The sequence below is a fragment of the Dipodomys merriami genome, unplaced genomic scaffold, assembly GCF_024711535.1.
Source record: "Dipodomys merriami isolate MVZ:Mamm:240054 unplaced genomic scaffold, mDipMer1.0.p SCAF_106, whole genome shotgun sequence".
NCBI lineage: Eukaryota > Metazoa > Chordata > Mammalia > Rodentia > Heteromyidae > Dipodomys > Dipodomys merriami.
The window spans coordinates 4460001-4520795 of NW_027202338.1; the positions used below are offsets into that span (position 1 = coordinate 4460001).

A 60795-nucleotide genomic window follows, 5' to 3' on the forward strand; every position below is an offset into this window, starting at 1 on the left:
GCCACTACCCTGACCCCCACCATCCTCTTATCTCCTCCAGGACCTTCTGGGCCTTATAGGTGAGGGCAATCGCACACAGTTTGTGTTTTGCACTATGGCCTTGACTCATGTGATTCAAGTGGCAAAATGTCCTGAAAATAGTAGAGCACACTTGGAGCTGAGTCTGAAGTGGTAGAGCACAATCTCTGAGCACAAGAAAGGGACAGTGCCAAGGCCTTGAGTTCAAGCTCCATGAATGGAAAAAGAAAAAAAAGTGAGGTGGTGTGGTTTCATTGTCTTGTGACCTGGCACCTGTAGCCTGACTCTGAATGCTGTATAGTGAATAAACACCTGGTGCTCATGGCCAGATCAGACCAGGAGCCTTTGTCCTGCTTCCCCAGCCCAGCCCACACCAGACATGATGCACACGCTTTCCTGGTGCAATGCTACTTAGGTTTGCTCCTGAACACCATAGAAATGGGCGCCTGTGCTGCGAAATCTCTGTTGTTGTATCATATCATCTCCCTCGTTCAAGGGTTTTTTGTTTTGTTTTTGTGTCATTCCTGGGGCTTGAACTCATGTCTGTCCCTGAGCTTTTGTACTCAAAGCTATTACTCTACCAGTTTGCGCCATAGCTCCCCTTGAGGTTTTCAGGTAGTTAATTGGAGATGGGTGTCTCATGAGCTGTTCTGCCTGGGCTAGCTTCAAACTATGATCCTCAGATCTGAGCTGCCTGGGTAGCTGTGGTTACAGGTGAGAGCCATACATGCCCAGATGTTTCAATGATGTTTACAGAACAATTCACAAGTCTACAGCCAGCAAAGGCTAACCAGCGTCTGCTGTCCTGTGCTTTGCAGATAAAGATCCTAGGTGTGTTTAGCTAATGTATTATCCCTCCATTGTTTTATTCTTGGCAAAGTGATTTGATTGTAGAAATTTTGAGAAGTAATTCACAAACTAATACCCAACCCAAAGATTGACAGATCCTTTGATGTTGGAGCACAAAATTCTACAATTTCTCTGAACACCAAAAATGCAAGAAATGATGGGAATGTTTCTTGTTTGTTAATTTTCTCCTTTCTCCCTTTAAGGTGTTCTATATCATCAGAAATCCTAAGGATGTCCTTATATCTGTTATTATTTCTGGGGTTCTACAAATCTGGCTAAGAAACCAGAGTCACTGCAACAATGCTTTGAATGGTTCTTGCAAGGACACAGTGAGTGGGTTGTGAAGGGAGCAGATAAGGATTTAAACATCTTTCAGGACCTCATGTGACCCTCCCCTCCCACCATGTTTTATCTTAAAATCTCCATCTGTGGGTCCAAAGCTTCCTCATCCTAGAACTCACATTGGCTAAAGGCAACACCAGACTTCTCCCATGATGGAAGGTCTCAAGGTGTTTTGAGCCCCTGGAGCTTCCATAGCCATGGAGGACCCGCCCCCTCCTGGGTGCTCTACTCCCAGGTGCTGACTGACAGCTTCTCACTGGCTTCCCAGACAACCCAACTCTACCTTCCCTATGTAGTACCAGGCTGCACACCTCCCCAAAGACCAGCAGGGAGCAGTTGCCAATGTAAATGCACGAGAGTCATTTATTATAGCTTGAGCCAGACTCACAAATCTTCCCTGTCACCGCAGGTCTGAATTTTGAGCCCCCACCCCTTGTCCAGCAGGGTTTTTATAGGGAACAGGAAGCACAGGGAGGGATCATGACAGCAATGGTTGTGTGGTTGGCTGGCAATTTGCAGGTGAATCCTGCACTAAATTGCTTCCTGCTAGAGTTGGGGGGAGCGGGTCAGGGCAGTCTGGCCTCTTGGACTGTGCTGATACTGTTACATTGTCTTGGAGCAGCCTCTCTTCCAGTAAACAGATGACAGATGTTTTCCTTATAGTTTCCGTACTGCCGAACTTATTTTTGGTCTCTCACCTATATATTCGTGTGATTTTAATTTTCTTTTCTGTCTGTTTCACTTGAATTTAGGATCTCTGTGTTTCTAGTCATGCAAAAGTTCTGGGTCATTCCTCATGCTTATAATTTTGTCACTTCTTCATGGTTCTGTCAGAGGTCCATGGCCTGAGCTGGGTATGAAGGGTGGGGGGCGGAACCCCACATCTGTACTCTATTTATCTTATCACTTGTTGTCCCAAGCCCTGTAGGTTTAGGTTCATAACCAGTAGAGGTGCTTGATGAACTGCTTCTCCCCTAATCTAACATGTCTTACCCTTTGGGACTATAGTCAGGGCTGGTGGCTCATGCCTGTAATGTCAGCTATTTGGGAGCTGAGAGCTGGGGGTCACAGTCAGAAGCCAACCAGGTCAGGAAAGTCCAGGAGGCTCTCATCTTCACTCAGTCATCATAATGCAGAAGGGGAGGTGTGGCTCAAGTGGTAGAGAGCCAGCCTTAAGTGGGAAAACTCAGGGATGATACCCAGGCCCTGAGTTCAAGCCTGAAAGTAGAACAAAAGAAATTTGTTTGACTATGATCTACGTAGTGTGATTCATCAAAATGAGACCCTGAATAGTATTTGAATGATATTTCATTATGTCTTACGGTGTTTTTAAGTAGAATAAAGCACATCAATGCCTCTGCAGACTGACCTGCTGGGAGCCGTGGGCAGGGATGGGAGGTGCTGTGTGTGTGTGTGTGTGTGTGTGTGTGTGTGTGTGTGTGTGTGTATGTATGTCACAGCTCAGACCTTACACTCCAACTTGTGCTACGTTGTGCAAATGATGGATTTGTCCAACTTGACATGGAAGACCCTCAGCCTGAGTTCTGTGAGCGTCCAAAGTGCTCGTTGTCCCGGTCTGAGGTGTTGCTGCTGCCTTTGGGTGACCTGCCTCAGATTGGGGAAAGGGGGAAAACATGTTCGGAAAGTCATGTCTAGCCTCCACAGTACCCTCTCTGTTTTCTTTTTTTTTTTTTTTTTTTGTCAGTCATGGGACTTGAACTCTGGGCCTGGGCTCTGTCCCTGAGCTCTTCAGCTCAAGGCGAGCTTTCTACCACTTGAACCACAGCTCCACTTCTGGTTTTCTGGTGGTTTATTGGAAATACGAGTCTTATGAACTTTTCTGCCCAGGCTGGATTTGAATGGTGATCTTCAGATCTCAGCCTCCTGATTTGCTTGGATTACAAGTGTGAGTCACCAGCGCCCGGCTACAGTACTCTCTCTTTTAGAGTACTTCACCATGTTGAAGTTGACAGGACCCAAAGCTAAGGGACCATGCTAAAGCCACAGGGAAGATGGGGATTGGTGGAGCCTCTTCATGTTCTGTGTACCCCCCGCCCCGACTCACCTGCTGTCCCCCCTGCAGTGCCGTACAGGAAATGGTTTGATCATGTCTGAGGCTGAATGTCCATGAGGGAAAAGGAGAACATGCTGGTCTTCAGTTATGAGCAGATGAAAAAGGTAATGATTGATTTTACATTCACCCCACTACAGCCCTCCTTACCCCTTCTATCATCTTCCCTTCTTCTCATTACCCCTCCCCCAGTACACACACACACACACACACACACACACACACACACACACAGTCTCCATCCTACTCTCTCTGTCAAATATCTACATCATGTTTGTCATTCCTTCCTGCATTCCTCTCATCCTCCTTTGTATTTGTGTTTTGAGCTGGAGTCTTGAATGAGTTCAAGTACCTGATGCTTTGATCTTTGGCTGGCGCTCTACCCACTGAGCACTGTCCCCAAACCCAAAGGTCACTCATTCTTTCTCCTGCCAGTTCCTTTTGTTGTTTCTTCCTTCTCCTGCTCCTTCCTCCTGAGACCCATTCCCTCTATTCTCCCTTTCATACCTGTGGCCCTATTTTTCTCTCCTTAGGATCCGAAGAGCATGACAGAGGAGATCTGCGGGTTCCTGGGGAAGGCGCTGGAGCCGGGAGAGCTGGACTTGGTCCTGGAGAGCAGTTCCTTCCAGACCATGAAGGAGAACAAAATACTCAGTCTCAGCCAGGTGCCCAAGGAGCTTGTTCCTGCCTGTGTCAAAATCACCAGGAAAGGTATGAAAGGTTCCCAGGAAAGGAGGTGAGGGAGGCCCAGAAAGGAAATCTGGTCTCCAACCATATGCTCGCTGCCATGGATTAGCCAAGGATGGGCTGGCTGTTCACGGACCACTTGTGTCAAAAACAAGTAGACTGGAAGATGGGTGTCGGTGGCTCATGCCTGTAATCCTATCTACTTAGGAAGCTGAGATCTGAGGATCATGGTTCAAATCCAGCCTGGGCAGGAAAGTCCATGAGACTCTTATCTCCAATAACCCACTCAGAAAACCAGAAGTAGCGCTGTGGCTCAAGTGGTAGAGCGCTCGCCTTGAGCTGAAGAGCATAGGGACAGCACCCAAGCCCAGAGTTCAAGCCCCAAGACAGACAAAAAGAAAAAAACATTGGACATTTGGCTTTGCCTGTCACATCATTGGTCCAATCACCAGGACGGGTGGCAGCCACATGCAAGTGAACAGAACAAAGGGACCTGTGATTTTTCTTGCTGAAATAAATTGGCCCACGGCTGACAAACATGCCTTAGTGTTCTGCTTAGCAAAGGTGACCTGGGTGAAAGGCTGCGGAGGTCCCTCGGGTGGGGATAGTGGGCTGCCCTCGGCAGGAGGCTGCCTGAGGGTTTGCTGGATGTTCTGGGGAAGGGGTTCCCTTTCCCCGCCTGGATCTCCAGGGGCAGCTCTCGGCTGCTTTCCACGCTGGACAGCTCCAGCCTGTCCTTCCAACAGAGCAAACACCTGCCAGCTAGACAGCAGCGCACTGTCCGCGGTGTCCACACCAATGCCTGTGTCCCACAAACACCATGCTCCAACGGAGCTCAGCATGACCAGCATTTTCCCAATGCCACTGCAGACTGGAAAAGTCCTTTCCGTGACCCTGAAGTCCTGAGTGCAATCAAGAAAGGGGAGAGGAGGATGTGGGGGTGCAGGTAGGGAGCTCAACCAAGCCTCTTGCAGGCAGTTACCATGGAAAGAGGGTGGCCAGAGGCAGGGAGCCTGTCCCCCGTGGTCTCCATGTGGTTTTTGTTGTAGCTGTTGGCACCCAATCTTAATGTTAGGACCCAGTGAGCCTATGTGACTCTCCCCTGGTTAAACATCCATCTTGTTGTTTACAAGTTTAGGAAAAATGTGGACTGCAAGTCTCTGATAACAGAGACTAGAGGCCAGGTGGACATGTCACTAAGGAGCACATATGTAACCCACCCCTCCCCAAGGAATGCAAACCTCCTCCTCCCTCCACCCCCAGTCTACCCCCTCCCGCAAACCCGTGCGGCCAATCTGACCAAAGTGGTAGGCTAGTTTAAACAACTGCTTATGGATAAGTTGTCACCTCATTGGTCACCTGCGTGTGGCCTGATAGAACTGTGCAGTTTTGTGCACGTGTTGCAATGCTATTGATCACTTGTGTGTGGCCAGCCTAAACTGCCTGGCCTCTTCCCCGTGCAGCTGGGCAGGGTTCACTCTCTGCAGAGTCAGCCCTAAGCAGTCAGTTTCTAGATGTTTGGCATGAAATATAGCTCTGTCTGACTTTCGCTTTGTTTCAGTCTTGTTCCTTTGATCATGGACCCCAGTATTGGGGGGTCATCCCAATAGTACCATGATAGGTACAGGCAACCCCTTCTGTGCTGTGCTTTTAACTTCTGGGTGGGAGGAGGTGTACGAGGGTGTGAGCTTAGGACTTTGCTCATCTGACTGGGAACATGGATTCCTCATGATCAAAGCTTCTTACATCTCACAGAGCTGGGGTGGCAGGAACACATCCTTTTATTGGGAGGTGGGGGGATTTGTGCATGTTTATTTTAAAATATGAATTAACATCACCAGACTCACTCCTATCTAACTGTATCATTACAATATCATTTGATTGAATAATAAAAATTATAAACTGCAGCTAGCTTTAAAGAATATGTATGTAACTACTCATTTTACTATATACTATAAAATATTCATTCATTGATTACATCTGCAACCTACATTACTAAATGCTACATAACTAGAACCTAGAAAACTGAAAGTCAGTTATTTTCCTATGTAGTACGTGAAAATATCATATCCAATAAAGTAACACATAATATACCAAAGATTATGTTTTTGAAGTATATTGATCACTGACCTTTCTATTGAAAGGCAAAATATTGGCATTCTGAAAATGGTATCACAGCTGGGTGCTGGTGGCTCATGCCAATATACCTAGCTACTCAAGATGCTAAGATCTGAGGTTCAAAGCCATATAGCCTGGGCAAGAAAGTCTAAATGACTTTTATCTCCAAATAATCATCAAAAAAAGTCAGAAGTGGGAGTCTGGTTTAAGTGGTAGAACATTAGCTTTGAGCAAAATAGCAGTACTAGTACAAAAAAAACCAAGTATAACCAAGTATAGGAACAGCTTAATCAAACTAAAAATTTGCCTCCAATATTTCAAGTATTAAATTGAAAATGCCTTTGTAGGGAATTTAGGCGGGGGTGGGGGAGGGGACAGGAAATCAACACCTGGGGAAGACAGCTTGAATACAGGTTGCTAAGAATACAAGGGACTCTGGGGATGGTTTCTACTAGTCAGGGCTCTGTGCATCTGTGGAGGGGCGTGGCCACCCAGACCTCATCCTGAGTTAAAGCACATACAGGAGTCCACATCCTGTGAAGCAATCCAGGTACTTGCCCTTCAGGGGCACCCTGCTGTCCTCATACCCAACATCCAGACTTTTCCTGAGGGTGGATGTACATGACAATAATCATCACCTCCTTCTCTACAACCTCTTCCTCCTCCTCTTCCTCCTCCCTCTCCTCCTCCTTCCCTACCCTCCGGCCCTGACCTCTTTTCTCTCAAGGCTAGTGCTCTACCACTTTGAGATACAAGTCCACTTGCACTTTTCTGGCGGTTAATTGAAGAGTCTCATGGACTTTCCTTCCTGGGCTGGCTTTGAACCTCCATCCTCAGATCTCAGCCTCCTAAGTAGGTAGAATTAAAGATGTAAGTCACCAATGCCCAGCGATCACAAGATTTAAAAAAATTATTTATTTATTTTTTGTGTTTATATCAGGGCTCAAACTCAGGGCCTCTGATCTGTCTTGGCTTTACTATTTGAATTCCACCTTCACTTCCCAACAAGATAGATAGGTAGATAGGTAGATCGATAGTTTGTTGTTGTTGTTGTTGTTGTTGGTTGGTTGTGGGGTTTGAATTTAGGGCCTGGATGCTGTCCCTGAGCGCATTTGCACGAGGCTAGTTAGGGTTTTACCCTGAAATCTCCACTTCTGGTTTTATGGTGGTTCACTGGAGATAAGAGTATCACACACTTTCCTGTGCAGGCTGGCTTTAAACTGTGATCTGTAGATCTTATCCTTCTGAGTAGCTGGGATTGCAGGTGTGAGCCACCATCACCTGACTTAAATAAATGTTTTGACAAGCTGGGATGCTGGAGCTGTGAATGTGGCCTCGTGGTAGAGTGCTTGCCTAGCATGCATGGAGCACCCTGGGTTTGATTCCTCAATACCACATACACAGAAAAACCCAGAAGTGGTGCTGTGGCTCAAGTGGTAGAGTACTAGCCTTGAGCACAGAAAGACTCAAGGACAGTGCCAAGGTCCTGAGTTCAAGCCCCAGGACTGGCAGAAAAAAAATCCAGGATGCCCTGGATGGAAGAGATAATGGGCACTGTGATGATTGGATCCAAGATGCAACCTGAAAATTCAGACCTTCAGATCCAAGTCCCCGCCCCTGTCCCATCACCTCTATAAGACAGGGACACAAGTCTTCATCTCCACAGACATAGAGATAGGTCCGGACTTAGTCATATGGGAACAGTGACAGAGGAAGTCTTGCCATCTTTACCCGGAAGTTTTCCTCAAACGCTTGGGCCTGGGCTGGGGTGAAGTGTTTTTTCCAGTTCCCCATGATGCCTGGAGACTGTGGAGAAACGCTGACACCAGTCAGGGCCAGAGCAGAAAGGCTCCATCCCGATGGCCCCTCTGCCCTCTGCCAATCCTGGGGGTGAAGCCACAGATCTCCCCCGGGAGATGGACTTCACAGTGACCATGCTCCATGTCCAGTGCTCTCCTGGGAAGTTCTGCCTCTGCCACTCTGGGCACCATTCCTGCCCCAGATGTGTGTGTGGGGGGCGGGGGGGTCAGGAAGCTCGGGCTGGGGTCTCAGGATTCCAGTCCCCTCATGGTGACTCCATGAGGCGCAGAGTGCTGGGTCCTATGAGTAACACCCATGTCATGATGTTAGAACCACTGCTGAGGAGTCCAATCAGTGCTCAGCACCGCAAGTCCCATTACACAGAGCTGCTGTCCCCATCACGACGAACACTCACAGCATTCCATGAGGGATGCAGAATGGGGCAAGGCCTGGACCATGGCCTCTGGGGGACCTGAGGACCCGCACAGAGGGGAAAACAGATTCTCAGCAGCCTGGGCACCGGGTCCTGTGGCATCAGCTCTACTTGTCTCTGCCAGAGAATTGTGGTTGCTCATGCCCAGGTCCTTTGTCTCCTTTCTGTTCTTTTGGTCACCACACAGACAATCTATTCCCTTTGCCACCCTCTGATGGACAAAAAGACTCCTGAGGGCAGATTCTTTCTCCTGTTAAGGACATAGCTATACTACTTCTGTAGAGAAATCCATTATTTTAATGTTTATGCCAGTCCTAGAGCTTGAACTCGGTGTCTGGGCACTGTTCCTCAGCTTCTTTTGCTCAAGGTTGGTGCTCTACCACTTGAGCCACAGCTCCACTATCAGCCTACATTTTTGTTGGTTGTGGGGCTTGAATTCAGGGCCTAGGCGCTATCCCTCAGCCTCTTTGTGCTCAAGGCTAGTGCTCTACCATTTTTTGAGTGGTTAATAGGCAATAAGAGTCTCATGAAGACTTTTCTGCTTAGGCTGGCTTTGAACATCCATCCTCAGATCTCAGCCTCCTCAGTAGCTAGGATTACAGCTGTGCCCAGCTCCATTTCATCTTTTAATGTGGTGTATAGTGTGTCTATTTTTCTCTCCTTAATTTTCTGGGAGTCTTTGGTTTTCTTTCTTTCTTTTTTTTTCTTTTTTTGTTGGTCGTGGAGCTTGAACTCTGGGCTTGGGCACTGTCCCTGTGGTCTTCAGCTCAAGGCTTGAGCCACAGCACCACTTCTGGTTTTCTAGTGGTTTATTGTAGATAATAGTTCCATGGACTTTCTTGCCTGGACTGGCTTTGAACCCTGATCCTCAGATCTCAGCCTCCTGAGTAGCTAGTATTACAGGTGTGAGCCCGGGTGCCGGCTTAGTCTTCGGTTTTCTTTGTGATTTCTTCTTGGAGTTCTTGAAGTTGTTTTCACAGGTCCTCTTTTATTTGTTTGTTTCTTTGTTTATTTATTGTTGGTCATAGGGCTTGAACTCTGGGCCTGGGCACTGTCCCTGTACTCTTCAGCTCAAGGCAAGCCCTCTACCACTTGAGCCACAGTACCACTTCGGTTTTTTATAATTTATTTTAATTTATTTTTGGGGGGTCCTGTCGTGGGGCCTGAACTCTGGGCCTGGGCGCTGTCCCTCAGCTCTTCAGCTCAAGGCTAGCACTCTACCACTTGAACCATAGAGCCACTTCTGGCTTTTTCCTTTTTGCTTATGTGGTGCTGAGGAATGGAACCCAGGGCCTCATGCATGCAAGGCAAGCGCTCTACCACTGAGCCACCTTCCCACCTTAGTGGTTTTTTAAATTGGAGATAAGAGTCTCACAGACTTTCCTGCCCGGGTTGGCTTTGAATGGCAATCCTCAGATCTCAACCTCCTGAGTAGCTAGGATTACAGGCATGAGCCACCTGCTCCCAGCTTCCCCTTTTATTGACCAATTCAGTCATTGTTTCTTTCATGGTTCTTTTGCTATTCCTCTCTTCTACATTCTCACTGGAGTCCTTTCCTGTATATGAACGGTTAAAGTTTTGAGGCAGTGACCACTTGTTGCTTGTTTAAACTAAACCTAAGATCAATAAATTCTGTCTAGCAGAGTAACACGTGGTGGTAATCCAAACACCTGGTTGGTTGTGTGCCTTTATAAACCCTGCAAATATTTAGCTTGGGGCTCTCCTTCTAGGTTCCACTGTGTCGGAGTGTAGGACGAGGCCCGAGCTGCAGCCTGTTTAAATAAAACCTTGAACAGCTGTAGTCTGACTCTGGGTGGTCTTCTTGGTGGGGGTCCTGCGACCTGGGCACAACAGATTGTCCTTGGCTATTGGATTCAGTGCGCTTGTAATCTATCATCGTGACTTAGACATTTGGGTTCACAGAAGGTCGGGGCCGTGGACCCAGCTTGGCTTGTTTGCGCCTGCTGAGTGGCAGCACTCTTGGCTTGGACTAGTTCACACTGGCCAGGCTAGCCTGCACAGGGCCCCAGGGTCAGCAAACCAATGTCCAGCCCTGAGCTAGCGTGAGGGAGCTGGATCTGGTCTGCAGCGGCGGGGGCTGGAAAGGTTAGATGTGGGTCTCTGACTGGACCAGCACTGGGCTTCTTCTGCCACCTGCCTGGCTGCTGGGACACTGGGCTGGGCTGGGCCGCTCCCACCCTGGGGTCCCTCCTGCCTCCACCCCTGCAGCTGTGGGCGCTGTCTCACAGCCCTGCCATGCGGGTTGGGTCGTAGTAGTCACCGTGGGTTCTCCAGCCTGCAGTCCCTGGCTCCCTGCTGCTCCCCGTCTCCATCTGCGCAGTCCAGGCTGTTGTGGGGGTTTTCTCTGCAGTCCGAGGTGGGACCTGGAGACCAAGGCCAAGCCAGTCTGCCCAAGCGGCATGGGGTTGGGAGAGAGATTTTTCCTGATTTTCCTTCCTTATGTGTAGAAGTCAGAAGTTGATTTCATTTTTCAGTTCTTGTGACTGGCTGCGTGTTTAGTGATATGTTTGTGGTTGTCGATCTTTTGGGGAGAAGTGTGTGCTAGGAACTCAGATCTCTGTTGGGTTCGAAGGAGCTGCAGCCATTCCCTATTGCGAGGCCTCCATCTTCCTTCCTTCTTCTTCTTTTGATTTTTCTTTTTTGTAGCATAACCTTTGCCCCTTCGGAGGCAGGCTACCCAAGGGCAGCACCCATGACTGAAGGGGACAAAGAGTTCCGCAGGCCCTCACAGAACTCAGGCTGAGGGCCTTCCATACCAAGTTGGCCCAAATCCATCATTTGCACAACTGAGCACAAGTCTGAGTGCAAGGCCTGAGCTGTGAAACACGCACACGAGGCACCTCCCATCCCTTCCCAGGGCTCCCAGCAGGTCAGTCTGCAGAGGCCTTGGTGTGCTTTATTCTACTTAAAAACACTGCAAGACACAGTGAAATACCATTTGATGTCTAATTTTTGGCAAAAAACACCCCAAACCACTTTGTAGGTCTTAATCAAACTGATTGTTTACTTGTTTTATTCCACTTCTGGGCTTAAAGACAGGGCCTGGGTGCTGTTCCTGAGCTCTTCAGCTCAAGGCTAGTGCTCTACCACTTGAGCCACAGCACCACGTCTGGATTTTTCTGCTTATATGTTGCTGAGGAATTGAACCGAGGACCTTATGCATGCAGGGCAAGTACTCTACCACTGAGCCACCTTTCCAGCCCCCTATCCCTGAATTTTTATGCTCAAGTCAGGCACTCTACAACTTGAGTCACATCTCCACTTCCAGCATTATAATGATGATGAGTGAAGATGAGACCCTCATGGACTTTGCTGCCTGGGTTGGCTTCCAGCTGTGACCCTCAGATCTCAACTACCCATGTAGCTGAGATTCCAAGTTTGAGCCAAGTTATAGTCCTGAGTGGTAAGAGATGTTGAATCAGGGGAGAAACAGCTCGCCAAGCACTTCTACTGGTTGTGAAGCTAAACCCAGACGGCCTGAGACACCAGATGATGAGGTACATAGAACACAGATGTGGGGTCCCCCCACCCTTCATACCCAACTCAGGCCATGGACCCCTGCCAAAACTGTGGAGAAATAACACAATTACAAGCATGAGGACTGACCCAGAGCTTCTGCATGACTAGAAACACAGCAATCCCAACTTCAAGTGAGAAACCCTGAAACCCACAGCAAATAATTTTGTTAAGAAAGGAAAAATATATATAGAAAAGATAGAGTTGGGTTGTCTGGGAAGCTAGTGAGAAGCTGTCAGTCAGTACCTGGGAGCAGAGCACACAGCAGGGGACTCAGAGCTGAGGCTCACAGCTGGAAGCCAACCCAGGCAGGAAAGTCCATGAAGCTCTCACCTCCAGTTAATCTAAACCCCAGAAGAGGAGGTGTGGCTCACGTGGTAGAGTGTCAAACTAGAGCATGAAAGTTCAGGGTCATTGCCCAGGCCCTGACTTCAAGTCTAGAAGTGGGACAGAACAATCAGTTTGACTTTAACCAGCAAAGTGATTTTTGTTTTTTTGCTAGAAGCAGTCATCGAATGTTATTTCACTATGTCTTATGCTTTCCAGTAGAATAAACTACACCAACGCCTCTGCAGACTGCCCTGCTGGGAGCCGTGGGCAGGGATGAGAGGCGCCTTGTGTGTGTGTGTGTGTGTGTGTGACAGCTCAGACCTTGCATTTGGACATGTGCTCAGTTGTGCAAATGATGGATTTGGGCCAAGTTGGCATGGAAGGCACTCAGCTTGTGTTCTGTGGGGGCCCACGGAGTTTGTTGTTCCGGTCAGAGGTGTTAGTGTGGCCTTTGGTGACCTGCTTCATATGGGGCAAAGGTAGCTCCACAAAAAAATAAATAAAAGAAGAATCCAGGCGTCTGTGGCTCTCGCCTGTAATCCTAGCTACTCAGGTGGCTGAGATCTGAGGATCATGGTTCAAAGCCTACTTTCCAAATTAGGAAACTCTGTGAGACTCTTACATGCATTTAACCACCACAAAACCAGAAGTCACCCCGTGACTCAAGTGTTAGAACACTAGCCTTGAGCTGAAGAACTCAGGGACGGCGTCCTGGCCAAGTTCAAGCCCCATGACCAAGACCAAGACTAAGACCCCCACCCCCACCCCCACAAAACCTCCACTCCTACCACCAAAGATTGTTTGGAAAGCTACATCCTGGCTGCACAGTGCCAGGAGAGGAGAGGAGAGGAGAGGAGAGGAGAGGAGAGGAGAGGAGAGGAGAGGAGAGGAGAGGAGAGGAGAGGAGAGGAGAGGAGAGGAGAGGAGAGGAGAGGAGAGTGAGAAGACACAGTGACCCCATCCTGACTGAGAGCTTACCATGGCGCACAGCCCGGGCCCTGGGTGGATGTGTGGTCACTGCTCCCATGATGCTCTGTGAGTCATTCATGTACTGTGGGTTCCATACTTCACCGGGTCTGGCACAAGAATGCCAAGGAGGAATGTACATTGTGAATGTATCAAACCATACACTATTTCTGTTTTTAGTGTGTGCTGGTCCTGAGGCTTGAACTCAGGACCTGGGCGCTGCCCTTAGTGTTTTGCTCTAGGCTCACGGTCTGCCACCTGAATCACAGCTCCACTTCTGGTGTTCTGCTTGGCTAGATGCACTAAAAGACTACCAAAGGTGTATTTTAAGCCAGGCACCAGTGGCTCACACCTGTAATCCCAGCTACTCAGGAGGCTGAGATCTGAAGATCAAGGTTGGAAGCCAACCCAGGCAGGAAAGACCAGGAGACTCTTATCTCCAGTGAACTACCAACAAGACCAGAAGTGGAGCTGTGGCTAAAGTGGTAGAGCACCAGTCTTAAGCACAAAAACACGGGGACAGTGCCCAGGCCCTGAGTTCAAGCCCCAGGAGTGGCCAAGAAAAACAAATGGCTTTGTCCTCCAGAGAGAACATCCCACTTCCTGGGTACAGCCTACACCAGGCACAACTCAAACAGTTCCCAGTGCAATGGGACCTAGATTTGTTTGCCCCTGAACATCACAGACATGGGTTCCTTTGGTGTGAACACACACATACACACATGTGTGCAGGTACACAATCAGATATGCACATTCCCATATTCACACACAGACACACAGACACACACTCATACCATCCCCAAGATGTTACAGAAGTGTTTGTTGTTTCTCAAATCTGCAAGGTCAGGTTAAAGAAAAAAAGTCTGAGAAACTGTCCCTGCGTCCAGGGGCCTGAGGAGCCGTGGAGACCCAAGACCTGGGGGATCATGGCTGCCATCCTGGAGTGGAGAGAGATCCTAGGAGAAACAGAGGAAATTGGAAGGACAATGCATTGAGGAATCTTGGCAAAGATCTTTGAGTGATATTAGAAGATTGAATTTAGGCATATATCCAGAAGTCCAGCCCTCCCTCTCTGCATTTTTTCTGCTATCTACACCTCTTCTCAAATTAAAGGATTAGGGCTTTTTTTTTTTTGGTCAGTTGTGGGGCTTGAACTCTGGGCCTGGGCACTGTCCCTTAGCTCTTCAGCTCAAGACGAGCACTCTACCACTGGAGCCACAGGGCCACTTCCAGTTTTTTGGTGTTTTACTGGAGAAAAGAGTTTCAAGGACTTTCCTGCTTGGGCTGGCTTTGAACTGTGATCCTCCAATCTCAGCCTCCTGAGCAGCAATGATTACGGGTGTGAGCCACTGGTGCCCAGCAGATTGATGCATTTAAAAGTATTTTTTTTTAATTCTTGACTCAAGTCTTATTTCTTCTGTATTTCTGGCTTTCTGCCATGAAGTGAAAATCTAATGAGCACAGATTGCCCTTTAAATGATTTCACAGTTACCCAATAAAAATCCCCAGGGATGGGCTGGGAGGGTGGCTCAGTGGTAGAGTGCTTGCCTTGCATGCCTGAGGCCTTGAGTTAGATTTCTCACCACCACATAAGCAAAAAGAAAAAAGCCAGAAGTGGCACTGTGGCTGAAGTGGTAGAGCGCTAGCCTTGAGCTGAAGAGCTGAGGGACAGCGCCCAGGCTCAGAGTTCAGGCCCCTCGACCGGATCTCCCCCCCCCCAAAAAAAATACCCAGGGACAATCATACTATTTTTTTTCTTTATCATCAAATTAGTTTGAAAAAAAGTTAATGATTGGTCACCACCCGGATGACAACTGTCTCTGCACCACCTCCTCAGTGCCAGTGGCCTGGGACCAAGAGCCAGGCATGCAGGGCTTCGCCATGGCTCAGGACTACTTGTGGTATCAGGGCATTCCTTTCCCTGCTGGGGGTTTCAACCCTGAAATAATAAAAGCAGCCCATGAGAAGCTGGTGCTGAAGGATGAGGACATCATCACGGTGACCTACCCCAAATCAGGTGAGCAGACGGGGCTGTGGCTGCATGGGAAAGGCCAGGCCTGTGACCCACTCCTTCCAGCCTCCCATGTGGGGACAGTGTAGTAGCTCATTATTGAAGACCTGTGACTCATGTGGTATTGTGCCAGGGTTGAGCACAAAATCTCAGGCACAGTGCCCAGGCCCTATTCAAACTCCAAGCCTGACACCCATTTTTTAAAAGCTGTTTTTGAGGTGCTCCATGGTATATAAAATGAAAAGGATGACTTTGAGGTTACCTGGAGAAGAGGCATGATCTCAAATAGAAGAATCATGATGGGCCATAGTTGGGAACTGGAAAACTTGGAGTAAATACAAGGCACTGGCAGGCCAGGGAGCCCCAGGGTTTGTGTGTGAAGGAGCCTGGGGGAGTGGGGAGGGTGCACTGAGGACACACTGCAAGGGAAATGTGCTGAAAACCACAGCCAGTGGGGGCACTGCAGGGATTTAAAGGAACAGCTGACAGCTGCATTAAACCCAAGTATCCACAGAGAAATGGCTGCACAATCCTAAACAGATTGAGAAATAAAAATGAACTACTATACACTGTTGAAAATGCAGACAGCGGGCTGGGAAGGTGGCTCAGTGGTAGAGCGCTTGCCTTGCATGCATGAGGCCCTGGGTTCGATTCCTCAGCACCACATAAGCAAAAAGAAAAGAGCTGGAAGTGGTGCTGTGGCTCCAGTGGTAGAGTGCTAGCCTTGAGCTGAAGAGCTGAGGGACAGCGCCCAGGCCCAGAGTTCAGGCCCCATGACCGGACCCCCCCCCCAAAAAAAAAAAAAAAAAGAAAATGCAGATAGCTCAGATCCATGCTCTACTATTTTCAGGACATTTTGCCACTTGAACCATATGAGTCAAGGCCATAGTGCAAAACACAAACTGTGTGTGATTGCCCTCACCTATAAGGCCCAGAAGGTCCTGGAGGAGATAAGAGGATGGTGGGGGTCAGGGTAGGTGGCAAGCAAATCCATATTCAATTGTTGTGGGCAGAGAAGATTTATAAGATGTCAGAATACTGGTGATGAGTGAGCTCTGATTAAAATAAACTAGGACTGGGAATGTGGTTTAGTGGTAGAATGCTTGCCTAGCATGCATGAGCCCGGGGTTTGATTCCTCAGTCCTCAGTACCACATACACAGAATAAGCCACAAGTGGCACTGTGGCTCAAGTGGTAGAGTGCTAGCCTCAAGACAAAGAAGCTCAGGGACAGTGCCCAGGCCCTGAGTTCAAGTCCTAGGACTAGCAAAAAAAAAAAACAAACCACAAAAACTAAACACTGTTTATCTACACCAGATTGCATGCTTGAGAAAGTTTATATCACTAAGGCTTATGGCATGCATACTTTACCATTTATATATGTATGTATATATATTATATTCTATATTCAGATAAAAATGAGTGACCTCTGCTTTTCTTTCTGCTCCAGGAACCCATTGGTTGATTGAGGTTCTCTCTCTGATTCACACCAAGGGGGATCCCAAGTGGATCTGATCTGTGACTATATTTGATCGATCCCCGTGGTTAGAGAGTAAAAGAGGATTCAAATTCACAATGGAGAGGAAGGAGGGTCCCCCCCTCATCTCCTCCCACCTCCCCATCCAACTCTTTCCTGTGCTTTGTAGACAAATATCCCAGATGCATTTAAGAAATGTATTGTCCTTCCATTGTTTTATTCTGGGCAAACTGATTGCATCATAGGAACTCTGCAATGTAATTGCCAATGATAATTCTCAATTGCCAATGTAATTGCCATGATACTTTGATGTTTGAGAGAAATATTCTAGAATTTCTCTGAACACCAAAAATGCAAGAAATGATGGAAATGTTTCTTGTTTGTTAATTCTCTCCTTTCTCTCTTTAAGGTGATCTATGTCATCAGAAATCCCAAGGATGTCCTTATATCTGGTTATCATTTCTGGGGTTTTACAAATCTGGCTAAGAAACCAGAGTCACTGCAACAATACTTTGAATGGTTTTTGCAAGGACATGGTGAGTGGGTTGTGAAGGAGACAGACGAGGATTTAAACATCTTTTAAGACCTCATGTGACCCTCCCCTCCCACCATGTTTTATCTTTAAATCCAATGTTTCCTCATCCTAGAACTCACATTTGTTAAAGGCAGCACCAGACTTCTCCCATGATGGAAGGTCCCAAGGTGTTTTGAGCCCCTGGAGCTTCCGTAGCCCTGGGAGGACCCGCCCCCTCCTGTGTGCTCTACTCTCAGGTGCTGACTGACAGCTTCTCACTGGCTTCCCAGACAACCCAACTCTACCTTCCCTATATATTTATGTGATTTTTTTTTTTTGTGGGTCTGGTCGTGGGGCCTGAACTCTGGACCTGGGCGCTGTCCCTCAGCTCTTCAGCTCAAGGCTAGCGCTCTACCACTTGAGCCACAGTGCCACTTCTGGCTTTTTTCTTTTTGCTTATGTGGTGCTGAGGAATCGAACCCAGGGCCTCATGCATGCAAGGCAAGCGCTCTACCACTGAGCCACCTTCCCAGCCTTATTTATGTGATTTTAATCTCCTTTTGCTGTCCATTTCAGGGTTTCTCACTTGAATTTGGGATTGCTGTGTTTCTAGTCATGCAGAAGTTCTGGGTCATTCCTCATACTTGTAATTTTGTCATTTCTCCACAGTTTTGGCAGGGGTCCATGGCTTGAGTTGGTTATGAAGGGAGGGGGACCCCACATCTGTGCTTTATGTACCTCGTTATCTGGTGTCTCAGGCCCTGTGGGTTTAGCTTCACAACCTGTAGAGTGCTTGATGAGCTGTTTCTCCCCTCAGCCAACATCTCTTACCACTCAGGAGTATAGCTTGGCTCAAACTTGGAATCTCAGCTACTTGGGAGCTGAGATCTGAGGGTCACAGTTGGAAGCCAACCCAGGCAGGAAAATCTATGGGGCTCTCATCTTCACACAATCATCATAATGTAGGAAGTAGAGGTGTGGCTCAAGTGGAACAGAGCCAGTCTTGACCATAAAAGCTCAGTGACAGTGCTCAGGCCCTGTTTCAGCCTTGGATTGTCATATAAACAGATGGTTTTAACCATCTGTTTGAAAACCATCTGTTTGACTAGGGTAAACAAATGGTGATTTGCCAAAATCAGACATTGAATGGTATTTCACTGTGTCTAATGGTGTTTTCAAGTAGAATAAACCAAACAACGGCTCTGCGGACTCACCTGCTGGGACCCGTGGGCGGGGATGGGAGGCACCTCTTGTGTGCATGTGTCACAGCTCAGACCTTGCACATGGACTTCTGCTCAGTTGGACAAATGATGGATTTGGGCCCACTTGGCATGGAAGGCACTCAGCTAGGGTTCTGTGAGGGCCTGCGGAGCTCGTTGTCCCGATCAGAGGCGTTGTGCTGCTTTTGTGTGACCTGCCTCACATGGGCAAAGGCTTCTCCACAGGTGGGGAAAATTGTTTGGAAAGCCATGTCCTGATTCTATAGTGCTCTCTTTGAGGCTATAAAGAGACAGGACTTATTTGTCAGTTATACTCCGGTGAAGGTGACAGGGACCAGAGCGATCAGTGCCAAGATCGCAGGGCAGATCGGGAATGGTGGAGACTTTTCACACTGCCCTCCTGTCCCCCCTGCAGTGCCGTTCGGGTCATGGTTTGATCACGTCCGAGGCTGGATGTCCATAAGGGAAAATGAGAACGTGCTGATCCTCAGTTATGAGCTGATGAAAAAGGTAACGATTGATTTTACATGCACCCCACCCCACCACCACCTCTTTATCCCTTCTCCCATCTCCCCTTCTCACCATGCTCCCCCACTATACACACACACACGCACACGCACACACACACACATACAGAGTCTCCATCCCACCTTCTCTGACAAATTTTCTACATCATTTTGTGTGTCATTCCTTCCTGAATTCTACTCATCTTCCTTTTCTTTCTATGTCTGTTCTGAGATGGAGTCTTGAACTCAGTACCTGATATTTTGATCTTTGGCTGGCGCTCTAACCGCTGAACCACACCTCCAACTTCCACACTCCACTCATCCTTTCTAGTGCCAGTTCCTCCTGCTGTTTCTCTCTTTTCCTGCTTCTTCCTCCTGAGACCTGCTCCATGTTGTCTCCCTCTCAGACCCTTGTTTTTCTCTCCTTAGGACCCAAGGAACATGATAGAGAAGATCTGCTGGTTCCTGGGGAAAGTGCTGGAGCTGGGAGAGCTGGACTTGGTCCTGGAGAATAGTTCCTTCCAGGCGATGAAAGAGAACAAGATGTCCAATATCATTGATGTTCCAGAGGAGCTTGTTCCTGCCAGTGTCAAAATCACCAGGAAAGGTATGGATGGGTTCTGGGGAAGGAGGTGCTGGAGTTCAGGAAACAGAAATCTGGTCTCCAACCACAGGCTCCTGGCCAGGGATCAAATGGCAGAGTGCCAATCTTTAGCAAAAGAAGATCAAGGTCAGCATCCAGACCCTGAGCTCAAGTCACACAACTAACAGACAAACAAACAAACAAAGAAGTAATGAGATCTGAAAAAAAAGAAAATATAAATTTCAGCTGGGTGCTCGTGGCTTAGACCTACAATCCTAGCTGCCCAGGAACCTGAGATCTGAGGATCACAGTTCAAAGCCAGCTCAGGCTGGAAAATGCAAGAGATCTCTTCTCTTTAGTTAATTACCAAAAATAAAACAGAACTGCCCCCCCCAAATGGAACTGTGGCTCAAGTGGTAGAGCACTAGGCTTGAACAGAAAATAACTCCCAAACAGCATCCAGGCCCTAAGTTCAGGTTCCTGTATGGGCACACACTTGCACGCACATGCACACCCATCCACAGAGACACACTTATTTAACTCTATTATAGAACTCTATGAAATACCCATGCACACTCGCAAACATGCACATGTGCACGCACATATGCACAGACGCATTCAATTCTATTGTGTAAGAACTCTATTGCATATACACACACACACACACACACTTACATTTAACATTCTATTATATAAAAACACTATGGTGTGCATACAGACATTAACTGGACCAGAATCTTCTGAGATGTAGCCTGAGCTTCCTAACTCTCCTACACCTGTGGCAAAATGGCACCCATGGTGGCAGAGGGCAGAATTGAGAGGAGAGCACTGGACATGGAGCGTGGTTGCTGTGGAGTCTATCTCCCAGGGAGATCTGTGGCCTCACCCTTGGGGCAGGCAGAGGGCAGAGGGGACTTGAGGGGACAGCACCTTCCTGCCCTGACCCAATCTTATGTCATTGTTTCTCCAGGCATCACAGGGGACTGGAAGAACCACTTCACTCCAGCCCAGGCCCAAGCCTTCGAGGAAACATTCCGGGAAAAGATGGCGGGACTTCCTCCGGAGCTGTTCCCGTGGGACTAAGCCCAGATTTAACTCTGTGTCTGTGGGGATGGAGACATGTGTCCCCATCTTACAGAGGTGACAGGACTGGGAGTGCATCATAGCATAAATCTGTCACTCAAATCTGGAGATCTGAATTTTCTTTCTTTTTTGTGTTGGTCATGAGTCTTGAACTCAGGGCCTTGGGCACTGTCTCTGAGCTTTTGCTCAAGGCTAGTGCTCTACCACTTGAGCCACAGCGCCACTTCTGGCTTTTTCTGCGTATGTGGTACTGAGGAATCGAACCCAGGGCTTCATGCATGCTAGGCAAGCAGTAAGCCACATTCCCAGTCTGACCTTTCCTGTTGTCTTTTTGTTGCAATCACGAAGACGGGTGGCAGCCACCTGCGGGTGAGGAGCACAAAGGGATCCGTATGTGTTCTTGCTGAAATAAATGGGGCCACGGCACCGAGGGCTGACAAACATGCCTTAGTGTTCTGTTTAGCAAAGATGACCTAGGTGAAAGGCCGAGGAGGTCCCTTGGGCGGGGACAGTGGGCTCCCCAGGGCAGGAGGCTGCCTGAGGTTTTGCTGGTTATTCTGGGGAAGGGATTCCCTTTTCCTGCATGGATCTCCAGGGGCAGCTCTTGGCTGCTCTCCACGCTGGACAGCTCCAGCCTGTCCTTCCAACAGAGCAAACACCTGCCAGCTAGACAGCAGTGCACTGCCCACGGTGTCCACACCGACTCCTGTGTCCCACAAAGGCCACACTCCTACAGAGCTCAGCATGACCAGCATTTTCCCAATGCCACTGCAGACTGGAAAAGTCCTTTCCATGACCCTGAAGTCCCGAGTGCAATAAAGATAAGGGAGAGCCAGGGACTGGTGTCTCATAACTGTCATCCTAGGAGGCTGAGATCTAAGGAATGTGGTTTGAAGTCATCCCAGATAGAAAACGCCATGAAACTCTTATCTCCAATAAACTACTCAAAAAAAAAAATGCTGGAAGTGGCACTGTGGATCCAGTGGTAGAGCGCTAGCCTTGAGCACAGAGAGGCTCAGAACAGAGCCCAGGGCCCTGAGTTCAAGCTCCTGGACCAACACAAAAAATAATTTTTCCTGATTCTCACAAGTTAATCTGAAATTAAGGCTCAGTTATCTCCTTTTTTAGTTTTGGTCAGTCATGGGTCTTGAACTCAGGGCCTAGGTACTGTGTCTGTGCTTTTTCATTCAAGGTAGCACTCTACTTCCAAGTTTTTCTGTGATTAATTGGCAATAATCTGAGTCTCACAGAATTTCCAGTTTGGGCTGGCTTTGAATCACAATCCTTAGCTTCCTGAGGATTACAGGTGTGATTCACCGGCACCTAGCTCTCAGTGGTTTTACAAGTAAATACTCTGTTGCGGTGAATAAATTCAACAGATTTGGGAGTGGTGATGTACTCCACCAGGGCTCCAGCATTGGGGAGGTGTGTTACCACAGGCAAGGAAGAAATAGGAAAATAGAAAGAAGTAAAAGTGGAACACAAGCCAGGCATCAGTTGCTCACGCCTGTCATCCTAGCTACTCAGGAGGCTGAGATCTGAGGATCGCATTCAAAGCCAGCCCGGGCAGGAAAGTGGGAGACCCTTATCGCTAATAAACCACCAGAAAACCGGAAGTGGCTCTGTGGCTCAAGTGGTAGAGCACTAGCCTTGAGCTGAAGAGCTGAGGGACGGTGCTCAGGCCCAGAGTTCAAGCCCCATGACCGACAAAACAAACAAAAAACATAGAACACAAAAAAACAAAAACAAAAACAAAAACATGGGCCGTGGTGAAGACACCAAATCAGAAGGTCATGGGTCTTGGACTCAGGGCCTAGGCACTGTCCTTCAGTTCTTCAGCTCAAGGCTAGTGTTCTACCACTTGAACCACACCACCACTTCTGGTTTTCTGGTGGGTTGTTGGAGGTAAGAGTCTCACAGGTTTTCTTGCCTGGGCTGGCTTTGAACCATGATCCTCAGATCTCAGTCTCCTGAGTAGCTGGGATTACGGGCATGAGCCACCGGTGCCCGGCTTTAAATAATTATTTTAAAAAGCCAGGATGCCCTGGAAAGAAGAGTGTTCATAGGTGCCATGGTGATTGGATCAAAGATGCAATGTGAAAATTCGGACCTCCAGATTTGAGTGACAGAGTTATGCTATGCTCCCTCCCTCCCCGCCCCCACCCCACTAGTCCTGCCACTCTATAAGATGAGCGCACAAGGCTTCATCTCTACAGACATAGAGATTGTGGTGGGGAAGACCACCAGGAGACACAGTAAAGCCAATAGAAAGTCTTCATTACCAGCCGGGACTGCACTGGGGCTTTGGGTGCCCCAAAAGGCCTCATGGCCTTTTTATTTTTTTTAAAGCAGACCTCCCTCTCCCTTATTCACTCAGGGTGGAAAGTCCCTGATATTGTTTTCCTGCAGGTACATGTCAAACATGAAGTTATAGAAGCTAAAACAATGCTGTAAACAAGCACGAGCGAGAGCAACATGACCTGTTACCATAACCTTCTTCTAACTCATTACGACGATTGTTACCTAGAAACAGAAGTGGAACAATGGCTACATATATCTTTAAGTGTCAAACTAGAAGGAACTAGTCTCATGAGTGGGGTGCAGTCCTCTAAGATGGAGTCACCAAAACAAAAGAGAGTTATTCCAGCTAAGAATAATCTCTGAAGATAATGAGATTTGACAAGCCTTAGTACAAGGTCAGTCTGGACTTCATCCCATGGGAACAGGAAGTCCCGCCATCTTGTCCTAGAATGTTTCCTCCAAGGCTTGGGCCTGGGGCTGGGTGAAGTAGTTCTTCCCGTCCCCCATGATGCCTAGAGGCCATGGAGAAACACTGACATCAGACTGTCCCAGGGCAGGAAGGCGCTGTCCCCTCGTGTCCCCTTCACCGTCTGCCCACCCTGGGCGGGAGGTGAAGCCACAGATTTCCCCTGGGAGATAGACTCCATAGCGAACATGCTCCATTCCAGTGCTCCTCTGGGAAGTTCTGTCCTCGCCGTTTCTTCTTGCTGTGTGCAGGAGTCCGGAAGCTCAGGCTGGGCTCTCAGAGGTCTCTGGTCCCCTCTGTGTTCGCGTGCATGTGATAGGGTTCTTATATAATAGAGAGTTCACTGTGTGTGCATGTGCATGTGTGTGCGGGGGCAGGTGAGGGAGGAGAGTGCCAGTACAGGAGCTCGAACTCAGTGCCTGGGTGTTGTTTTGGAGTTACTTCCTTCTTAAGGCTGCCCTTCAACCTTTGCCCCATGTGAGGCAGGTCACCAAAGGCCACACCAATGCCTCTGACTGGGACAAAGAGCTCCACCGGCCCTCACAGAACCCAAACTGAGTGCCTTCCATGCCAAGTTGGCCCAAATCCATCATTTGCACAACCAAGCACAAGTCCGAGTGCAAGGTCTGAGCTGTGACACACGCACATGAGGCACCTTCCATCCCTGCCCATGGCTCCCAGCAGGTCAGTCTGCAGAGGCCTTGGTGTGCTTTATTCTACTTAAAAACACTGCAAGACACAGTGAAATACTAATCTATGTCTGATTTTGGCAAAAATACACAGCACTTTGCAGATCATAGTCCAACTGATTTTTTTTTTTTTGGTGCCATTTCTGGGCTTGGAGTCAGAGCCTGTGCACTGTCTCTGAATTTTTGTGCTCAAGGCTGGTGCTCTATCACTTGGGCCACACCTCCACTTCCTGCATTGTGAGGATTAAGTTGAGATGAGAGTCTCCTGGACTTTGCTGCCTGGGTTGGCTTCCAACTGTGATCATCAGTTTTCAGCTCCCGAATAGCTCAGCTTAGAGGCATGAGCCACCAGCGCTGGGCTATAGTTCCAATTGGTAAGACATGTTGGATTAGAGGAGAAACAGTTCATCAAGCACCTCTACTGGTTATAAAGCTAAATCCATAGGGCCTGAGGCACCAGATGATGAGGTACATAAAACACAGATGTGAGGTACTCCTACCCTTCATACCCAACTCAGGCCATGGAGCCCTGACAGAGCATGGAGAAATGACAAAATTACAAACATGGGGAATGACCCAGAACTTCTGCATGATTAGAAACACAGCAATTCCAAATTCAAGTGAGAAACTCTGAAATGGACAGCAAAAGAAAATTAAAATCACAGCTGGGTGCCAGTGGCTCACAACTGTAATCCTAGCTACTCAGGAGGCTGAGATCTGAGGATTGAGGTTCAAAGCCAGCCCAGGCAGGGAAGTCTGTGAAACTCTTATCTCCAATAAACCGCCAGAAAATCGGAAGTGGTGGTGTAGCTCAAGTGGTAGATCACTACTAGCCTTGAGCTGAAGAGCTGAGGGACAGCACCCAGGCCCAGAGTTCAAGACCCACGACAGACCAAAAAATGTCCCTTCTATTCCTATTCTCCCCAAAGCTTTTAACATGAATAGATGTTGTATTTTGTCAAAAGCTTTTTCTGCATCAGTGGAGATAACTATGTGGTTCTGGACCTTGGCTCTATCAATATGGTGAATTACATTTATTGCTTTATGCATGTTAAACCAGCCTTGCATCTATAGAATGAAGTGTATTATTTTTAAAATTTGTTTCTGGATTCTGTTTGCCAATATTTTATTGAGGAGCTTTGCATCTGTGTTCATCAGAGAGATTGGTGTGTAGTTCTCTTTTTTTCTTGGATCTTTGCCTGGTTTGGGGATGAGTGTGATATTGGCTTCATAGAATGAGTTTGGGATTTCTCCTCTGCTTCTATTTCATGGAAGACTTTGAGGAGTATGGGTATTACTTCCTCTTTAAAGGTCTTATAAAATTACATGGTGAATCCCTCTCGGCCAGGGCTTTTCCTTGTTGGAAGACTTCTAATTGCTTCCTTTATCTCGTTGTATGTTATTGGCTCATTTAGTTCATTTATATCTTCTGGGTTTAGTTTGGGCAATTTGTATTTCTCTAGAAATTCATTCATTTCTGCTAGGTTGTCCTTCTTAAGTAAGTATAGATTCTGGAAATATTTATGATCATTTGGATATCTCAGCTATTTGTTGTAATTTTTCCTGTGGCATCCTTTATTTTATTGATTTGGGTCTCTTTTCTTCTTTTTTCTACTCTTGCAAGAGTTTTGTCAGTTTTATAATTTTTTCCCCCAAACAGCTTTTGTGTCATTAATTTTATTTATAGTTTTAAAAATCTCTATCTCATTAATTTCTTTTATCTTGGTTATCTCGCTCCATCTAGTAACTTTAGATGCAATGATTTCTTGCTTTTCTAGTAGTTTTAATTGCATTATGAGATTATTTACTTGAGCAGCTTCTGTTTCCTTGATGTGTGGGCTCAGAGCAATGAATTCGCTCTAGCAAGAGAATCACCATTTTGTGCATGAAAACTCCAATTTGAGACAAGGCCTATTTCCCGCATATGAGCTTAGGTCCTCGTAATGCCTGCAGACGTCCCATTTGTACCCTACCCCATAAGTTCCCCTAGCAACAGCCAATGAATGAGAAGGCGGAAAGTCCCCTGAGATTCGAAGCGTTGCATTGCCAGCATATTCTTTGCGGTTTAGCTTGCTGCCCTATCTAATGAGACTGTTACACGACTGTTCTAAAACGCTGACTAAATGTCACACAGATCCCTGTTCTAGACAGGGCGGGGTTTCAGCGGCTCCCTCCCGGGACCAGCATCTCCCAATGGGGGGGCGGGTGTGTGTGTGTGTGCTGTACTCGCTGCCACGATTTGATTCGTGCTTCCCTATGGGGGCTGTGGCGTCGGCGCACTTGATTGGTAGATCCTGTAAGGGGGGAGGGAAGGGCCCTTTCTCTCCCGGCTGCGCCTGCGCGCGGCTCCTCTGGATGGCCAGCCCGGGATTCCTCGCGGTGGGTATTTCTGCTGTCTGGGTTCTGAAGTCTGCACGGCCGTGGGCCGGGGCGGGGGCTTCGCGGGCTTCTGTCTCTGTGTGTGCAATGGAGGAGGCTTTTCCTTCCTTCCTTCTCAGTTCCTGCGGTTCTCTGTTGTCGGATTTTCCCGCTGTTGTCAGCATCTTGGGGGGATCTGCGTGTTGGGACCCCCCCACCCCCTGTTTGGGTGAAGACAATGAGGGTGGTTCCCAGGTAGTACGCACCATTTTGGGGTCCCTGGTATCTTTTTTTTTTTTTTTTGGGTCCGGTCATGGGGCCTGAACTCTGGGCCTGGGCGCTGTCCCTCAGTTCTTCAGCTCAAGGCTAGCGCTCTACCACTTGAGCCACAGCGCCACTTCCGGCTTTTTTCTTTTCGCTTATGTGGTGCTGAGGAATCGAACCCAGGGCCTCTGGCATGCAAGGCAAGCGCTCTACCACTGAGCCAACTTCCCAGCCCCTCTTTTGTTTTTTATATGACTTTTTACCCATGTAAAAAATATATAATATCTAAAAATATATAAAATATATATTTATATTATATATAATATATGCTATATTATATATAGTGTATATGTAATATATTTATATAGGTAAGTGTATGATGTATAGTTTGGTTCTTAATTTTTTATGGTTTCTAATATGTTTGACCAATGTCGCCATTGCATTAAAATGTAGCATGTAACTATAAAAGCATCCAAAACTAAATATAGATTTTTTTTTTCCCCTAAGACCCAGGCATACCACTCCTGGGCATGTACCCAGAACATCACGAGCCTGGATTTTGTAAAGACAGCTGCACGTCCATGCTCCCTATTCACAATAGCCAAGAAAGAAACAGTCCAGGCGCCCCACAGTAGATGAGTGGATCCCCAAAATGTGGTACCTATATACAATGGAATTTTACACAGCCATTAGAGAGCATGAAGTTATGTCATTTGCAGGGAACTGGATGGAACTAGAGCAAATGATGTTAATTAAGAGAAGCCAAGCTCAGAGTCGCTAATGGAGCAGGTTTTGTCTCCTAGGAAGCTATTAGTTCTAAAATACACTGGTCAATGATAACAGATAGAGGATTCTAGATAGTCACACACAATGAGACCAAAAGAGGATACTCTTAGGAGAGAAGCACAATGCCTACAAAGCTCTTTATGTCTAGATAAAATAAGAAAACTATGGAAATGAACTCCCAAGTTATGGAAACAAGACATCTTTTACTTTTTTTTTTAGATTAAAAAATTTTATTTGCTGATGATTCTGTTTTCTTTACCTATGTCTGGTATATTCATGTGTATATCTATGAGAAGGTGGGGGGAGACCCCAGAACTCAAGGGGAAAAGGGTAAACAAGTGCAGCCGTGGGGCTCAGTGGACATGGATGAAGTGAGCTATGCAACTCATGGGTGGAGACAGGAAGGATGGATGGAGAAAGCAAGGGCAGGGAAGACACCAGATAGGAAATATGCTCATTACCTCATTCATGTCATTGCAAGCCCTCTGTACATCACCTGTATTATACCAATAAGGTTATTATTTTTTTAAAGAAAAAAGCCTCGTATGCCCTGGATGGAATAGAGTTAATGGGCACCGTGGTGATTGGATTAAGGCTTCAATATGAAACTTTAGACCTCCAGATTTGAGTTACGGATTTATGCTATGATCCCCGCCCCCCCAATCCTGTCACCTCTATTAGGTGAGGGGGGGGGGCCACAAGTGTTTGTCTCTACAAACATAGAGATAAGTCTGGACTTAGTCCCAAAGGGAACAGCTCCAGAGGAAGTCCCGCCATCTTCTCCCTGAATGTTTCCTCGAAGGCTTGGGCCTGGGCTGGGGTGAAGTGGTTCTTCCAGTCTCCTATGATGCCTGAAGCCATGGAAAAACAATGACATCAGACTAATCCAGGGCAGGACGGTGCTGTCCCCTTGTGTCCCCTCTGCCCTCTGCCCTCCCTGGGAGTGAAGCCACAGCTCTCCCCTGGGAGATGGACTCCACATGCTCCATGTGCAGTGCTCTCCTTTGAAGTTCTGCCCTCTGCCACTATGGGTGCTGTTCCTGCCCCAGGTGTGGGGAGTCAGGAATCTCATACTGGGTTCTCAGAGGACTCTGGTACCTTCAATATCTGCCTGTATGCAATAGAGTTCTTCTATACTATAATGTTAAGTGTGTGTGCGTGCACGCGCGCACGTGCACATGCGCATGTGCACACGCACACACGCATGCATGGATAGGGGTAGCCAGTACAGAGACTCGAATTCAGGGCCTAGGTGTTGTGTCTGAGTTGTTTTCTGCACTTGAGCCTCAGCTCCATTTCCAGCTTTTTGGCTAGTTTACTGGAGATAAGTTTCTCACGAACTTTCCAGCTCAGGCCAGCCTTGAAATGTGATCCTCGGATCTCAGCCTCCTAAGTAGCTAGGGTGATAGGCATGAGGCACCAGCGCCCAGCTCTTTATTTCTGACATGCTTTTTAAGCATTGTCTGGGACCACTCTTTTCTGAAGTGACAAAAAAAAAAAAGCCCTCAAAGATGATGCTGTGTACAAATATAAAAACACAGCACCTGTGTCATAGTGTTAGAGCCCATTATGAACTGCTGATGAGGTCTAATCAGCGTTCAGCACCAGGAGCCCCAACACAGCGCTGCTGTCACCATCTCCATGAACACTCATGGTGCCTGGCTCTCTGTACCTTATGGGGTCACCATGGGGAGCACGGAGGGAGGCAAGGCCGGGATGGCAGCCTCTGGGGGAGCTGAGCACCCACACGGAGGGAAAAACTGAGATTCTCAGTAGCCTGGGCACTGGGGTCCTGTGGCATCAGCTCTACTTGTCTCTGCCACAGAATGCTGGCTGCTAACTTCCAGGGTCTTTCTTTTCTGTCCTTTTGGCCATGGCGCAAACTATCTATCCCCTCTGCCGCCCTCTGGTGGACAAAAAGACTCCTGAGGGCAGATTTTTTTCTGCTGCTAGGGATTTATTTACTAATCTGTAGAGAAATATTTTATTCATTGTGCCAGGGTGCTGCCCCTGAGCTTCTTTTACCCAAAGCTCATGCTCTACTACTTGAGCCACAGCTCTACTTCCAGGAACAGCTGCAGCTGCTGCTGTGCTTTTGTCCAGTCGTGGGGCCTGAACTCTGGGCCTGGGCGCTGTCCCTCAGCTCTTCAGCTCAAGGCTAGCCTCTACCACTTGAGTCACAGTGCCACTTCCGGGTTTTTTCTTTTTCGCTTATGTGGTGCTGAGGAATCGAACCCAGGGCCTCATGCATGCAAGGCAAGCGCTCTACCACTGAGCCAACTTCCCAGCCCAGGCCACAACTTTGTGGTTGTAGCACCTGACTTCCGTTTCCCAGCCTCTGGCCCCTCCTTCCCTGGGGCATTTCCATACCTTTCCCGATGAGTTTTATACTGGTGGGAATAAGCTCCTCGGGCACATGGCTGAGATTGGACATCTTGTTCCTCCTTCATCGCCTGGAAGGAACTGTTCTCCAGGACCAAGTCCAGCTCTCCTGGCTCCAGTGCCTTCCCCAGGATCTGGCAGATCTTCTCTATCATGCTCTTCGGGTCCTAAGGAGAGAAAAATAGGGCCACAGGTATGAAAGGGAGACAACAGGGAATGGGTCTTAGGAGGAGGGAGCAGGAGGAGGGAGAAACAACAGAAGGAACTGGCAGGGGAAAGGATGAGTGGAGTGGGGGATTGGAGGCGTGGCTCAGTGGGTTGAGCACAGCATCAGGTACTTAGTTCAAGAATCCACCTTGGACCAGAAATAAAAAGAAAGGAAAGGAGGATGAGTGGAACGCAGGAAGGAATAACACACAACATGATGCAGAAATGTGACAGGAATGGTGGGGTGGAGACTAGCGGGGATTCTAGGGAGGGGAGGTGGTAGAAGGGGTGAGGAGGGTGGTGGGGTAGGGTGCATGTAAAATCAATCGTTACCTTTTTCATTTGCTCATAACTGAGGACTAGCATGTTCTCTTTTTCCCTTATGGATATCCAACCTCGGATGTGATCAAACCATGACTCGTATGGCACTGCAGGGGGAACAGCGGGGATGGTATAAAAAGTCTCTACCAGGACTGGGAAGGTGGCTCAGTGGTAGAGTGCTTGCCCAGCATGCATGAAGCCCTGGGTTTGATTCCTCAGTACCACAGATACAGAAAAAGGCAGAAGGGGCACTTAATTGGGAGAGTGCTAGCCTTGAGCCAAAGAAGCTCAGGGACAATGCCCAGGCCCTGAGTTCAAGCCCCAGGACTGGTAAAAAAAAAAAAAAGTCTCTACCATTCCTGATCTGCCCTGAGGTCTCAGCACTGATTGCCCCCTTCACAAGCCACTCACCGAGTCCTTGCAAGAACCATTCAAAATATTGTTGCAGTGACTCTGGTTTCTTAGCCAGATTTGTAAAACCCCAGAAATAATAACAGATATAAGGACATCCTTAGGGTTTCTGATGACATAGATCACCTTAAAGAGAGAAGGAAAAGAATTAAACAAACAGAAAACAAAAAACATTCCCATAATGTCTCACGTGCATGATGTTGCATGTTGCACGTTTCAGATCAAGTCTCTAAAACTGCTCTCAAACATCAAAATATCAATGGGTCTTTTGGTCGGGCATTCATTCTTCAAATACATTTCAGATTTCCTCCAGACAAATTACCTTGCCAGGAATAAAACAATGGAAGGACAATGCCTACAAAGCACAGGAGAGCAGATGCTGGTTATCATTTGCTGGCCATAGATTTATGAGTTGTTCTGTAAAAAATCATTGAAGGGGCTAAGTGGTGGTGGCCCTCGCCTGTAATCCCAACTACTCAGGAGGCTGAAATCTGAGGAGCACAGTTCCAAGTAAGCCCAGGAAGAACAGCCCACGAGACCCTTACTTCCAATTAACTGCCTGAAAACCACAAGGGGAGCTGTGGCTCAAAGTGGCAGAGTGACAGCTTTCAGGACAAAAGCTCAAGGACAGTATCCAGGCCCTGAGTTCAAGCCCCAGGAGTGGTAGAAAAACAGAAACAAAAAAGCCATTCAAGTTGGGGTCAGGGAGTATGAACTATTGCAGCAGAAGAGAGTTCACCCCCTGTGCACCCATTTCTATGATATTCAGGAGCAAACACATCTAGGTAGCATTGCACAGAGTTAGTAAGTAAGAGTGTGGGCTGGGCCAGGGAACTGGGATCTCTCTCTGGAGGACAAAGGCTCTTGGTCTGATCTGTCCATGAACACCAAGGTGTTTATTCACTCTTCCAGCATTCAGGCCACAGGCACCAGGCCACAGGACACTGAAAAAACACAATCTCACTTGGCTCTTTTTAAAAATTTCCTCTTGCCAGTCCTGGAGCTTGAACTCAGGGCCTGGGTGTTGACCTGAGTTTTTGTGCTCAAGTCTGATGCTCTACCAATTGAGCCATAGCTCCACTTCCAGCTTTTTTTTGATGGTACATTGGAGATAAGCGTCTCCTAGCCTTTCCTGCCTAGGCTGACTTCTGATCTTGAACCTCAGATCTCAGCCTCCTGTTTAGCTGGGTTGACCGCATGAGGCCTGGGTATCTGCTTAAAATACAGTTTGGTTAGTCTTTCAGTGCATCCAGTTCATCTGTCAGGGATTATGCAGCCAGGACTCTGGTTTGGTCTGAGGACCCTCACCTCATATAGGAGAGTCTCAGTCCTCTGTGAACTACAGAGGGAGAATGCCAGACCTGCTGGCTATGTGCATTTTTAAGTGGAAAAGTCCTTGATGGAACAGTTATTGGGCACTGAGCACTGACCTTGGCCTTGGAGGTGAAGAAAGACTTGGGGAAGAGTTGGATGGGGAGGTGGGAAAAGATGGGGGGGGGGACCCTCCTTCCTGTCTTTTATGATTTGGGATCCACATGTGGTCTCAACCCATGGGGAGCGATTAAATGAGGTCACAGATCGGATCCACTTGGGATCACCCTTGGTGTGAATCAGAGAGAGAACCTCAATCAACCAGTGGGTTCCTGGGGGCAGAAAGAAAAACAAAAGTCACTCTATCTGAATAACAATATTATATATGATTTCATAGTGGTAAAATATACATACCATAAACCTTAATGATGTAAACTTTCTCAAGCAAGCACTCTGGTGCAGATAAGTAGTGTTTAGTTTATTTCAATCATGGCTAACTCAACGCCAGTATTCTGACATCTTATAAATCTACATTGTCTATGACAACTGAATAATGATTTGCTTTGCCACCTGTCCTGACCCCCACCATCCACTTTTCTCCTCCTGGACTTTGAGAGTTCTGGGACTTGTATGTGAGTGCAATCACACACAGTTTGTGCTTTGCACTGTGGCCTTGTCTCATGTGCTTCAAATGTCCACATATCCTGAAAATAGAAGAGCATGGGTCTTAGTTGTCTCCAAAGTAATATTCTACTTTGATCTCTCAATCTGTTTGGGATTACGCAGCCATTTCTCTGGGGATATTTGGGTTTAATCTACTTCTCAGCAGTTCGTGAAATCCCTTCCGTGCACCCTCTGCCTCTGAATTCTGGGACTGGCCTGCCAGTTCCTTCTACTTACTAGAAAGTTCCCAGTTCCCAACTGCAGCCCAACAACGAGTCTTCAATTTCAAATCATCCCTCTCCTCCAAGTAACGTCAAAGCATCCTTTTCGTTTTAATTTATGATGGCAGCTCCTCAAAAATTTTCATTTATATTTTTGGTGCCAATCCTGGGGCTTGAACTCAGGGCTTGGGAATAGTCACTGATCTTTTGTGCGCAAGGTTGGTACTCTACCACATGGGCCACAGGTCTTCAATAATGAGCTGATACACCGTCCCCACAAAAGAGGCTGGAGGGAGTGGGGCACAGGCCTGGCCTTTCCCACGCAGCCTCGGCCCCGTCTGCTCACTTGATTTGGGGTAGGTCACCGTGATGATGTCCTCATCCTTCAGCATCAGCTCCTCGAGAGCTGCTTTTATGACTTCAGAGTTGAAACTCACGGCAGGGAAAGGAATGCCCTGGTACCACACGTAGTCCTGAGCCATGGATGAGCCCTGTGTGCCTGGCTCTAGGTCCCAGGCCAATGGCACTGGCGAGGTGGTGACACCACTGACTGAAGCCAATCATTAACTTGTTTCATTTTGTTATGAAAGTGATTTGATGATTTAAAAAAAAGACAACACAGAGGGCAACTGTGAAATTATTCAAGGCGATCTGTGCTCTTCTGACTTTAGTTCATGGTAGGGAATCTCAACTACCAGAGGAAATACAAGGAAATAGGCTTGAGGGCTCTTTTTGTTTTTTGTTTTTGTTTTTAGAGTTTAAGACTAAGAACTGTCTTTGGAGCCAGGCACCAGTGTCTCATGTCTGTAATCCTAGCTACTCAGGAGGCTGGAGGTCTGAAGCCAGCCCAGAGAATAAAAGCCAGAAGACTGGTATCTCAAATGAACCAAGACAACTGTCAGAAGTGGAGCTGTGGCTAAAGTGGTAGAGCACCAGCCTTGAGTGCAAAGACATAGTCCTGAGTTTAAGCTCCAGAACTGGGGGGAAATAGATATATATACACCAGAGTGAGATTGTGTGGCTTCAGAGTCATGTGACCTGGTGTCTGTGGCCTGACTGAATGCTGTGCAGTGAATAAACACCTGGTGCTCATGGCTCAGTCAGACCAGGAGCCTTTGTCCTCCAGACAGAGGTCCCTACTGCCCTGCCTGCCCACACCAGGCACAATGCACACAGTTGCCTGGGGGTAATGCTACCTAGATTTGTTTGCTCCTGAACCTCACAGGAATGGACTCCTGTGGTGTGAACACACACATATGCAGGTACAAACTCACCTGTGCATTTTGGTACATGCACACAGCACACACCATCTCAGTGATGTTACAGAAGTATTTGGTGTTGCTCAAACCTGCAAGGTCAGCACAAAGAAAGGAAGTCTGAGAAACTCTCTCTGTTCTCAGGAGCCTGAGGAGTCATGGAGATCCATGACACCAAAGATCGTGATTGAGATCCCACAGCTGAGAGAGATCCTGGGGGAAACAGAAAGTCACAAGAAAAATGCACCGAGTGTTCTTAGCAATGAGTTTTGGGTGATGTTAGTGAATTGGACTTAGGACATTGGGCCAGAAGTCCAGCCTCCCTCTGTGCAATTGTTGTGATATCTATACCTATTCCCAAAAGAAAAGATTTGTCAATTTAAGACAAAAACAATAATTTTCCCCCAAGCTTGCTTCCTTCTTCCTCATCTAGTTCAGGTTCCCTGCCGTGAACTGAAAATCCTGCCCCTGAATGATTTTAGAGTTCAAAATACCCTGGTGATGATAACACTGTATATCCCTTTACCAACAACTTAGTTTTGCAATGAAACAACAAGTTAATGATTAACTTTATCACCCAGAATGCCAACCTGGAGGCTGCCACCACCTGTCCAAGTACAAGTGGTCTGTGATCTATAACCAGGCACACAGGACTTCACCATGGCTCAGGACTACATGTGGTACCAGGGCATTCCTTTCCCTTCCGAGGTGTACACCCCTGAATCCATAAAAGCAGCCCAGGAGCTCGTGCTGAAGGATGAGGACATCATCACAGTGACCTACCCCAAATCAGGTGAGCAGATGGGGCTGCGGCTCTGTGGGAAAGGCCAGGCCTGGGCCTCCCTCCCTCCAGCCTCCTGCATAGGGACGGTGTGGTAGCTCATTTGTTTCTTTCCCTTCATGGACGAGTATCTCGCCAGCCCATTTCACAGGGATTGCCATGTGCAAGGTGGGCTGGTGAATATATTGGAGCAATGTGGTAGAGTTGAGCCTATGGCAGAATCAGGCATTTGTGACTGTCTGTGGGGCCAGGGGTGAATGATGGAGGGTGAACTCTGCAGAGCTCATAGAAGAGTCACATCCAGATTTTTTCCTTTTTAAATATTATCCTTTGTTTCATTTTTATTTATTTATTTACTTACTTATTTATTTATTTTGGGTCCGGTCGTGGGGCCTAAACTCTGGGCCTGGGCCCTGTCCCTCAGCTCTTCAGCTCAAGGCTAGCGCTCTACCACTTGAGCCACAGCGCCACTTCCGGCTTTTTTCTTTTTGCTTATGTGGTGCTGAGGAATTGAACCCAGGGCCTCATGCATGCAAGGCAAGCGCTCTACCACGGAGCTACCTTCCCAACCCCTTATCCTTTGTTTTAATGTAATTAATTTATTTAGGTTTATAAAAATGATTTTTCAAGCAGTCTGATGGTGATTCCTGTCTGTAATCCTACTCAGAAGACTGAGGATCTTGGTTCAAAGCCATCTTGGGCAAGAAAGGCTGTGAAATTTTTCTCTCCAATTATCAAATGGAGCTGTTGTTCAAAGTGGTAGAGCACTAGCCTTGAGCAAAGAGTTCAGGGACAGTGCTCAGGCCCCAAGTTCAAGACCCATCATGGACAAAAAAAAAAAAAGCCCAAAAGACGTTTCAGCAGGTGTATCAATGGATTTCAGTGCCACACTGCCCATTTAGCAAGATGAGGCATCTTGATCAATACCATCTCCTCCACATACATTTTGGGACAAGTGTTTCACACTATCAGCATGTGTGCACGTGCCAACTACAGCCCAGGTGTTTTTAATTGGGGTGGTATTTAATAATTGAGCTAAATTGGAGGCTGACATATGAGATATGTTGGCTTTCTCAGTCCATGCATACGGGGAAAAGCTTTTGTATTTTGTTTTTCAATATTAAAAAAAAAACTCTATATCAAGCACTCATTGACATCTTTCCCCTACGCCTCCCCAGTTCTGGGGCTTGAGCTCAGGGTCTGAACATTGTCCCTAAGCTTCTTTTCCTCAAGGCTAACACTCTAAAACTTGAACCACAATCTCATGGACATCTTTTAGATATACTGTAACATTTTTCATTTAGTATATGCCAAACACTTTTCAATTTTTTATTTTTGTGGTGGTTGCAGTACTGGGATTTGAACTCAGGGCCTTGTACTTGCTCACCTTGCTCATTCAGCTGGCACTCTACTACTTGAGCCATATCTCCAGCACCTCTTCTTGTTCTTATATGTTCATTGTTATTAATAAGGTGTTGTACAGAAGGCTTTCCGTTTCATAGGTCCGGTACAGAGTACATTTGGCTTTTGAGCACGTGTCCAGGCCCTGAGTTCAATAAGAAGAATATTCATAGTGGGCAGTAGTTGGGAACTTGCAGAAAAGGCTGTAATGGGGGCAGGGGGCTTTGAGGGAGGAGCACCAGGCACTGGGATGGGGCAGAGCCAGCACTGAGCACTCACGGCAAGGAAAATGCACTGAGAATCAGGAGCCAGGAGCAGTGCCAGGGCAGGAGTTCAAGCCCTAGGAGTGCAAATATGCATGTACATATGCGCGCACACACATACACATACACGAATATGGACATTACATGATCAAACATTGTATGCCAGACAAAGTCTATATCGGTAAGGTTTGTGTTATGTATATTTTACCGTCACGGAATTTATACAATTCAGATAGAAATGAGTGACCTTCATTTTCCTTCTGTCTCCAGGAACCAACTGGATGATTGAGATCCTGTGTCTCATTCACAGCAAGGGGGATCCCGAGTGGATCCGCTCTGTGCCTATCTGGGATCGCTCCCCATGGATGGAGACTGAAGGTGGATTCCAAACCATAAAAGACAGGAAGGAGGCTCCCCCCCTCATCTCCTCCCACCTCCCCATCCAACTCTTCCCCAAGTCTTTCTTCACTTCCAAGGCCAAGGTCAGGCTCAGTGCTCAATAACTGCTACATCAATGCTCCTTTTTTTGTGTGTGTGCCTGTGCTGGGGCTTGAACTCAGGGCCTGGGCCCTGTTCCTGAGATTTTCTTCTCAATGTTAGAGCTCTGCCACTTGAGCTCAGCTCCTTGGTTTTTGTTGGTTATTTGGAGACTAAATGTCTCGCAGAATCTCCTGCTTGGCTTAGCTTTGAACTGAAATACTCAGATCTCGGCCTCCTGAGTAGCTAGCATGACAGGTATGAGCCACGTTTCCAGGCTCAACTGATGCTTTTGAATCTTGAATTCTCAAACACATAGACCTGGAGATGAGGCCAAGCTGTGTTGGCCTTTAGCAGTTTTCCATGGCCCTGAAGTTGTGCTCATCTGCTGAGAGACCTCAGACCCAAGATATGGACCAGTGCAGATGGGCCCTCACAGATGACCTGGGTGCCAGAATCTTCAAAACCACCATTTAAGCTCAACCAGAACTCACAAATCTCCTTTATACACAACTGCTTCCCTGTCTGTTCTTTGAGCTTCATTCCATCAAAAGTGAATATGTGCCACGCACCAGTGGCTCATGCCTGTCATCCTAGCTACTCAGGAGGCTGAGATCTGAGGATCAGGGTTCAAAGACAGCCCAGTCAGGAAAGTCCGTGAAACTCTTATCTCCAATAAACCACCAGAAAACCGGAAATGGCACTGTGGCTCACGTCGTAGAGAGCTAGCCTTGAGATGAAGAGCTGAAGGATAGCACCCAGACCCAGAGTTCAAACCCCACGTCCGGAAAAAATAAAGCAAATACTTTACCTGTGCACCACGGCTCACACCTGTAGTCCTGGCTAGCTGCTCAGGAGGCTGAGATCTGAGGGTTGTAGTTCGAAGTCAGCTCAGGTTTGTAATTGTATGAGACTCCAATTAACGACAAAAAAAACAGAAATGGTGCTGTGGCTCCAAGTGGTAGAGTGAGCAAAGCAGCTCAGGGACAGTGCTCAGGACCAGATTTAAATCCCCATGATTGACCAAGAAAAAAGGAAAATGTGAATAAATAAGCCAGACACCAATGGCTAATAGCGACCACCCTAGTTACTCAGGAGGAGGATGTCTGAATATTGGAGTTCAAATCCAACCTGGGCAGAAAAGTCCAAAAAACTGTTATCTCCAAGGAACCACTGCCAACCTGTCAATGGAGGTATGATTCCAAGTGGTAAAGTGCCAGCTTTGAGAGAACAAGCCCAGAGAGAGTGCCCAGTCCATGAGTTCAAGCCTCAGGACTGGCATGAACAACAAAAGCAATTAGAGTTCTAATTAGGACAATGAGCAGATAGATGGCTTATCCTTTGATATGGATCCTATCATATACAACATGGATATGGAGAGATCAAGGCCTTGAATGTCAGAAAGATGGTAATGATTTTTTCATTTTTGCCTTTTTCCCTTTAAGGTGATCTACGTCATCAGAAATCCGAAAGATGTCCTTGTGTCTGGCTATTATTACTCGGCTGGAGCAAAGTTCTTGAAGAATCCACAGTCTCTGCAGCAGTATTATGACTGGTTCATTGAAGGCAGCGGTGAGTGGCTTGTGAAGTGAAGGGATCTAAACAGTGTGTGTGTGTGTGTTTGTGTGTTTGTGTGTGTGTGTGTGTGTGTGTGTGTGTGTGTGTGTGCACCTGCACCTGTGTGTTGGTCCTGGGGCATGAACTCTGGCCCTGGGGACTTTCCCTTGTTTTTTCACTCAAGGCTAGGGCTCGATTTCTGCTGACCCTCAGCTCCGCTTCCATCTTTTTAGTGATTAATTGGGTATAAGCTTCTCAAGGACTTCCTTTCCTTGACTGCCTGAAAAGAGAGCTTCAGATCTCAGCCTCCTGAGTAGCTAGGATGACAGGTGTAAGCTACCAGTGGCTAAATCTATTTTAATTGGTAAATATGCACAAGATTTTTGCCAGTGATACCTGTGAGAAGTAGACAGAGACAAGGGGAAACGTGTGGAGAATATAGACCACATCTGGATGTCCAGGAGTTGATTATTTGTCTCTCGTTTCCCACCCTGCAGTGCGGTTCGGGTCATGGTTTGCACATGTCCAGGGCTGGATGTCCATGAGGGAGAGGGAGAACGTGCTGGTGCTCAGTTACGAGGAGCTGAAGAAGGTAACGATCCATTTTCCCTGCACCCCACCCCACTGCCCCCTCACACTGACACACATCTCTCCTTCTTCATAGACCCCATTCCACTGGTCAGACTACACAATACCAGCTACTCAGGAAGATGGCATCTGTGGATTACAGTTCAAAGCCAGCCTGGGCAGGAAAGTCCATGAGACTCTTATTTCCAATGAACCACCAAAGAGCCAGAGTGGAGCTGTGGCTCAAGTGGTAGAGCTAGCCTTGAGCACAAAGGCTCAAGATAGTATGCACACACTGAGTTCATCCATACAACAGACACACACAACTCTCTCTCACACACAGCCATTAACAAAATCTGTGTTCTTCAGAAACCAGCTGTGGTTCACTGTAGTACCTGGTGCATTGATCTTCCTGTGGATAACTGTCAAATTATCACTTGATCATTGTCCAAATGCCTTGCTCTAGGTCTGGGACATCTCCAGCCTCTGTTCTCTGGTTGTGCTTGGATCAAATCCTTCCAGTCCTCCTTCCTATCCTGCTCTCATCCCTCCCTCTTCCCTGTGCCAGAGCCTGCCAGCATCGAAAGGGAATCCTGATTTAGGGGACAAGGATGAGAAAAAAAAGACAGAAGACAAAGGATGGGGTGGGGAGGTTTGCAGCTCAAGACTGCAGCACCGTTGATTTTTAGTTTCCTCCTATATATACTGTTAGAAGAAGTCAAGAAGTTGCATAAGGTTAGTATAGTCCAGAAAAACAAGGAATCTTTAGGCTTTTTAAAAACAGAGTGCAATAAAAACATGACAAGGCCAATTGGTTAAATATAAAACAGACTCTACAGACATCCTAAACCAATTCTGGGCACCTAGTGATTTTTAAGTAATCCAGTTCTTTGTATGTGCCTTAGAGTAAGCACAAGGGTTCAGATGACCTTTCCTGTTGAGCTGTACCATAGGCTCCCTACATCCCTGCTCCCAGCTCAGCCTCTGACACATGAGTCTGTCTTGGAGCTTGGCTGTCTGTCTCTTCTTGTCCTCCCTCCAAAGCTCCCTCCTCCTGAGAGTTGCCCTGTGTTCTTGTCCTGCTTTTCTTTCTTGCAGGACACAAGGAGCACTGTGGAGAAGATCTGTCAGTTCCTGGGGAAGAAGTTGAACCCCGAAGAACTGGAGTTGGTCTTGGAGAACAGCTCCTTCCAGGCCATGAAGAAAAACACGATGTCCAATTTCAGCCTGCTGAGCGGGGATTACGTTTCTCCTGGATTCTTAGTTACCAGGAAAGGTGTGGAATCACTCATTGTGGTTTAATCATCTGTCAGAGATCAGGAAGGGAATTCTTGGCTCTATAGTTGTTTTTTTTTAATGTGTGTTAGTCCTATGGCTTGAACTCAGGGCTTGGGTAGTGTTTAATTATTTTTTTAATTTTGAAGGCTGGTGCTCCAGCACTTGAGCCATACTCCACTTCTGGCTTTTGCATGGTTCCTTGGAGAAAGAGTCTCACAGTCTTTCCTTCAAACCTGACCCTCCAATCTCAACCTTTTGACATGCCAGGATAACAGGTGTAAGCCACCAGGACCCAGTGGTTTTTATGTTCTTATTAGTTATTTTTATTTCTTCATATCAGAATAGCTTTTTTTTATTCCATTACTACATTGAAATCCTCTGTTTCTGCTAGGCCTGTGGGGTTTTTTTTAGTTTTTTAATTATCTTTTTCTGTTTTTTATTGTGAAAATAATGTACAGAGTGGTTACAATTACATGGGCAAGATAGTGAGTACATTTCCTATCAAGCATTGTAGCCTCCTCCTTTGTTTACCCTTCCCATCACTTCGCATCCTCCCTCCCCCCCCAATGCTCCCCCACCAAGTTGTAAAGTTCATTTTTGACATGACAAATTGTACTTCTCATTGTTGCGACAGGTCCACCTGTATCCTTTTTTAAATGACTTGTTTTTTTCCCTTCCCCTCCACAAATTATACCAACATCAAATACAGTGAAAGCAGGGGTTATACTATGGGGGAGGGACATACAAAGTAACAAAGAAATAATTTTATAATTGCGGTAGAAACAAATGCATGAAAGAAAAAAAAACATTTAAAATACATATCTTAGGGTTCATTTTCCTAACATCACCTTATCTGACCTTTTCTGCTTGACTCATACATATACTAGATATTGCAAATAAGGGAAATCATCGGACCTATGTTTCTTTGGGCTTGGCTTACTTCACTTAATATAATTTTTTCCAAGTCTTTCCATTTCCTAACAAATGGGGCAATGTCATTCTTTCTGATGGAGGCATAGAATTCCATTGTGTATATATACCACATTTTCTTGATCCATTCATCTACTGAGGGGCATCTGGGTTGGTTCCATATCTTAGCTATGGTAAATAATGCTGCAATAAACATAGTTGTGCTGGTAGCTTTAGTGTGGTCTTGTTTGTAAACATTTGGGTAAATGCCCAACAGTGGGATTGCTGGGTCATAGGGGAGTTCTATGTGGAGTCTTTTGAGGAACCTCCATACTACTTTCCAAAGTGGTTGACCAAGTTTACACTCCCACCCACAATGAAGTAAGGTTCCCTTCTGTCCACATCCCCTCCAGCATCTGTTGTTATTAGAGTTCTTGATTTTTGCCATTCTAACTGGGGTGAGGTGGTATCTCAATGTTGTTTTGATTTGCATTTCTTTTATGGCTAGGGATGTTGAACATTTCTTCATGTGTCTATTGGCCATCCTTCTTTCTTCTTCAGAGAAGTTTCTCTTTAAGCCTTAGCCCTCTTATTTTATTGGGCAGTTGTTTCTTTGAGGATTTGTTGTTGGGGGATTAAATTTTTTGATTTCCAAGTATATTTTAGATATGAGACCCTTGTTCGTTGTGTGGCTAGTGAAGATCTTCTCCCAATCTGTGGTCTTTCTATTGATCTTGCTAGCTATGATCTTTGCCATGCAGAAGCTCTGCAACTTCATGCAATCCCATTTGTCCAACCTTTCTTTGATTTGTTGTGTTTCCGGGTCTCTATTAAGAAAATTTCAGCCTGCGCCAAGGAGACCTAGGGTTTCTCCTATTCCATCCTGTAATGTTTTCAGAGTGTCTGCCTTGACTCCGAGGTCTTTGATCCATTTGGAGTTGATTCTGGTGTAGAGTGATACATAAGGATCTAGCTTTAGTTTTCTACAAGTAGTTAACCAATTTTGCCAGCACCATTTACTGAAGAGGCTGTCTTTCTTCCATTCTATTGTTTTAGCTCCCTTATCAAAGATTAGATGGCTGTAGGTCTGTAGGTTCATTTCTGGGTTTTCAATTCTATTCCATTGGTCCTGAGGTCTGTTCTTGTGCCAATACCAAGTTGTTTTGATTACTATGACTTTATAGTAGAGTTTGAAATTTGGTATTGATATTCCTCCAGCAGTGTTCTTTCCGTTGAGGAGAGTTTTTGCTATTTGGGGTCTTTTATTGTTCCATATGAATTTTTGGATTGCCTCTTCTATTTCCTTGAAGAATGAGGTTGGAATTTTGATAGGTATCACATTAAATTTGTAGATAGCCTTGGGAAGTATTGCCATTTTCACGATGTTAATCTTTCCAATCCAGGAGCATGGGAGTTTTTCCCATTTTCTAAGTTCTGTTTTGATTTCCTTTTTCAAGTTTTTAAAGTTTTCATCATAGAGGTCCTTCACTTCTTTGGTTAAGTTAATTGCTAGGTATTTTATTTTTTGTGGGGCTGTTATACATGGAGTTGCTTTCCTAATTTCAGCCCCACTTTTCTCATTGTTGGCATACAGAAAAGCCATTGATTTTGGGGGGTTAATTTTATACCCTGCTACTTTGCCAAAGTTTTGAATCAGCTTGAGTAATTTGGGAGTGGAGTCTATGGGATTCTTTAAGTACAAGATCATGTCATCTGCAAAGAGGGACAGTTTTATTTCTTCTTTCCCTATTTGGATCCCCTTTATGTCTGCATCTTGTCTTATTGCTATAGCTAGGCATTCTAATACTAGATTGAAGAGAAGTGGAGAGAGGGCTGGGAAGTTGGCTCAGTGGTAGAGCGCTTGCCTTGCATTCCTGAGGCCCTGGGTTCGATTCCTCAGCACCACATAAGCAAAAAGAAAAGGTAGAGTGCTAGCCTTGAGCTGAAGAGCTGAGGGACAGCACTCAGGCCCAGAGTTCAGGCCCCATGACTGGACCCCCCCCCCCAAAAAAAAAGAGAATTGGAGAGAGTGGACATCCTTGTCTTGTTCCTGAGTTAAGAGGAAATAGCTTTAGTTTTTCACCATTAAGTATAATGCTGGCTGTAGATTTGTCATATACAGCCTTTATTGTATTGAGGAATGTCCCATGGATTCCTAATTTTTCCAAAACCTTCATCATAAAGGGGTGTTGGATCTTGTCGAATGCTTTTTCTGCATCTATTGAGATAACCATGTGGGTTCTTATCCTTGCTCCTGTTGATGTGATGAATAATATTAATTGATTTGCGTATATTGAACCAGCTTTGCATCCCTGAAATGAATCCTGTTTGATTGTGGTGTATGATTTTTTGGATGAATTGTTGAAGTCGATTGGCCAAAATTTTGTTGAGAAGTTTTGCATCAATGTTCATCAAAGAAATGGGTCTATAGTTCTCTTTCTTTGATGAGTCCCTGCCTGGTTTTGGGATGAGGGTTATGATAGCTTCATAGAATGTGTTCTGTAGTGAACTTTCTCTTTCAATTTCATTGAAGAGTTGGAGGAGTATTGGTGTGAGCTCTGCTTTGAAGGCCTTGCAGAAATCCGCTGTAAAACCATCTGGTCCTGGACTTTTCTCAGCTGGGAGGTCTCTTCTTGCTGTTTCTATTTCAATGCTTGATAGGGGCCTGTTAAAGATAGTTTAACTCATCTTGGTTTAGTTTTGGCATGTCAATATTTGCTAGGAAAATGTCCATTTCTGCCAATTTCTCAAACTTATTAGCATAAAGTTTTGAGAAGTATTCCCTTAAAATGTTCTGAATCTTGGTTGTTTCCATGGTGATGTTTCCATTCTCCTCTCTGAGTTTATTTATTTGGGTGTGTTCTCTTCTTTTTCTGATAAGATTTGCTAAGGGTCTGTCAATTTTGTTATTTTTTTCGAAGAACCAACTCTTTGTTTTGTTGATTCTTTCTATAGTTTTTTTGGATTCTAATTCATTCAATTCTGATTTAATTTTAATTATTTCTTTCCATCTACTGGATTGGGGTTTATCTTGCTGCTCTTTTTCAAGGAGGTTCAGATGTCTCATTAAATTTTTGATCTCTCCAATTTGTTGATGTAAGAACTCAGAGCTATAAACTTGCCTCTGAGTACTGCCTTTGCTGTGTCCTAGAGGAGCTGGTAATTTGTGTGCTCATTTTTGTTGAATAGCATGAACATTTGAATTTCCTTTCTAATCTCTTCCTTGACCCACTCGTGATTCAGCAGTGTGTTGCTCAGCCTCCAAAGTGTTACCGGACTTTCTTTGGTGGCTTTTGGTGTTGAGTTCTAATTTTATTCCCTTGTGGTCAGAGAGGCTGCAAGGTATAACTTCAATGTTTCTGAATTTGGACAAGTTTCCTTTGTGGCCTAAAATGTGGTCTATTTTAGAAAATGTTCCATGTTCTGCTGAGAAAAACGTGTATTCTGATGCTGCTGGGTGAAATATTCGGTAGATGTCTGTTAAATCTAGTTCATCTATGCAGTTGTTTAGATCTGCGGTTTCTCTGTTGAGTTTTTGCCGAGTTGATCTATCTAGTGGGGAGAGTGGTGTGCTAAAATCCCCAACTATTAATATCTTTGGATCTATGTGGGATTTGAAGGAAAGTAGTGTTTCTTGGATAAATTTGGGTGCTCCGTTGTTTGGCAAATAGATGTTTAAAATTGTAATATCCTCCTGAAGGAGAGATCCCTTAATTAGTATGTAGTGACCTTCTTTATCTCTTCTCACAAATTTTAATTTGAAGTCTATTTTATCTGATATTAGGATTGCAACTCCCGCCTGTTTATGGGGGCTGTTTGCTTGGTAGATTTTTTTCCAGCCTTTAACATTGAAAATGTGTTTGTTTTTACAGGCAAGATGTGACTCCTGAAGGCAGCAGATAGAAGGATCTTGTTTTTTAATCCAACTAGACAGTCTATGTCACTTAATTGGAGAGTTAAGTCCATTAATGTTAAGAGATAGGACTGATAGGTATTTGGCAGTTCCTTCCATGTTATCCACCTTCTTGGGGGCTGGGAAAACTGGGTTCTTCCTATGGTTCTTGGATTCTCAGTTTGGGTGCAGTTTCTTGGCCTTTGTTGTGGTCTTGTTGGTTTTCTATGTGTAGGAAGTCTTTAAGAATCTTTTGTAGGGCTGGTTTGGTCGAGATGTATTGTTTCAATTTTTCTTTGCTATGGAGGGTTTTTATTTGGCCTTCAGTTATGAAGGAGAGTTTAGCTGGGTACAGTATTCTTGGTTGATAGTTGTTTGTTTTTAGGGCATGGCATACGTCATTCCAGGCTCTTCTTGCTTTGATTGTCTCTGCTGAGAAATCTGAGGTGATTCTAATTGTTTTCCCTTTATAGGTGATTAATCTTTTCTCCTGGACAGCTTTAAGGATCTTTTCCTTGGTCTGAATTGATCCTGTGTGGATTATGTGACAATGGGATGTTCTATTCTGGTCTGGTCTATTTGGAGTTCTAAAAGCTTCTTGTATTTGAATAGGCCTATCTTTTTGCATGTTTGGGAAGTTCTCTGCTAGGATCCTGTTAAACAAATTTCCTAGACCATTAACTTCTGTTTCTAGGTGCTCCTCTACACCCATTATCCTTAGATTATAGGCCTGTGTTTCTTAACTTTGGTGTCTTCACTGTGGCCTGTGTTTTTGTTTAGCTTTATTGTGCTCCATTTGCACTTCTGTTTTCCTGTTTGGCCATTGCCTGTTCTAATGCATCTCCCTGATGTCGGAATCCTGGTGTTCTTTTCTTTTCTTTTTTTTCTTTTCTCTTCCTTCCTTCCTTCCTTCCTTCTTTTTTTCTTTCATTCTTTCTTTCTTTCTTTTTCTTTTTTGCCTGTCCTGGGGCTTAAATTCAGGGACTGACCACTGACCACTGTCCCTCAGCTTCTTTTTCTCCATGTTTTTTTTTTTTTTTTTGCTCAAGCCTAGCACTCTGCCACTTGACCCACAGCCACTTCCGGCTTTTTCCGTGTATGTGGTACTGAGGAATCAAACCCTGGGCTTTATGCATGCTAGGCAAGCATTCTACCACTAAGTCACATTCCCAGCGTGTCCCCGCCCCCCCCCCCCACTCTGTGTTCTGTCTTCTTTGGTTCTCTCTATGGAAGCATTTTCCTCATTGTTTTTAGGGCTGGACAACACCAAATCCATCATTGAATTCACTGATATTCTGGTGTGAAGTTCTTGCTTGGACTGGTGCCGATGGCTCACGCCTGTAATCCCAGATACTCAGGGAGTTAGAATCTGAGGATCATGGTCCAAAGCCCCACAGGCAGGAAAATTCTATGAGACTCTTATCTGCAATTCACCAGCAAAAAGCCAGAAGTGGAGCTGTGTCACAAATGGCAGAGTACCAGCCTTGAGGAAAACAGCTCAGAGATAGCCCCCAGGCCCAGTAATGGCACACCCTCCTGCACCTACACACATGGGCATGTGCGCATGCATGCACACACACGCACACTGTCACACACAAATGTAAGGGAACACCACACCAAAGCCACACATTGACACTCATGTGCACGCCACACATGGGTAGGCACACACCCTTACACACCCACATGTGTACACACATGTGCACTCATGCAGGCACAGGCACACATGCATGAGTGTACACACACACACACACACACACACACACACACCCATACAGGTCTTGACAATTCTCCCCTCTGAGCTCCAGGGTCCTCCACAGTTGCCCAGCAGGGATGGGACAGGGAGGGAGCTGTAGGCCGGGCTGTCTGTGTGCTGGCCCCCTCTGATTGCAGCGTTTCTCCCTGGCTTCTAGGCATAACAGGGGATTGGAAGAACCACTTCACCGTAGCCCAGGCTGAAGTCTTTGAGAAAATATTCCAGGAGAAGATGGCGGGACTTCCTGTGGAGCTGTTCCTATGGGACTAAGTCCAGACTTCTCCATATGTCTGTGGAGACAAAGAGTTGTGTCTCCTTGGGGTCAGGGCATAGAGCTGTCACTTGATTCTGATGGTTACAATGTTCACGCTGTCCATTTGATTCCTTCCTCGATACAAATCTCCATGGTGTCACTCTTGCATTTATAGCACCGCAGTTATTCGGAGGTCTTTCAAAGCCAATCACCAATGGTTACCTAAGTTACTCAGAAGGCTGAGAAATGAGGACCCAGGGTCAAAGCCAACCAGTCAGGAAAGTCTGTGAGACTGTTACCTTGAATGATTCCGCGTGTATGTACACACGCTCATACACACACACACACACATCATTCCACTGATGTTACTTTAAGTGTTTGTTGCTTCACAAACTTGGCCAGGCTAGGACAAAGAAAGGAAGTCTGAGAATCTCTCCCTGCCCCCAGGAGCCCGAGAAGCTATGGAGATCCATAATACCAGGGTCATGGCTGAGATCCTAGAGTGGAAAGAGATCCTGGCGTCAACGGAGGACATTAGAAGAAAACCGCATTGCATGCTCTGGGCAATGATTTTTGGGTGATATTAGCAGATTGCTCTTAGGGCCTTGAGTCAGAAGTCCAGTCTCCCCCCTTTGCAATCATGATGTCCATGCCAATTCTCAAAATAAAAGAATTGTAAAATTAATCCTCAAACTGGTTTTGCTTTCTTCTTCTTGTTGTTTGCTTTGAGTTTTTGGAGGGCAGAAACTTTTTTTTCAATTTTATGCAGGCACACTCATTTATTTGTTCCATTTCTCATTGGCAGAGGCTTGATAGCCCTAGGCAGAAAATTATTACCTATGTCTCTATTATTCAGAGATTTCCCTTCATGAAATTTTAGGTTTCAGGGTTACGCTGAAATCCTCTTTCTGCTAGGCCTGAGTTTCTTAGCTTTGGTATATTCATAATGGCCCAGTGGGGTGTGTGTGTGTGTGTGTGTGTGTGTGTGTGTGTGTGTGTGTGTGTGTGTGTGTGTGTGTGTGTGTGTGTGTGTGTGTGTGTGTGTGTGTGTGTGTGTGTGTGTGTTCCACTTATACTTCTTTGTGTTTTCCTGTTTCTTCATTGCCTGTCCTAATGCATATCCCTGATCCCAGAGCCGTGGTGTTCTGTCTTCAGTATTGTCTCCTCTCTCAAAGGATAGTCCTCAGTAATTTGAGGTGTGAACAATACCAAATCCACCATTGAATTCACTGAAATTCTAGTAAAGTTCTTGGCTAAGAACTCACCCCAGTAATACCAGCTACTCAGGAAACTAGATCTAAAGGATCAACTTCAAAGCCAGGACAGGAAGGAAAAGTATGTGAGCCTCTTACCTCTGATTTGATGGTAGCCTTCAGCATAAAAGCTCAGTCCCAATGTTCAGGCTCAGTACTGGTGCATGCACGCATGCGCGCGCACCCACACATACACACACATACACACACACACATTTCTCAGCAATTCTTCCCTCTGAGACCCAGTGGCTGTGGAAGTACCAAGATGGGGAGTCAGGTAGGGCTGGGTCCTTGGTGCGCTGGGCCTCATCTGATCTCAGCATTTCTCTCCAGCCGCCAGGCATTGCCAGGAAATGGAAGAACCACTTCACCGCAGCCCAGAACAAATCCTTGGAGCAAATACTCTGGGAGAAGTGGCAGGACTTCCTTGGAGCTGGTCCCATGGAGCTAATCCCAGACTTTTATCTCCAATAAACCACCAGAAAACCGGAAGTGCCACTGTGGCTCAAGTGGTAGATGTGAGCCTTGAGCTGAAGAGCTGAGGGACAGTGCCTAGGCTCAGAATTCAAGCCCCATTTCTGATAAAAAGAAAAAACAAAAATGCCTTGAGTGCTCTTGCCAATAGCTTTTGTGTGATATGAGTAGAATGATCCTAGGACCTTAAGCCAGAAGTCCAGACCTCACTCTTGACCATTTTTGAGATATCTACACCTATCTCTAAAATTAGGTATTTGTAAATTTCCAAATAAAAAATAACCTTGCTCTCAAGCCTGCTTCCTTCTATTTCCTCTTGTAGTTCAGGTTCCCTGCCAAGAACTGACAATCTGATGAACACAGATTGCCCTGGAATGAGTTCACAGTTGCCCAATAAAAATACTCCATGACATTTGCATTGCATTTTTTATCATTAAATTTGTTTCAAAATGAAATGAAAAAACGTTAATGATGGCTTTCACCACCCAGAATGAAAAACCCAGACTCGGCCACCTCCTCCCCGGTGGCAGTGCATTTTGGCCTGTGACCAAGAGCCAGGCACGCAGGGCTCCTCCATGGCTCACAACTACTTATGGTACCAGGGCATTCCTTTCCCTGCCGTGGGTTACAACCCTCAAGTCATAAAAGCAGCCCACGAGAAGCTGGTGCTGAAGGATGAGGACGTACCCCAAATCAGGTGAGCAGAGATGGACGTAGCTGCGTGCCCTACTCCCCCCATCCTCCCATGTGGGGACGATATAGTATCTCATTTGTTTCTTTCCCTTCTGAAAAGAGGATCTCTCACCAGCCCACTTCACAGGGATTCCTGTGTGCGTGGTGGGTCAGTGAAGGTGTTGGAGAAGTGCAGTAGAGTTGGGCCTATGACAGAATTAGGTATCTGTGACTGTCTGGGGCTGGGGGGTGAGTGACAGAGGAGGAAAGCTGCTGATCTCCTAGAAGAATCACATCCAGTTTTTCCCCTTTATTTTTTTTCTAATTTACTTTATTGTTAGAGAGGTGATATACAGCCGGGTTACACTTACCTACATCTGGTAATAAGTACATTTCCTTTCACACAGCATCTTCTGTTCCCTCGTTCTCTCCCATTCCCTCCCTCCCCTGTCCACCCGAGAGTTGCACAGCTCACTTTCATAGTGTCCAGTGCACTCCACCACTGAACTTTTTCATCATTTGTGTTCTGGTTCTCTCTACCCTTTCCCTACCATCCAATAGATGTGCGGGTGAATACATAAGGTAAAGAATACAGAGCCATCACAAAAAGAAAAAGCACAGTAACAAAAAGCCCTTTGTTCCCATATCTTTAGGATTCATTTCAGAAAGCATATCATTTTATATTCATATGAAGAGGGGCTTTGTTATTCTCTCCTACAGCTCTTTTGATCTCACTGTACAGGAATATCTAGAATGCTGTGCAAAGTGACATATTCCAGAGTGTTTTTGATCTAACTTCTGCATACCAAGGAGATCATGTGTCGTTTGTCTCTCTGATCTTGGCTTCCCTCATTCAACATGATTTGTTGTGGTCCCATCCATTTCCCTGCAAGTTACATAATTTTATTCTTTCTAATGGCTGGGTAAAATTGCATTGCACATAGCTACACATCTATGTGGGGCATCTGGGCTGTTTCCCTCTCTTGGCTATTGTGAATAGTGCGGTGATGACCATGGATGTGCAGGTGTCCTTGTCATATCCTGGCTTATGATGCTCAGGGTACCTGCCTGGGAGTAGTATGGCTGGGTCATAAGGAAGATCTATGTTTAGTTTTTGAGGAATCTCTGGACTGATCTCCAGAGTGGTTGTACTAGTTTGCATTCCCACCGGCGGTGCTGCAGGGTTTCTTTCCCCCATATCCCTGCCAACATTAGTTGTTAGAATTCAAAATGTTGGCCAATCTAACTGGTGTGAGATGGCATCTCAGGATCCTTTTATTCGTATGCTCTTTCAGGACAGGGATGCTGAGCATTTCTGCATGTGCTTCTTTACTCTTCTTACCTCTTCTTCTGAGTAGTCTCTCCTTAATTGCCTTGAGCTCCTTGTATATTATTGGCTATTAGGACTTTCCCTGATATATTCCTGGAAAAGATCTTTTCCAAGTTGGTTGGCTGTCTTTTGTTTGTTATTGTTTTTGTTTTTTTTTGGGTCCGGTCGTGGGGCCTGAACTCTGGGCCTGGGCACTATCCCTCAGCTCTTCAGCTCAAGGCTAGCACTCTACCACTTGAGCCACAGCGCCACTTCTGGCTTTTTTTCTTTTTGGTTATGTGGTGCTGAGGAATCGACCCCAGGGCCTCATGCATGTAAGGCAAGCACTCTACTACTGAGCCACCTTCCCAGCTCGGTTGGCTGTCTTTCTAGTTTAGTAACTATATCCTTAGTTGGGCAGAAATGACTTATTTTCATGTGAGTTTTTCCTCTTTAAATTTAAATTTTGGTTTCCATGTGATTAATTTATTTAGGTTTTTTTAAAAATGATCTTTCAAATTGGACGAGGTGGCTCACAGCTGCAAATGGTTAAGGTCTGAAGATCACAGTTCAAACCAGCCTAAGCAGGAAAGGCTGTGGGACTCCAATCTCCTATTAACCTCCAGAAAAGTGGAGGTGGTACAGCAGCTGTACCAAAGGATTCCACTGTCAAGCTGCCCATTTTCCAGGAGGCATCTTGATCGATGTTACCCTCCACATACATTTTAGAACAAATGTTTCAGACTATCAGCACGTGTGCACATGCCAACTCGGTCGAGGTGGTTTTCATTGAAGCTCTGTTTAATCATGTAGCTACATTGGAAGCTGGCATATGAAGACATGCTGGCTTTCTCTGTTCCTACATACCTGGAAAAGTTTTTTATTCTGGTGTTTTAGTTTTCTCAATATTTTTAAAGTTCTATATCTAGCCCTCATGGACACCTTTCAAATAAAGTGTAATGCTTTTTTATTTAGTGCATGCAAAACATTGAAGGAGTAACTGTTTATTTCTGTGGGAGGTAGTATTGGGATTTGAACTCAGGGCCTTCTACTCTCTTGGCTTGCCTATTCAGCTAGCAATCTATGACTTGAGCCATATCTCCAGGACCTCTTTTTTGTTCATATAATTTTATTTGTTCTTATTAAGGTGTTTTACAGAAGTCAAGTAATAAGCACATTTGTTTTCGGAAAGTGTGCAGACCATGCCCCAGGACTGGCACAAAAAGAAAACAAATATTCTCTTTAGGTAGTAGTTGGGAACTGGAAACTTCCAGCAAATTCAAGGCAGTAGCAGAACAGGCCCTAATGGAGGCGGCCAGGGGAGGAGCAATGGATTGGGCAGAGCCAGCACAGAGCACACACTGCAAGGGAAATGCTCTAAGAATCAGGAGCCAGGAGCAGTGCAGGGATTTCAGGAACAGCCATGGGGTGGATCCATCCCAACTATCCACAGAGACTCGCTGCTTAACCCCAATAGGCTCTGGGAATAAATGGAGAGTGACGCTGATTACCAATGCTACTGGAAGCACACAAAGGCAGGCCGTCATGAGAAGACAGATGGTGTTTGACTTGTACCATGTGCAAACAACATAGCCGCCACAACCTAGAAGAGACAGGAGAACTATGGGGGCCTGGACAGGAGACAGGGCCAACTATGCACATGTGGATGGCATAGGCTTATAAAATGTTAAGGTATTGTGGTGAGCCAGACTCTGTGACTCATGCTCAGGAGTCTGAGATCTGAGGATTGCAGTTCGAAGATAGACTTGGCAATCAACAACCAAAAAGCAGGAGATAGAGCTGTGACTCAAGTGGTAGAACACCAACCTTGAGCAGAAAAACTTAGGGATAGCCCCAGGCTTGGAGATCAAGCTCTTGGGATCACAGACGCACGCGCGCGCGCGCACACACACACACACACACACACACACACACACACACACACACACACACATATTCTGGTCATGTGTGACCAAAGATTGTATGCTAGACAAAGTTTATATTGGTAAGGTTTATGTTATATATATTTTACCATCAAGATTTTTATGCAATTGAGATAGAAATGGGTGTCAATCCCATTATCTTCTGTCTCCAGGAACCAACTGGGTGGTTGAGATCCTGTGTCTCATTCACAGCAAGGGGGATCCTGAGTGGATCTGGTCTGAGCCATTCTGGGATGGTTCCCCATGGATGGAGACTGAACATGGATCCAAAATCATTAAGGACAAGAAGGAGGGGCCCCCCTCCTCTCCTCCCACCTCCCCATGCAACTCTTCCCCCAAGTCTTTCTTCACTTCCAAGGCCAAGGTAAGTGAGATCTGAGGGTCAGAGTTCAAAGCCAGCCTGGGCATGAAAGCCTATGAGACTCTTATCTCCAAGTCACCTGAAAACTGGAAGAGGCACTGTGGTAGAGCCCAGCCTGAAACAAAACAAGCCCAGGCCTGCAGTTCAATCCCAATGACTGACCAAAAACTAAACTAAAATAAAAAATGAAGAAATAAGCCAGGCAAGAGTGGCTTACACCTGTCACACTAGTTACTCAGGAGGCTGAGTTCTAAGGATCATAGTTCAAAAGCAACTTGGGGAGAAAAGTCTGAGAGACTCCACCAAACAAACATCACATTGGAACTGGAGCTATGGATCAAGTGATACAGCAGTAGCTGTGAGCAAAAAAGCTCATGGACGGTACCCAGGCCATGAGTTCAAGCCTCCAGACTGTCACGCGCACGCGCGTGCACTTATACACAGACACAGACACAGACAGACAGACACACACACACACACACAGAGCAGATCATTGATCTTTCCATACTGGTCACGTCATGTAGAGCTTGGTTGAGGAGAGGTGAAGACCTTGTATGTGGAAAGATGGTCAAGATCTTTTGGTTTTCTTCTTTCTCCCTTCAAGGTGATCTACATCATCAGAAATCCAAAGGATGTTCTTGTGTCTGGCTATCATTTCTGGGGTGGATCAAAGTACATGAAGAATCCACAGTCTCTGCAGCAGTATTATGGTTCATCCAAGGCAGTGGTGAGTGGGTTGTGAAATGAGAGGATCTAAACGTGTGTGTGTTGTGAGTGTGTGTGTGTGTGTGTGTGTGTGTGTGTGTGTGTGTGTGTGTGTGTGTGTGTGTGTGCTGGTCCTGGGGTTTAAGTCCTTGGCCTGGGCACTTTCTCTTACTTTTTCACTCAAGGCTTTGGCTTTACCACTTGTGCGACACTGCCACTTCCATTTTTTTGTGATTAATTGAAGGTAAGGATCTCATAGACTTTCCTTCCTGCAGTGGTTTAGAACCAAGAGCCTCAGGTGGCAGTTTCTTGAGTATCCTGGATGACAGGCATGAGCCACCGACGCCCAGATAACTATGAGATAGATATATATATAATATCTATATCTATATCTATACATATATGTATATGTATGTATGTATGTATGTATGTATTTATCTATGTATGTGTATTGTTTGTAGAGGAACTTAAACACTGGGCCTGGGCACTATCTCTAATGTTCTTTTGCTCAAGGTTGACCACTCTCCCATCCAGGCCCCACCCAGCTTAGCTTCTGAGATCAGACGAGATCCAGCATGTTTGGTTTGGTATGTCCATAGACTCAAGGTGACCACTCTAACACTTGGATATAAGAGTCTCACAGAGTTTGCTGCCCAGGCTAGCTTTGAACTGAGATCCTCATATCTCACCTTCCTGAGTAGCTAGGCCCCTAGCTGAAATAGGATATTTTAACCTGTAAATATGCACAAGTGGGGCCGGGAAGGTGGTTCAGTGGTAGAGTGCTTACATCGCATGCATGAAGCCCTGGGTTCGATTCCTCAGTATCACATAAATAGAAAAAGCCAGAAATGTTGCTGTGGTTCAAGTGGTAGAGCACTAGCCCTGAGCTGAAGACCTGAGGGACAGCGCCCAGGCCCAGAGATTAAGCCCCACGAACAAACAAAAAAAAAAAAACATGCACAAGATTATTGTCAATTATACCAGCAGGAAGCTATGGGGACAAGGGAAAACATGTGGAGATCATAGACCACATCTGGACGTCCAGGAATTGATTATGTATCCCTCATTACGGACCCTGCCTTGCGGCATGGGTCATGGTTTGCACATGTCCAGGGCTGGATGTCCATGAGGGAGAAGGGGAACATGCTGGAGCTCAGTTATGAGGTGCTGAAGAAGGTAACGATCCATTTCCCATGCACCCCACCCCACTGCTGTCCCGTCATCCTGCCTCACATCTCCTCTTCATAGAGCCCAGTCCACCTGTCAGATTTCACAATGCTAGCAACTTGGGAGACTGAGATCTGAGGATTGCGGTTCAAAGCCAGCATGGTCAGGAAAGTGCATGAAACTCTTATTTCCAATGAACCACCAAAGAGCCAGAGTGGAGCTTTGGCTCAAATGGTAGAGTGAAGACAAAGGCTCAGGACAGCACCCACACCCTGAGTTCAACCACACAACAGACACACACAACACACACACACACACACACACACACACACACACACACACACACAGCCATTAACAAAATCTGTGTTGTTCAGAAATCAGTTGTGGTTCACTGTAGTACCTGGTGTATTGATCTTCCTGTGGATAACTGACAAATTATTACTTGATCACTGTCCAAATGCCTTGCTCTAGGTCTGGGACATTTCTAGCCTCTATGCTCTGGTTGTGCTGCCACAAAGCATAAAATGACATCCCAGTGCTTGGTGCTTGGATCAAATCCTTCTGGTCCTCCTTCCTATCCCTCTCTCATCCCTTCCTCCCTCCCTGCTCCCAGCTCAGCCTCTGTCATAGGAGTCTGTCATGGTGCTTGGCTGTCTGTCCTTTCTTCTCCTCCCTCCACAGCTCCCTCCTCCTGGGAGCCGCTCTGTGTGGTGTCCTGTTTTTCCTTCTTGCAGGACACAAGGAGCACTGTGGAGAAGATCTGTCAGTTCCTGGGGAAGAAGCTGGACCCCGAAGAGCTAGACTTGTTCCTGGAGAACAGCTCCTTCCACGCCATGAAAGAAAATACGATGTCCAATTACAGCATGGCGAACAAGAATAACTTTCCTGTTGGCATCATAATGACCAGGAAAGGTGTGGAACCGCTGTGGTTTAAACAACTGTCAGAGACCAGAAAGGGAATTCTTGATAGATCTCTGCTTTCTGAATTTGGCTTTATGACTTTTCTTTTTTGTCAGTTGTAGAGCCTGAGATCGGAGCCAGGGCGCTGTCCCCGAGCTTTTTTACTCAAGGCTCACACTGTGCCACTTTGAGCCACAGCGCCACTTCGGGTTTTCTGGTGGTTCACTGGAGATAAGAATCTCATGGACTTTCCTGGCTGGGCTGGCTTTGAACCACCATCCTCAGTTCTCAGTAGCCTGAGTAGCTAGGATGACAGATGACAGCCCACCAGTGCTTGGCTGGGTTTTAAAAATGTGTAACAAGGGCTTGAACTCAGGGCCTAGGCACTGTCCCTGAGGTTTTTTTGTTGTTTTTTTCTTTAGAAATTTTTGCTCAAAGCTGGCCCTCTACCACTACAGCCACAACTCCACTTCTGGATTTTTAGTGGTTCACTGAAGAGAACAATCTATCTGACTTTTCTGCCCAGAGCCTCTATCCTCAATCTCAGCCTTTTGCATCACCAGGATGACAGGTGTGAGCCACCAGAACCCAGCTGTCTTTATTTATCTACTAGACATTTTTATTTCTTCATCTCAGAATAGCTTTTCAATTCCATTGCCCATCTAATAATTGAAAGATTTTTTTCTTTGTCCATATACCTTTAAGCTCTGTGTCCATTCTGGATAATTACCCTGCATCCAATGAACACTTGCTGAAGATTCTCTCCCAGTCTGAAAATTGCATTTGTTTTCTTGTTCTTGTTTTTGTGACTAAGAACTTTTATGATTTTTTCCAGTCATATTCATCCATTTGTTGTATTTTTTATTGGCTTAGGCTTTAGAATCATGTATACCTCTACTATCGAGAGATTTCCCTGTGAAATGAAAGGCTTAGGGACCACAATGAAATCCTCTGGTTCTGCTAGTCCTGTGTTTCTTAGGTCTGGTGTCTTGCTTACTCGTGTTCCATTCTTACTTCTTTCTACCTTCCTGTTTCTTCATTGCCTGTTTGCATGTACCTCCTAGACCCCTGAACCCTGGTGTTCTGTCTTCAGTTTGATCTCCTCTATGGCAGGATTTTCCTCAGAGGTTTGAAGCCTGGGCAACGCCAAATCCATCTTTGAATTCACTGAGATCCTGGTAAACTACTTGGCTTATCAGTCTCTGGTGGCTCATACCTGAAATCCCTGTCACTTAGGACTTTGAGATCTGGAGATCAAGGCTCAAAGCCAGCCCAGGCAGGAAAAGTCTGTGAGACTTTTATCTCCAATTCACCAGCAAAAAGCCAGAAGAGGAGCTGTGACTCAAGTGGCAGAGTACCAGCATTGAGCAAAAAGACTCAAAGACAGTGCTCAGACCCACTATTGGCACACAGAGACACAGACACACAAATACGCATGCACACACACATGCACATACAGTTCTAGATGATTCTTCCTTCTGAGTTCTAGTGTCACAACAGGTGCATGGCTGGGCCCAGATGGGGAGCTGGTGGGCTGGGCCATTCCTGCCCCAGCTGATCTCAGCATTTCTTCATGGCTTCCAGGCATTGTGGGAGACTGGAAGAACCACTTCACTGTAACCCAGGCTGAAGACTTCGACAAAATATTGTGGGAGAAGATGGCAGGATTTCCTCCAGCGCTGTTCCCATGGGACTAAGGTACAGACTTACCCCAGTGTCTGTGGACACGAACATTCGTGCCTCTGTGAGGCACCTGATTCTGATGGTGGTACATTTGATCCCTAGCCTATTAAAAATCACTATGGTACAACTTTTCATTTATAGCATCACAGTTATTATCAAAACTTATAAAGCCAGGAGACAGTGGCTTCTGCTTTGACATTGTAGCTACTTAGGAGGCTGAGATCTGAGGATCCAGGTTCAAAGCCAATAAAGAGAGGAAAGTCAGTGGGCCCCTTATTTCCAATGAATTAGCAAAAGTCTGGGAGTAGAACTGTGGCTCAAGTGGCAGACTGCTGTCTTTGAGCAAAAAAAGCTTAAGTACAGTACCTAGCTCCTGAGTTCAAATCCCAGGACATTCTCTCTCTCTCTCTCTCTCTCTCTCTCTCTCTCTCTCTCTCTCTCTCTCTCTGTCTCTCTCTCTCTCTGTCTCTCTCTCTCTCTGTGTCTCTCTGTCTCTGTCTCTCTCTCGGAAACACACATAAACACACACACACACACACACACACACACACACACACACACACACACCATCCCAGTGATGTTACAGGAAATATTCGGTGTTGCTCAAACCTCTTTCAGTCAGGACAAGGAAAGGATGTCTGAAAAACTCTCCCTGCCCCCAGGAGCCTGAGGAGCAATGGAGATCCATGACCTGGGGGATCATGGCTGCCATCCTGGAGTAGAGAGAGATCCTGGGAGAAGCAGAGGAAATCAGAAGAAAAATTTAATGAGGATTCTTTGCAATGATTTTTGGTTGATATTAGTGAATTAAACATAGGCCCTTGAGCCAGAAGTCCAACCTCTCTCTGCAATTTTTGTGATATCTACACTGCTTCTCAAAATAAGTATCTGTAATGTTTTTAATTAATGAAACCTACCTTCAAGCCTATTTTTTTTGTAGTTCTGGTTCCCTGCTGTGAAGTAAAAACTAGATGAGGACAGATCACCTTTTGAATGATTTCACATTTGCCGAATAAAAATCCCTGGTGACAATCACACTGTGTTGTTGTTGTTGTTAATTATCAAATTATTTTTTGCAGCAAAATGAAAACAGTTACTGATTGCCTTCACCACCAGGATGACAACCAAGACTCTGCCACCATCTGCACAGTGGCAGTGGTCTGATACCAAGGGCTAGGCACACAAGACCTGCACCATGGCACAGGACTATGTGTGGTATGAGGGCATTTTTTTCTCACTTGTGGGTTTCAACCCCAAAACCATAGAAGCAGCCCATGAGAAGTTCATGCTGAAGGACAAGGACATCATCATGGTGACCTATCCCAAATTAGGTGAGCCGATAAGGTCGCGGCTTTTTGAGAAAGGCCAGGCCATAGCCCCTTTCCCTCCTGTTTTTCCCATGTGGACCTTGTACTAGTAGCTCATTACTAAAGACCTGTGGTCCAGGTGGTAGAGTGTCAGTCTTGAGCACAAAAGCTCAAGGACAGCAGCCAAGGCCCAAGTTCAAGCCTCTGGATTGGCACGCGCGCGTGAACACACATACACACACACACACACACACACACACACACATACACAAAAGTTTTTGAGGAATCTCCATTGCATATTAAAATGAAAAGGATGACTTCGAGGTTACTTTGAGGGATGATTTCACATAAAAGCATCATCTTGGTCCATAGTTGGGAACTGGAAAGCTTCCGGTAAATACAAGGAACTGGCAGGCCAGGGATCCTGTATGAAGGATCATTCACTTGACCACAGGAAAGTCAGTCAGACCTTGGCTTAGCTGGAAGTTCCTTCACCCCAGGTGGAGCATTCCATTGTCAGTCTGGTCAAGGAGGGAGAAGGGGGGACTCCCTTGGCTCCTAAGACACTATAGCCTGTTTTTTTTAATTATTATTTTCTACTTCCTTGTAAAGACCCATATAAGCCCAACCCCAAATCCATCCTCTCACACAACCTCCAATTCCATAGGCAGGTGGGCACAAAATGCTTAAAGTGCACTTAGATTTTAAAATGAATATCAGCTATCAGTGTCTTGCAATAACAGTGGTGACAGATACTTCTTCCCATAGCACTATAGATTCATGTGATCAGCATTTCTCAAAACTTAAACATAAAAATGAATACTTTTGCTAAAAAAAACAATCACTTAGAGATAACCAAGATCTAGACCTTTAGACCAACTTTGATAGCAAAGCACATTAACATACAAATGGACCTTCCAATATTTCTTAGATGGACTTCAGTCTCCAGTGCCTGCTGAAGAGACAACTTTTGCTAGCAAGGCACATTAGCATATGAATGATCTTTGAATACTTTCTAGATAGCTGGAGGAGGGGTAAGCTTGGTGGAAGGGTGGTGGTTACATGAATCTAAGCCCTTAACCTACCATATGCCTTACTTTGTTACCCATTTTAAGACTAGAGCACTTTACATCCCAAATCCAAATGACCAGGACTAACTTGGGGTCAAAGGAGACTTGGTTTAGCCAACCAATCCCAAATGTGAGCCAATCTACTGTACAAATTTGTTTTTAATTTAGATTTAGAGAGTTTACCCCATACTCATCTGAAAATCCCAATTTAAAATTATCCAATATACACTGGAGGGAGATACAAGTGGAACTTTGGCTTCTACCCCCAAATAGATGTCTAAAGAACAAAGACATTGACACAGAAAACAAGGACCCATATTACAAACTGGAACCAATTCTTAAGAAAACAGAATGAGACAAGACCAAGACAGAAACAGAAAAACACAAAATCCTCTACTGTCATCACAGCCTGAAAAGCCCCTCCTTGGGGCCTGGTCCCATCTGACCCCCTCCCACTTTACATCCAAATGGATAGATCTTTGCCAGAAACACAGAAAAACAGAAAACAAGAACAGAGAAAAAACAGAAACTTACTCACCTCCAGATGATTCCTTAGTGACTCCAAAAAGCTGGACCCCCAAAAAGATTTAGTGGAATGTCAGACATCCATGATCCTGGCACTTGGAGTAGCAGAAGAGCC

The 60795-nt window shown here is 46.0% G+C and overlaps 1 protein-coding gene and 3 pseudogenes across 1 annotated transcript; 3 read left to right on the plus strand and 1 right to left on the minus strand.

Moving 5' to 3' along the window:
* Positions 1-15032: 15032 nt before the first annotated feature.
* Positions 15033-20787, plus strand: LOC138812108 (sulfotransferase 2A1-like; annotated as a pseudogene).
* A 7332-nt stretch (positions 20788-28119) lies between these two features.
* Positions 28120-33406, minus strand: LOC138811532 (sulfotransferase 2A1-like; annotated as a pseudogene).
* Positions 33407-34761: 1355 nt separating this feature from the next.
* LOC138814576 (sulfotransferase 2A1-like) lies at positions 34762-47996 on the plus strand. The gene is made up of 6 exons (XM_070003586.1): positions 34762-34973; positions 36896-37107; positions 38548-38674; positions 39157-39251; positions 40325-40502; positions 47216-47996. Exons 1-6 carry the CDS (start codon positions 34841-34843, stop codon positions 47326-47328), a joined length of 858 nt encoding a protein of 285 aa, XP_069859687.1. The 5' UTR covers positions 34762-34840; the 3' UTR covers positions 47329-47996.
* Positions 47997-49613: 1617 nt separating this feature from the next.
* LOC138811535 (3-beta-hydroxysteroid sulfotransferase-like) lies at positions 49614-57792 on the plus strand (annotated as a pseudogene).
* The last annotated feature ends 3003 nt before the right edge of the window (positions 57793-60795 follow it).

What these genes read in the sequence shown, in the direction of transcription:
- LOC138814576 (XM_070003586.1), top strand. Translation starts at nt 34,841, where the DNA reads ATGGCTCAGGACTACATGTGGTACCAGGGCATTCCTTTCCCTTCCGAG. An exon ending in CTGGTTCATTGAAGGCAGCG is followed by an intron (nt 38,675 to 39,156) that starts GTGAGTGGCTTG and finishes CCCACCCTGCAG; the next exon opens with TGCGGTTCGGGTCATGGTTT. An exon ending in ATTCTTAGTTACCAGGAAAG is followed by an intron (nt 40,503 to 47,215) that starts GTGTGGAATCAC and finishes CCTGGCTTCTAG; the next exon opens with GCATAACAGGGGATTGGAAG.